This window comes from Camellia sinensis, chromosome 5, assembly GCF_055761805.1.
Source record: "Camellia sinensis isolate YWXY chromosome 5, ASM5576180v1, whole genome shotgun sequence".
NCBI classification, from domain to species: domain Eukaryota; kingdom Viridiplantae; phylum Streptophyta; class Magnoliopsida; order Ericales; family Theaceae; genus Camellia; species Camellia sinensis.
Genome location: NC_138965.1, coordinates 139953393 through 140014340, shown reverse-complemented (window position 1 = coordinate 140014340; position 60948 = coordinate 139953393). Strand labels below are relative to the sequence as shown.

The 60948-nt window shown below is 34.6% G+C and overlaps 5 protein-coding genes across 6 annotated transcripts in view; 2 read left to right on the top strand and 3 right to left on the bottom strand.

The window, feature by feature from the left end:
* The first annotated feature begins 8712 nt into the window (after nucleotides 1–8712).
* LOC114298974 (Transducin/WD40 repeat-like superfamily protein) lies at nucleotides 8713–15149 on the top strand. The gene is made up of 5 exons (XM_028243642.2): nucleotides 8713–8992; nucleotides 9182–9280; nucleotides 10354–11441; nucleotides 11520–11778; nucleotides 14853–15149. Exons 1-5 carry the CDS (start codon nucleotides 8974–8976, stop codon nucleotides 15050–15052), a joined length of 1665 nt encoding a protein of 554 aa, XP_028099443.2. The 5' UTR covers nucleotides 8713–8973; the 3' UTR covers nucleotides 15053–15149.
* Nucleotides 15150–15663: 514 nt separating this feature from the next.
* LOC114298975 (uncharacterized) lies at nucleotides 15664–17995 on the bottom strand. The gene is made up of 2 exons (XM_082869867.1): nucleotides 17681–17995; nucleotides 15664–16967 (listed from the first exon to the last, which is right to left on the bottom strand). Exons 1-2 carry the CDS (start codon nucleotides 17787–17789, stop codon nucleotides 15796–15798), a joined length of 1281 nt encoding a protein of 426 aa, XP_082725993.1. The 5' UTR covers nucleotides 17790–17995; the 3' UTR covers nucleotides 15664–15795.
* A 1816-nt stretch (nucleotides 17996–19811) lies between these two features.
* LOC114298973 (myosin-binding protein 1) lies at nucleotides 19812–29025 on the bottom strand. Its single transcript, XM_028243641.2, has 4 exons — nucleotides 28596–29025; nucleotides 24987–26300; nucleotides 23338–24864; nucleotides 19812–20292 (listed from the first exon to the last, which is right to left on the bottom strand). The coding sequence occupies exons 2-3, from the start codon at nucleotides 26236–26238 to the stop codon at nucleotides 23396–23398; spliced, it is 2721 nt and encodes a 906-aa protein (XP_028099442.2). The 5' UTR covers nucleotides 26239–26300; nucleotides 28596–29025; the 3' UTR covers nucleotides 19812–20292; nucleotides 23338–23395.
* A 20892-nt stretch (nucleotides 29026–49917) lies between these two features.
* LOC114298995 (uncharacterized) lies at nucleotides 49918–53735 on the top strand. 2 transcript variants are annotated; one of them, XM_028243670.2, is made up of 3 exons: nucleotides 49918–50358; nucleotides 50471–50585; nucleotides 50911–53735. In XM_028243670.2, the coding sequence occupies exon 3, from the start codon at nucleotides 51207–51209 to the stop codon at nucleotides 53445–53447; it is 2241 nt and encodes a 746-aa protein (XP_028099471.2). In that variant the 5' UTR covers nucleotides 49918–50358; nucleotides 50471–50585; nucleotides 50911–51206; the 3' UTR covers nucleotides 53448–53735. The 2 variants fall into 2 exon arrangements, with proteins under 2 accessions (XP_028099471.2, XP_028099470.2); XM_028243669.2 differs by having other exon boundaries at nucleotides 50907–53735.
* Nucleotides 53736–58674: 4939 nt separating this feature from the next.
* Nucleotides 58675–60948, bottom strand: part of FLK (RNA-binding KH domain-containing protein) — a 10194-nt gene continuing 7920 nt past the window's right edge. Inside the window, exons 6-7 of the mRNA XM_028243668.2 lie at nucleotides 59743–59937; nucleotides 58675–59061 (exon numbers count right to left, since the gene is read on the bottom strand). Of these exons, the coding sequence (XP_028099469.1) occupies nucleotides 58885–59061; nucleotides 59743–59937 (372 nt within the window). The 3' untranslated portion in view covers nucleotides 58675–58884. The remainder of the gene's footprint in view (nucleotides 59062–59742; nucleotides 59938–60948) is intronic.

Sequence of the window (60948 nt, the reverse complement as noted above, 5' to 3'; positions counted from 1 at the left end):
AATAACATGTAGAATGATCCCAAATCACCAAAACAATGCAAAGATGGCATGCTACACATGCACATGCTCAAGGCCAACAAGCCTAAATACAAAGGAGCTATATCAAGCATGCCAAAATCAACCCAAATACTTATGGACAGACCTAAAACATGGCAAAATATGCACATAATCTTTACAAGACTAAGCCTAAAACATGCTCCAACAAAGGCTAACAACCTAAAACATGTTAAGGCATAAACAAGGCATTACATGGCAACTATGCTAAGCATGCATGGAGTTCCAAAACCAACTTGAAATCATGTTATATTATGGATATATAAGCATGAAAAACAGCCTAAACATGCTCAACACACACTCAAGCATAGGCTTCCTTAAGAGGCCAAAACATGCCCTTTTCAAGGACAACAAGGAGAGGGGGTGGCCCTCTCCTTCTTGGGACTTCAAGGCATCATCTTCACCACTGAAATCCCTCAAGATTGAGGGATTTCAGTGGTGAAGAGACCCCAACACCAAAATCCCGGAGCTAGCACAAAATGGCTCAAAATGAGGCCTTTTAAGGCCTAAGGGTGGTCAACAACCCTCAAACAACAAAACACTCTTAATAGACAATAAAGAGGGCCTAAAAACAGAACTTTTTTATGTTATACAATAAGCACAAAAACAGCTCTAAGATAGGTATAAAATCAATGCAAAAATGGGGGAAAATAGGACTAGATTCTCACCCTTGATGACCCCTTTACAAATGGTGCTCCAATGGCCTCCTTGAGCTTGAATCCAACACCAAAACTTCAAAACAAACCCCTTAGAACCTCAGCTTCAAGAGGAAGGTGAAACACTAGGTGTTTGTGTGCAATAGTAAGACACAAAGCACCTAGTGAACAAAAGAGAGGGAAAGAGAGATAGAATGTGTATCTAACCTTAACCCTAGAAAAACCAGAGCTTGGTCTGTGTTTTCCTCTCCCTAAAATGTCTAAAATCTCTAACCCTTGCAACAAGAGAGAGACCTCCTCTATATAGAAGCTTCTTGTCTTGTAAAGCTTACAAGACAAGCTTCATAAGAGGGAGATCCCTCCATACACGTGTATGGAGGGGAGCAAAAGCAAGACAGCTGTCCTAAAATATCTGTAAAAGCAGATGAACAGCAATCGGCCGGCCAAACATACCATCTTGGCCAAAAGGAGTGCCGGCCGGTACTAAATAGTGCTGACCGGCAACAAAGAGTGCCGGCCGGCAAACTATATTGCCGGTGGATACAAAAACCAGCCGGTGGCCTCTAGCCACTGCCGGTGATGGGTGGGGATGGTCTACAAGCCCCACCCTGCCTCTCAAGGGCAAGATGTAAGTGTTTGGTGCAAAACCAGACACTAAACGGTCGAGTTCGGGGATCCTGAGGCAAGGCGCGCGAGCCGAGACCTCCGGGAACTCCAAACGAACACAAACATGGATAATCACCGAGTGTTCAAACGGTGACGTCCAAGTCTTGAGGACGGTCAAAAATGGGGTGTCTACACCCGGATGCATAGCAAATTTGGAATTGTGAGCTTCAGCTAGAAGGCGTTTTCTTAAGTCACAACAATCTGGTACGCAAAGGTGATCCTGGAATTTCAACACATTATTCTCCAGTACAAACCCGGGCCTTGGTTTGGAGTCAATTTCTTCCACGATCTTTTTCAAAAATTCATCTTGTAATTGAGTTTCTCTAATTTCTTCAATGATTGCAGGTTGAGCAGAAATGGGACCCCGCATTGTTCTCGTAATACCACCTCGACCTCACTCTGTTCCAAGTCACATAACAATTCTTTTTGACCTGTGAGTAAACATGACAAATTCTCGATAGATTTTCGACTCAATGCATCTGTAACTGTATTTGCCTTCCCTGGATGGTATAAAATTTGCAAGTCATAGTCTTTGATCAACTCTAGCCATTTTCTCTGTCTTATGTTCAGTTCTTTTTGGGTGAAGAAATATTTGAGGCTTTTGTGGTCTATATACACTTCACAAGTCACACCATACAAATAGTGTCGCCAAATTTTCAAAGCAAATACTATGGATGCCAATTCAAGATCATGAGTCAGATAGTTCTTTTCATGAGAACGGAGTTGCCGAGAGGTGTAAGCAATTATTTTCCCATTTTGCATTATTACACAACCCAAACCTTTGTAAGATACATCACTGTAAATCTGAAATTCATCAGTACCATTAGGCAGAGCCAAAATCGGTGCAGTTACTAATCTGGTTTTCAATTCTTGGAAGACAGATTTCCTTTGATCATTCCAATCAAATGACACATTTTTCTTGGTTAACTGAGTCAATGGCATAGCAAGTTTTGAAAAGTCTTTTACAAATCTTTTGTAGTAGCCTGCAAGTCCCAAAAAACTCTTAACTTTTGACACAGTTGTCGGTTTAGGCCAGTCCACTATAGCTTCAATTTTCTATGGGTCCACTGAAATACCATCCATGTTGATCACATGTCCTAAAAATGTCACATTATCAAGCCAGAATTCACATTTAGAAAATTTCGCATACAACTTCTTTTCTCTTAGGATCTGCAAAACGGTTTTCAAATGATTTCCATGTTCTTCCCTATTTTTGGAGTATATCAAAATATCATCTATAAACACAACAACAGATTCATCTAGATATGATTTAAACACCCTGTTCATAAGGTCCATAAAGGCTGCAGGTGCATTTGTTACCCCAAACGGCATGACCAGAAATTCATAGTGTCCGTATCTAGTTCTGAATGCAGTTTTCTCTATGTCTTCTACCTTAACCTTTAACTGGTGGTACCCGGATCTAAGGTCTATCTTAGAGAACACTTGTGCCCCTTGGAGTTGGTCAAATAGATCATCTATTCGGGATAATGGGTATTTATTCTTCATAGTCACTTTGTTCAATTCTCTGTAATCTATACACAACTGTAAGGACCCATCTTTCTTTTTAACAAATAAAACTGGAGCACCCCAGGGTGAAGTGCTCAGGCGGATAAATTTCTTGTTTAAGAGTTCTTAGAGCTGAGCTTTCAACTCTTTTAGTTCAGAAATTGACATTCTATATGGGGTTTTGGAAATAGGTTGTGTTCCAGGTACTACATCAATTGTAAACTTAATTTCCCTATCAATTTAAATCCCTGATAAATCATTAGGAAACACATCAGGAAAGTCACAAACTACAGGAATAGTTTCCATATTGGCACTATCTGGAGACTCAGTCAACATACTACACAAGTAACATCGACAACCTTTTCTCAACAATTTTCTAGCTTTCATGGATGAAATCAAGTATAGGGGAGGTATTACACCAATTCCGTTAAATATAAACTTGGGCAATCTAGTTGGATGAAACACAACTTGTTTTGTTACACAATCAATAGAGGCATGATATTTTGTTAACCAATCCATTTCCAAAATTACATCAAAATGATCAAGGTTTAGAGGCAATAAGTCAACATATAAAAGCACATCTCCAATAATAATCTCACATGCAGGATACATATAAGCACATGTCATGGACCCCCCAGCAAGTGAAAATGCAGCTAATAAATAATTCATGGGTTCCAGTGGTCTATCTAATTTTTGTGAAAAAGCATGCGAGACAAATGAATGTGTAGACCCCGAATCAATCAGAATATAAACATTTTGAGCACAAATTGAAAGTATACCTGGCACCACTATTTCGGTGTTCTGTATATCCCCTAGTACAAGTGCGAACACCTGGCCTTGCTTCAAAGGTTCTTTTTCCGTATTAGTTCTAACATTTGGTCTTGATCTAGAAGTAGATCCTGTTGTACTTGCTACAAGATGATTGGCATCTTTTGACCCAATTGGACAATCTCTTATCATATGGCCAGCTTTGCCGCACCGGAAACAGGCACTAGACACTCGATGGCAAACTCCTTTATGTCTCCTCCCACATTGAGTACAAACAGATGCAGACCCACTGCTTTGACTTGAGCTGCTAGAGGATCCCGTATTTTGTTTCTTATTTACAGTAAATGAACGACCCTTCTTGAAATTAAATCCAGATCTTTTCCCTTTCCACTCAGTGATTGGGGCTGGAGTTTGTTTCTTTGAATGGTTTCTGCCATCAATGCCATATCGAGCACATTCACATAAGTAGGTAGGTTGAGGACTCCTATCCGATCTAATATCTCCAAGTCCAATCCACCCTCAAATTGTCGAGCTTTCTTATACTCTGTGTCCACCATATGAGACGCAAACCGGGCTAGTTCAGTAAATTTTGCCTCATATTCGGCTATAAACATTTTGCCTTGCTTAAGCTCCTGAAACTCTAAAACCTTTCGATCCCGAAAATACTGAGGGAAGTACTTGTCATAGAAGATCGCATTAAATTGAGCCCATGTCAAGTTCTCATTACTCTTTCGGATCAATAACCACCATCTTCGGGCTTCGTCCTTCAAGGTGTAGGTGGACAAAAGAACTTTCTAGATCTCAGAATAGGGAAACACTTCGAATAATTTCTCCATCTCCAATAACCATGTTTCAGATTTTAGTGGTTCAATACCACCAAGAAAAGTCGGCAGCTTCATCTTCATGAATTTCTGTGTCAGGTTAATCATATCATTATTATTTGGCTCATGTCATGCTAGTGGAGGCGGAGGGGGCAAAGGTTGTTGCCTCTGTTGCTGTGTCAATGTTTCAGTCAAGGCTGCGAGCATCTGTTCCATCTGGCTCATGTGAGCCTCTGAGGATTCATTGGTATCATTTCCCTTTGCATTCTCCATGTTGCTATAGAGACACCAAGTAACAACAAACATAGGAATAATCTTGTTCATTTCTTTCATTTTATTTATCCTGATTCAAATTCAATTTTCACATTCATAAGATTACCACACACACACACATGTAGATGGAATGCCCCTACCTCTTACTTGGACATCCTAAGCTCATATGAACTCGTGTGTGTGGTAGAACATGTACTCTGATACCATTATGTCACGACCCGAACCTGCCCTTATGGGTTTAGCGTCATAACCGACCAGTAATCCTTGGATTACCACAGGCCTCTGAACAGAATAACATATAATAGGGGCTGCGGAAGCAAATATAAAAAATTTATATAGTTTATAGAGCTGTGCAGACATACATGGGACTGAAATTTTCAAAACAAACTTATATTTATATATACAGATGTGATGTCAAAAGTACATTAGTCTTACGTCACCAAATACAAAAATAGAGTCGAAGGGAACTTAGCCCAAGTACAGATATACAAAACCAACTCAACTAAAGCCTTGCCATGATCCTCCCAAAAGGAACCTCCTCGGAGGCATGGTAGTTGGCTAACAAAACAGAATCTTAGGCCATCAACTCTGGGCCTGGTCACATGCTTGCTCACTTGCATATATAATATAAATAGTGAGCTGGAGCCCAGTGAATAATAACAAAGTAAAGGGTTTTAATGAATGTTGTCTATGCAATTACAGAAAACGAAAATAGGTTCATAATCATGTTAAGAAATCGAAGTTCATAACAGAAACAGATTCAAGATCATATTCATAATCAGAATTTGCAGTTAACCATACGTGGTACATTCATTAGCACTAGCAGAAACAGTTGACCCATAAAGGGACAACCATAAAGGCATACAGTTGGCTCACGTGCGCGGAGACGGTACGGTTGACTCGTGAGACGTACAATTGGCCCATAAATGAGACGTATACATAAGGATCCATAACAGTTGGCTCATGAGACGTACATTTGACCCATAATTAGGACGTAACAGAACAGATAACAGATGTCATCTGAAGCTAATGATGTCACGGATACAGTTCAGAAACATAGGACAACCATTCATTCATGTAAAAAATAATATTCAGAAAACAGATCATTTTATATCATTCAAAAAATACTTATAATTGAACATAACTTTACAAAGTTATTACTCACAGATAACTAGTGGCTCCAAAAGACGAGTAGAGAGTAGGCAATTCACTTAACTTAAGGCGCACGACCTACATAACATGATAGACACATACATTGAAACATACGTTCGGATTGTGCATAACTTATTTCATTTGTTCTTAGTGTGTTTCTAGCCTTTATTCTCATCATGGTGTCTTAATCTTGGCCTAGGAATGCCTAGGATGGAATGAGGATGCAAAAATGTACTTGAAAACATTTTTCAAAACTTGCTGAAAACAGGGTTCATGCTCGAGCGTGCAAAATGTGAGGGTCCGCTCGAGTGTGAGACTCAGACCTTCGCTCAAGCATGACTTTTGTCGCTCGAGCGATCTGCAAAAACACATGAACTTCTGGAAGCATGCATTTTACGCTCGAGCAGAATTCTGGTCGCTCGAGCCAAAGTGCAAGATTAGAGGGTCACCGCTCGAGCGTAGAATCCGACGCTCGAGCGGAAGTGCAAGATCTGGAATTTCCAGATTGCACTGTCTAGCTCCAAGCTCGAATTCTACACCGCAAAACTCATCTTCTTAGGCCAAAATTCTGGAGAACATCTAGGAACTTGTAAAATATCATGGTTTGAACATCTTCAAACTTATTTTTGAGCTTGTTTTTCTCTATTTTTTAAATATTCTTTTTGGGTCATTTCCCCCAATTTTTTCAAATTTTATTTTGGGTCATAACTCACATGTTTCTAATCATGAAATCATTATTTTTCAAATGATTTATCCCAAATAAATTATAGCATATCTATCCAATTTACTTCTAGAAGAAAACAGACCATAAGCACAGGTTAAGATCAGTCAATTTACTTACATTCACTTTGCAGAAAAAAGTATAAGCTAAACAAAACTCATAGTTGTTTTAATAAAATGGAACAAACATCTCTTCTGAAAAATTGATTTTAGAGTTTGCTTAACTCACTAACTTGTGAAAAACAAGAAGCATAACCATAAATAAACCCTTTCACTCATTTTATTATAAGTTGCCAGCATTTGTTGGGTTTCTACACTTGCAATGCAAAACAAGTTGCAAAACATTTGTTTACTTGCAAGTGGGTGAGAGAAGAGAATACTAGGGTTACACATAGAGATGTAAGAAAAATTGAAAAATTTGACCAAACCGATTGAACTAAACCAAACAAGTTATATTTGGTCAGTTTTTTTAATATGAAACGGTCTATGCGATTTTTAAAACTAATTTTTTTGATTTTCGGGTTAAGCACTTAGTGCACTGAATTAAACCAAAACCAACCGAAAGTTTCGCATATGAAACATAATATATATTAAATATATAATGAAGTTGGTTGAGTACAAAATTCAATGATTCACTTAATTGTTTATTTTTTCTTAAATATCTAGATTTGACAATAGATATTAGCAATGTGATAAGTATTTAGTTTGCTAGTCATGTGTTTGAGTCAAGTTTTGCTACTACTATGCATATATAGCTATATTAGATGTTTATATCATTTTCAATTTTTTGTTTTAACTCTACTTGATAAATTTGTGATTTAGTCTTATAGGATGATGGTTATAAATTTTAGATTATATTTTGTTTTTAATTCTACTCTAGTAAAACTTAAACACTTAATATTAATTCTTTTGTTTATATTTTTGTGAATGGTTGGATTGGATATTGAAATAATGTACAAATGGTTAATTCAATATTTTTATTTAAATTATTTACTATGTGGGTGTTTGGGAAGTTGTTATTTTAGTAGGTTTTTTTAGTTTTTGATTATTTTTGGAGGAAATTTTTTTTGTGTTTAGGAAGATAGTTGAATTTTTTTGTAGTTGAATGTGATGTTTGTGAGAGAAAAAGTAAAATGATTATGAGTTTGATGTGATATTTTGTCTGAATTTATTTTTTATTTTTTTATTTTTTTAACCTATTTTGTCTTTTAGCAAAAAACTAACAAAAAAAACAAAAAAAAACTCTTTCCAAACACCGCTTATATTACAAATTTAAGAAGTAACTAAAATTTGAAAAGTTGTACGCACTAAGCTGAATTGTTTGAATTGGTGCGATTTGATACAATTTAGTAAAAAATTAGATTTGTATCAGTTCTCAATATAATAAAATTGACATTATCAGTTTGGTGTAAAATTTTACCTAAACACCGATCGTCCTAAATCGATTACATCCCTAATTACACACTTACAAAACTTATAAGAAAATCTGATGGTCCAGATTTAAAAAAAAATAAAATTTATATACAGATGCGGACGGATAAATACAGTTTTAAGAAAAATCACAACCTATCGTTCATGACCTGCAAAATAGAAAAATCTTTACCCGCATCTCACCCTAACAATTATGAAAATTTGTCCAAATAAATGCAGATGATTTGAGTTAGACAGTTTTCACAGGCCAAATAAGCCTATGCCCAACCTTAACAGTAGGCATACATATGACAGGAAAATGTGACAAGAGTATAACAATAATGGGGAAGGATGGCCAACGGTGAGGCAGGAAGAGATGAGCAAAAAAGGGTAGAGTCATTATAAATTGGGCAATGGTAGAGGGTCACAATTTTTGTGGTTCAAATGGCTCAAAGCTGTCAAAACGATGTCGTTTTGAGCACAAAACATGTCAAAACGACGTCATCTTAACAGTTTTGAGCCATTTGAGCTATAAAAATTGTGTCCCTCAAACATTATTCTTATAAATTATCCCCGATTTAAGACTCGCTAGTTATTATTAAAAAATTATTATAAAGTATCCTATCACCTTTTTAATTTTTTATGTTTTTTCTATAAAAATTAAAAAATTATTAAAATAATCAACCACTTAAACTGGTTCGGACTGGTGGCTCGGACCCGGTGGGGGTTCATAGGTGTCACGAAAGCCCTCTCTAGCTCTCTCTCTCTCTCTCTCACAAGGAGGAGGAAGAAGAAGAAGAAAGCCCTCCCTTCCCTGCTACTACCAATCTCTCTCCTATTCCCCGGCGAACTATCGAATCCACACCCTTCTCTTCTCTCTCTCTTGTCTGTGCTGCGAATGCGCTTCAAAGACCTCGAATTTTGATAAGCTTTCTTCCAACACCACCATGAACGCCCCAATCATCGGTACCTTTATCTATCTATCTATCTATCTATCTATCCCTGTGTGTGTGTGTGAGTATTTGTTGTAGAAAAGTAGGGGTTTTTTTTTTTTTTTTTTTTCTTGTGAATTTGTTGTTACTTGTTAAAATGGTGATGGTGGTGATTGTTGTTTTGTTTTGTTTTGTTTTGTATGGGTGTGTGGGGTTTGTGAAGACCCATTGCAGGGAGATTTTCCGGAAGTGATAGAGGAGTATTTGGAAAATGGGGTCACGAAATGCATCGCCTTTAATCGCAGAGGAACCCTTCTTGCCGGTAATTCCTTTCACTCCTCTTTTTTCAACTTCTCAATTTTTCTGCCCTTTTTTTGCTCTACTTCCATTCCTAATATATATATATATATATATATTAAAATTTTTGGTGTTTTCATGTGTATATATCATTCACACTTTTTATTTGATTATTTAATTTACCCAAAAAAAATATACTCACTTTTTTAACAGAACACACCTAAGAGTTAAGTTATCCTATAAAATCTACAGAAGATAATGAAGATTCACAAATCTTCCCTTGAACCCAAATATTGAAACTATGCAATAATGACATCTGCATTCTATGTATATCAGTCTCTATGTCTTCAAAACTTTGTCGATTCCTCAACCGCCAAATACACCGCATAAGCACATTGGGGCCACCTCCCATGCACTCTCTACCCTTTTCAATTGGCGGCCGCCTGCCGTACATTTATGGTTCTTGTCACCATCCACTGTATAAACCAAAAAATAGAAAAAAAAGAGCCAAAAATCCGTCTTTCCTGATTATCAATTATGAGAATAGAATCAGTTGTCATCCGTACAAAGAAAGACACCTTTTATAGGAACCCTAGTTAACAAATACTCTTTTATGAAAATGAAATTCCCCAAAGCAACCAAAAGGTAGGAGTAGAAGGACTTAACTAAGATACTCCCATTTCCATCCGTCCACACCATCAATTATTCTCCATCTTCTTGTATATCAGTCATATGTAATCATTAAACAACATTGTCAAGAAAGAATACCATGGTCTCACATCGATTCCAAGCCTCAATCTGGAAAATTTGAGTCTTGCTCCCTGCTATCTCTATTTCTGTTATCTTTTCATTTGGTAAAGGAGTTGTAGAATATAATTAAGTATTGGTAGGTGAGATGCTGCCATAGTCTTTTCCATTACATCGTGGCAACCAGATATATCTTGCTTCCCCCCTTCCTCCTTTTGCATTTCTTCAATAATTCTTGGATTATCAGCTTTTAGTTGTTTCGACTAAAGAAGTTTTGGTGTATATCAAACAATGTAAGGTATCTTTGAATCCCAGTTGCTCACTTTGGAAAATTCTTTTGCTCTCTTTCAGCTGGGTGCATGGATGGAAGCTGCGTTATTTGGGATTTTGAGACCAGGGGCATTGCTAAGGAACTCAAGGATAAGGATTGTGTTGCTGCCATAACAAGTGTCTGTTGGTCAAAGTATGGTCACCGCATACTTGTGTCCGCCATGGACAAATCAATAACACTTTGGGATGTTGTCAAAGGAGAGAAGATAACAAGAACAGTTCTGCCTCAAGCTCCCTTCCAAGCTTATCTACACCCTGGTTCCTCTACCCCATCTCTTTGCCTGGCATGCCCGTTCTCAACTGCTCCCATGATTGTTGACTTGAACACTGAAAGCACAACTGTCCTTCCAGTCTCATTACCTGAGACGGACACAGGATCTGCTCCTCCATCACGCAATAAATTCTCAGATGGATCAGCTGCTTTTACTCCAACTTCTGCGTGCTTTAACAAGTGCGGTGATCTGGTCTATGTGGGAAACTCTAAAGGAGAAATACTCATAATAGATCACAAAAATGTTCGAGTGCTTGGTGTTGTTCCCATTTCTGCTGGTTATGTGATAAAGGATATTGCATTTAGCAGGAATGGACAATATCTTCTTACAAACTCAAATGACCGGACAATCAGGATCTATGAGAACCTTCTGCCCCTGAAAGATGGACTTAAAGCCCTTGATGAATCAAGCAAAATCCCAGATGAGCTAGATGGGGTTGAGAATTTTAAAGCTGTTGGAGCAAAGTGCTTAGCATTATTCAGAGAGTTTCAAGATGCCATCACCAAAATACATTGGAATGCTCCATGTTTTAGTGGTGATGGTGAGTGGGTTGTTGGTGCTTCTGCTAACAGATATGAGCACAAGATCTACATATGGGATAGAGCTGGACATCTTGTAAAAATCCTTGAAGGTCCAAAGGATGGGTTGTTAGAATTAGCATGGCATCCTGTCCACCCTATTGTTGTCTCTGTTTCCCTAGGTGGCTTGGTGTATATTTGGGCTAAAGATTATACTGAGAACTGGAGTGCATTTGCTCCGGATTTCAAGGAACTTGAGGAAAATGAGGAGTATGTAGAACGAGAAGACGAATTTGATCTGATACCGGAAACTGGAAAGGTAAGAGAAGAAAGCCTACTTGGGTAGCTCTTCCTTTGTTTATTCTTTTGCTTCTATAATTTATATGCGTACTTGCAGGTGAAAGAATCAGATGTTAATGAAGATGATGAAGTTGATATTATGTCAGTGGAGAAGGATGATTTCAGTGATTCAGATATGTCACAGGGAGAAATATGTTTTTTGCCCGCCATTCCCTGCCCTGATGTTCCTGAACAGCTAGACAAGTGTGTAGAAAGTTCTTCAAAGCTGGTGGACAGCAACCATTCTGGTTCGCTTCTTTCAGAGGAGGCAGGGCAGAATGGACAGGCAATGAACCATGAAGCAAGTCCAATTGAAGGTAAGATTACGCCTTGCCTGTTTATATATATATATACTATTAAGTTATCCTAAAACTTATTTTCAAAGAGTAGGCTTCAGTGGTCATGTTTGTTTGTGATTTAAGACCGTGACTTGGCAACTTCTGTATTGGATTAATTCCTCCCCAACTAAAAGTGAGCTAAATGATAAAGACGTTTCTAAAACCTATATTGAGGATTTCATATGGATATAAACAAGCATGTAGGATTCATTGTCATAAGGGATCCAAATGACTTTTTTACGTGTTGGCTGTCGGCTACCTAACACACAACAATCCCGGCGGAGTTAAGAGCCAAATAGATTACTTTTTAGTGAGGAAAGTGAACCATCTAGAATGCAATGACTGTAAGGTGGTTCCTGGAGAGAGCCTAACGTCTCAACATAGGATTTTAGTACTAGATTTATGCTTCAAAGGGCAATACCAAGCTAGGAAGGATAGTGGGCGTCATAGGATGAGATGGTGGGAGTTAAAAAGGGATAAAATAAAAATATTTAAGAATAAAATGGATAAAGAAGGTACTTGAAACTTGGAAGATGATCCTAATACTATGTGGAACTCGATGGTCAATTGTATGAGGAGAATCTCAAGAAAAGTTCTTGTAGAGTCAAAAGGAAAGGGACCAAACTCTAGGGAAACTTGTGGGTGGAGGGAAGAGGTTCAATCGGTAGTTAAGGCGAAAAAATAGTGCTTTAAGAAGTGGCAGAAGGATAGAACTAAAAAAAATCTTAAGAGCTATAAATTGGCTAATAAGGAGGTCAAGAAAATAGTGAGAGGTTAAGTTGAAAGCTTATGATGACCTATATACTAGATTAGATAGTAAAGAGGGAGAGAACAGGGTATACAAACTTGTTAAGATAAGGAGAGCAAAATAAGAGATTTTAATCAAGTTAAATACATCAAGAGTGAGGATTCTAAGGTATTAGTGAAGGATGAAGAGATTAAGGAAAGGTGGAAGAACTGTTTTGAGAAACTGTTAAACAAGGAACATGCGCTAATAGGGGAGGAAATAGTCAGTAATAAGGAAAACCAAGACTATAGGTTATATTGCAAGATTATGAACTTTGAAGTGGAGATTGCATTTAAGAAGATGAAATCAAATAAGGTTTTAGGACCTGATGATATTCCTATTGAAACTTGGAAGTGTTTGGGTAAGAAGTGGGTGGCTTGGTTAACTATGTTGTTTAGTAAGATTTTGTTGATTAGTAACATGCCAGATGAGTGGAGAAAGAATATTTTAGTACCAATCTATAAGAATAAAGGAGATATCCAAAATTGCAATAATTATAAAGGAATCAAGCTAATGTATCATATAATAAAAGTGTGGGAGAGGGTGATGGAACGTCGATTGGGAGATATAATAGAGGTGTCAGAGAATTAATTTGGGTTTATGCCTGATAGGTCAACAATGGAAGTGATTTATCTTTTGAGGAGAGTAATATAAAAGTATTGAGAAAATAAAAGAGACATTCATATCGTGTTTATCGATCTTGAGAAAACATATGATAAAGTGTCTCGGGATATAATCCGGTGGGTGTTAAAGAAGAAAAGGGGTGACAAAAGGTTACATTGATGTGATTAGGGACATATATGAAGGGGTGGTGACCACTATTAGATCGCTTTTTGGAGTGACAAATAAATTTTCAATTACTGTAGGGTTACACCAAGGAATCTACCTTAAGTCCTTATTTTTTTTCTTTAGTTATGAATGAGTTAACGAGAAATATTCAGGATGATGTATCATGGTGTATGCATTTTGCAGATGGTATCGTGTTAGTGGATGAGACTAGAGAACAAGTTAACACTACGTTGAAGATTTGGATAGAAGCACTTGAATCTAAAAGAATTCAGATAAGCAGAACTAAGACAGAGTACATGGAGTGTAAATTTAGTAACAGTAACAATGAAAGCAAAGAAGAAGTGAAGATTGAGAACCAAGAACTACCTAAGAGTGAACATTTTCGTTATTTAGGATCGATTCTCACAACAGCGGGAGAGATTAATGCAGATGTGGTCCATAGAATTAAGGCGAGATGGCTTAAATGGAGAAGTGCGTCTGGAGTACTGTGTGATAAACAAGTACCCACTAGACTAAAAGAAAAGTTCTATAGAACGGCTATTAGACCAGCGATGTTGTATGGGACGGAGTGTTGGGCAACCAAGAAACAATATGTAAATAAGATGAGTGTTGCTGAGATGAGAATGTTAAGGTGGATGTGTGACAAGACTAGAAAAGACAGAATTATAAATGAGTATATTCGGAAATGGGTAGGAGTAGCACTGATAGATGATAAGTTTATAGATTGAGATGGTTTAGTCATATTCAATGGAGACCAACAGAGGCAGTAATGAAGAGATGCGATGCAGTGACGGTAAATGGAAGTACTAGGGGACGGAGTAGACCTAGATTGACGTTGACTAGGGTCGTAAATAGAGATATGAATATACTTAATTTGATTAACGAAATGGCCTTTGATAGAGCCGCGTCGAGAAAAAGGATTAATGTAGCCGATCCTATTTGATGGGACTTAAGGTTTGGTTTGATTATACACAAGCATGTATGTGTATTATATTAAGCTTTGTTATGGATGTGATGATTATATGTTTCCTATAGGTTGGGTTGATTTATTAGGTGATGTGTATTATTGGCAAAGAGGGTTAACTCCATTGGGTCTTTGTGCTTTGTTATCAGAAATCAAAATGCTAAAGAAGGAAATATTGTTTTCTTTTTCCATCAGTCAAGAAATCTGTTGAAATTCTTTTGCTTGACATGGTATTGGAAGATACAAATTTGTCCCCTCTTGCTTGACTGTTATACACTACATGATAGTAATGTATGTGATTCCTGCATCATGGATGGTAGGAAGAGGAAAATGACTTCACTCTCTCTATCTCTCTCTCTCCACAAGTAAAGTGCAAATGAACACATCTAATATGCTTATATAATCATACTAGAGTTCTGACTCTACTGCAAGTGGACATCTTATTTGGGATAAATAATATTCTAAATGTTTCTTTTTAGTTTCCATGTTTAATTTGACTTGACTTGTATGCAGTGATGGATAATTCTGCTGCTGAAGATACACGACCACACTTGAAAAGAAGACGGAAACCTTCAGAGAAGGTGTTGGAGTTGCAGGCTGAGAAGGTGCGAAAACCCTTAAAGAAGATAAATCCATCCGGTAAATCGTCAAAAATAAAAGACAAACCTGTCATTGAACAGGATACTGTATTTGCAGATGATGTTAGTGAATGAGTATCATTAGATAAAAAATGCTTCCCTCATTGAGTTTGTACTTTGAAAAATTTCTTCGTCCCAGCTGGATTATTAAGTATAATTTATTGTTTTTAAAGATAGTGGTTATGGCATATTTATCTTAATCTTTTTAAATATATATATATATATATATTTACTTGTCCTATAAAAAATGTGTCTATTTTTCAACTACTTCTTCAATCAATGTCATGATTTACGGAATTCTTGAACCTAAGGGGATTGACACTCATTCAGCCATTCTTCCTGTAGCATAACACATGGGGAAAAACTACTCCCCCTCTCCCTCTCCCTCTCTATATATACGTCATCCTGTAGGTCAAAGCTCATTCATACGCCATAGTCAAGGTGTTGAGTTTGTTTGGTGTTAAGTTTCGGTTTCTAATACCTTTAATGGTTTGTGAAAGGAATTGATGTACCTTTTTGGTGTTGAATTTCTGTGAATTAGATTGGATGTCGATGTTGCAAGGATTCTTGTGCTCTTGTACAATCTGAACTGCATTTTGATGAGGAATTAATAGCAGATTCACACTGAAATATTTGTAGTCAATGTGAAAAGTATTTGCATGTCTTGACGTAAAGGCATCGAGTGATGATATAAATTTTACTTGTTATATATATATATATTCATGGTAGGACCTTAGGAGTAGAATGCCCCTTATTTACTTTACACACATGGATGTAAATGTACAAAGAGAATTAATTTTTAGCATCCTAGTGGAACCCTAAGTGTAGTAGATGTAAACCCCAAGAGCCACAATGACCAGAAGAGCTGCTCCCACATTCACCACTAATTGTCTCTGTTCTTCGGTCAGGGATAGGCCTCCCTTGCCAACAACTCTCTGCACTGCCTGCTTATATTTCTCTAATTCAAAACCATCACCACCACCACCACCACTGCCGCCACTGGAACTTGCATCTGTGATTTGCTTCACTTTTGCAAAATATGAGTAGTCCTTTGCTTTTTCTTCTTTCTGTGCACCAACAGTTCCTTCAATAGTACTGTCTTTCTCTTTCTTGCCAGCCTTCTTCATAACAACATCTTCAGGCTTATTTTTGAGACTGCTACTGTCTTTTTCCTTTGTTTGCATAATAATAGGCTTTTCCATAACAATCTCCGTCATTTTCGGCCTCCCTTTCGGTTCACTCTCTTTTCTGGCATTAATGCCCTCCTCTTGAACAATACGTTTTGGAGCACTAGTTTTTGACCCAATTGCCCGCTCCTTCTTGTCCTGTTGTTTCTCAACCCCCTCTGCCGTCCCACTTGTACTTGAAGTCGCTTTGGGATCAGGAGTTGCAGCAGCAGCAGCAGCAGCAGCAACACCACCTTTCTGAGGGGTCGGTTCTTTTGATCCCTTCTTCCCATTTTCATATTCTGACTCTGAGTGGGCAATCATCTTGGGACGAGGGGTGTCAATGTAATCCTTTTGAGCTTGACCTGGTAGTGGTACTCTTGCAGAAGTTTCCTGAGGTCTTGGAGATTGAACAGTAGTAGTGGTGGTGGTGGTGATCTTGTCATCTACTTCTGATCTTCTCTTGGGATCACTCGTGAAACGATCTGTCGTATCCTCCTGAATCTTTCCATACCTTGGCTGCTTGTCCATGGTGTCACGTTGAGGGCGCAAAGGCGCTTCCAGGGTGGTGGTTTTGGCGGCTTCTTCGGATTTGGATATGGGTTTGGCTTTGGGATCGACTTGAGATTTCTTGGGCATTGTAATGGTGAGAGTTCCGATTGCAGACTCGAATTTGGCACGAATAGCCCTCATGTTACAATCTTCTGGGATATTGAAGTCCTCCTTGAACCGGCTCCATTTGTTGTGCTCTACGAACCGCTCTCCGGTAACCCTGAGGGTGTTTATACCTTCTGTTGAAATCTTGATTTGGTCCTTCATGAAATCTGCAAATAATTATATTAATCGAGACCATGAAACCTTAAAAGTAGTTATTTAATTATAGTTAATGTAAGAAATGCTAGCTAGGTATTACAAACGGGTGGGTTTTCGTTGTTCCTGCCACGCCTCCCATTTGCATCCCGGGTTTATTTCGTCTTTTTATTTTTTAAAAATAAATTAAAATTAATGTCAATAAAATAAAACAAACCTACAAAAATCCAAAGACTTAAAAGATAAAAATAAATAATAATAATAAAAAAGTGTGGCTTATAGAATATATAGTGGGTGTTTAGTTTTTAAATTAAATAATTTTTTTTTTTGCTAAAAGGTTTGTTTGGCAGAGAAGGTATTGTTTGTGAGAATCTATTACCCTCTGTAGTTATTGTTTTGCACGTAGCCTTTTAAGCCCAAAGGCCTCGTTTGGAAATAGGTTTTTTTAGTAATTTTTTGACTTTTTAACTAAAATGTGATGTAAAAAAAATTAGTATGTTTGTGATGAATTTTTGACTTTTTATAAAAAGAAGTGCAAAAAAATAAAAAAATCTATGACTTTTTGGTATGAGTTGTTAGCTTTTTGATTTTTTTAAGTAACTTTTTAACTTTTTGACTAAAAATGACAGTTGACAAACGAGGTATCAACTTAACTTCTAAAAAAGCCAAAAAAATAAATAAAAAATAAATAATGTCTAAATGGGTAAAGAATGGAAGGGATACGCACCGAGAGGAAGATAAACAAATAAAATGTGAGATTGCTCATATTCTTTCCATTCGAATCTTGGGCTGAAATCTTCATATACGGGTCGGACTCCTCTTCCACCCGATCCCATTCTCTTTCAAATCTATAATAGTTTGTCTAATTCTCTCTCTCTCTCTCTCTCTTAGACCACACTCTGATGATTGAATTCAATCTTTTGACGTGAACTGTATGTTGTGTTGTTGGTCTCCTTTCTCTGTCTGGTTTGGTTTGGTTTGGTTTATATAAATAGTACACATTCATAGTGTTTTCTTTTTAACCACCATTGTTGAAGATTACAAGTTTAGCTTATTCCTGTTTTGTTTCTTTTAACTTAAGCTATTCCAATTTGGTTGCCTTGGGTTTTTTATGTTTATTTGTTTGGGTTTGATTTTGGCCTTTCCTCTCTTCTTTGCGTGGTTGGTTCTTTGTTTGCCCTCTACTCTTTGCCAAATCTATCTAATAGCAATCCCATGATGTTAGACTTGGCATACCCACCACGCCTATTTCCCCACCAAGTTTTCTTTTTTAGAATAGAAAGTCTACGGTAAAAGAATTGTACCCAAAAAAATGTCATGAATTTTATTTATCAAAAAAAAAAAACGTCTTGAATTTCAAATTCATGGTGCATAAATTAAGTTGATGTTGTGGAGCCGCACTTTAAGTGAATCTTTACCATCCATGATAAATTTTAAATTTTTTTTTAGGTCTTTTTTTTTTTTTTTTTGGGAGGGGAGAGGGGATGGTGGTATTGTTATTTTTGGAACTCAGTTGTGTTACATAAATAAAATAATGTTACATTAAAAAAAAAAAATTTTGACATGACTGCATTACAAGTATATCACTTTAAGTCCAAACTAAAGAACCCTCTAAGGTGACTGTTAACTACAAAAATGTCACTGTCATATCATTCTAATGACAAATTCAACATAAATTTTTCATAAGAACAACTTTTTTTACACAGAGAACGTCATTCAGTTTTATATAGAATTTTGCAAAAAAACTATAGGACAATGTCATTTGTATATTAAAATTTAAAGACATCTTAATGAACTCTTTATTTTAAAGTGATAAGCTCAAAATTCAACCAAGTCATTATATATAAATTTTTTGTATAGATTTATATTTGTATATCATCACTCTTGCTTCTCTTTATTTTATTTTTTTGTGCCCCACAGCTATTAGAGTTAGATTACTATATCATATAGAGATGCCACCCCCATTAATTTGAATTTCAGACCTTAGGCATTTAAATGCCCTTTCATAATCACTTGAGCTACAGCTTGAGCCACCACTCATGCTACATATCTAAAAAAATTATTCAAATATATCCATTTATTTTAAACCAAAAACTCATTAAAAATTACTTATTATTTGAAAAATATCACTGTGACATCATGTTAGAAAAATTTCTTGTATAAAATTTCTATTTATAAAGGATAGGGGAGGAGGGGAGTGGCTATTGTAGATGGTGCAAGGGAGGCAGAGTCATGATCTGAGTTTAAGGGAGGCAAAGGAGAGTGTCGATGGTTGTTGGGCGGGGACTAGCAATGCTTTTTGTACTTTGAGTATAAAGGTGGAGAGCAGTTTTCACTGGGAAAAAAAGAAAAAAAAATGCTTTTGGTACTTTGAGTATAAAGAAAAAAAGAAAGAGTTAGCGTAAAAAAAGTAACTTTGGGAGTATTTGGGAAGAAGTTTTTTTGACTTTTTGGGTTAAAATAATACTAAAAGATAAAATAGACTGAAATAATCAAAAAAAAAAAACAAAACAAAATGGGCGAAAATAATCAATCAGACAAAATGTCATATTAAACACAAAAACATTGTATTTTTTCTCTCACAAATATTACATTCAACTACAAAAAAAATCCAACTCTTTTCTAAACACAACTATTTTAGCCTATTAAAATAGCCCAAAACTAAAATAATCTACTGAAATAACCAACTTGTCCAAAGGGGCCTTTATCACTTTTGCTACCTTCATTTATGCCACCGTTAATGGACGGAGGTCATGTAATTTTATTTTATTTTTCAAACTAGCAGAGCTTATTGATTCTAATTGACGGAGGGAGTCATTCTAATTTACTCAAACTAAAACATAAAAAAGCAACAGAGATGAAATCAAATCATAATAATCTGTTTGAATTTACAAATTGGCATCAACACCCAACTGATTGAAATGAACTTTGTTCACAAATACCTGATTTTTCACTTCACACACAAGAAACCACTCTCATGCAATACAATCACTCATCTAGTCCCCCTTGCTCTAAAAACAAAAACCGCATAGAAAGGAGAAGAGACAACAAATGGAAAATTCCCCATTCTTAGAGGATGAAAAAAAGCCTCACCAACTTTACAAGCAATCTGAGTAAAATCAAGGTCAAATAAATATGACAAGAAGAAAAACAAATACCCAAAAAAACACAAAAAAAGAAAAGAGGAGGAAAGAGGAGAGAAAATGTCAACTACTATGCAACCTATGTCATCGGAGAAAACAAGCTGATGATACAGTACATTTGCTTCACTGGGTACCAACTAGTAATGATTACCTTCCCACTGTCCATAGCATCGAAAGCATCATTTACCCTAGGCACCTGAAACATTAAAGACACAATTTAACAAACTTTGATTTGTTTTGTGTTTTTTTTTGGTAAATAAAAGAACATCATTAGATCATAAATAGAGCTAGTACATCAGGGACTAGACCAGACACATACAGACACTTATGAAAGTACAGTCCAACATCAAATAAGCACCGCAATAGAAAATGAAAATTATACAAGTATCTTATGTAGGATTAGAATTCGAAGTCATAGTTGAGTAGGATTAGACACAAACCTCTATAAATACCTACAAAATTCTTCTATTCAATGAAGTTGAGCCTTAGAAATTTTGGAATTGTGCTTTGGAAAATTTCTTCACCAGCCCAATATATCCTAACCTCAAGACTTAAACCCTAACAACCAAAACTCACACCATACAGTAAAAGTACTATTCTTGAGTACCGTTCATGGCCCCGAAACAGCCTCAAAACTCTTCCATAATAAACCCTAAACTCTTCCCTTCTCCTTGGCCTTATATGTAACCCCAAAATTCAGAGTTCGGTTAGTGTCCAAATCCTCAAAATCTCCAATCAAAACTCTTCAGTGTTAAGATCTAATAAACCCTAAACTCTTCCCTTCTCTTTGACCTTATATTTAACCCCAAAATTCAGAGTTCGGTTGGTGTCCAAATCCTCAACATCTCCAAGTTCTCATAAAATCTTGCAAACTTTAAGTTTGAAAAAACTTGCACCGAGATCCCCATTTACCTGGAGGGACTAAACAGAGTGTACTTTTGTTCTACAAAACTTGCACCCTTTCTTGTACCACTTAAACCAATTCATAAGCATGCCAGCATTCCCAAACATAAAATCCACAGAAAGTTGCAGTCCAGACCCTTAAAACCCCAAGTTTTCAGACAATCATTCAAACTACAATTTTGAAAATGAAGCCCGTTCTTCCTTTTCTTTATCTACAAACACTGCACCTTTTCATGTATCACTTAAACCTATTCACAAGCCTGCCATGTTTGAGATACTCAAAGTTGTCCTAGATCAGTTGGCAATTCCAAACCATAATTGACCTAGAGTATAGGAGATTTAAGTAAACAAGAAGTTCAATTTTTGCAACAATTGAGAGTCCAACATTAGGCAGAACCCATGGCAAACCAATAGACATCAAAACAAAGAAACATAAGAGTCAGTATTTAAGTTCTTTATCAAATATCAATCAAAGAACGTCATTCTGCCATAAACTGGTTGAGCAATCAGTTTTATCATTTCAGGTAAAATTAATAAATCAATAATAATGAGGGACTCACATATCAACCTCCTTGCCTCCAGCAAAGAAAACGATGTGTAACAGTAGCAAATATACGTCCAGTTATAAGTTATAGATGTTCAAGTAACTGTAGTATTACATCAACATTTCAAAACACGAGGACAAGTTCGTTTTATCAAAAGAAAAACTATGCAGAGAGTAGGAGGCCTACAGAAAGGAAGTTCAGATAATATAGAACTCACAGACTAGTTTAGTTTCAAAGGCCAGAGATGGATCAACTGTGAAGCTCAATCAACAAGTTCAGACCAACACCCAAGGTCCATGATATAGCCCCAAGAATCACAGCACAGTCTAGCACCAAGGCCCATGGCCCACATATAAATTTGCCTAGAAGGAAAAGGTGCTCCTTTACCACTAAGCAAGGTAGTTAATTACCCTAGTTGCTAACTATTTTCTTAAATAATTTATTCGTTCAAGTAGTTTACTAATCTAATGTTCTCCATAGTAAAAGGTGATTGGTCAATTCCTAGTAAGATGATACTGAATGAAATATTTGTGTTTGGGCGAGAGACCTAATCCCTACACACTAATTCCTAGGTTTCCCCATTCAAGATCAAAGAGTGCAACCCCTCTTGATTCCAGTGAGATTCAAAAGTTTATCTTTAGAGTTTTGTATGGTGATATGTCATTCGCTCCCTCGTGATGTAATTTAAAATCAAAATTTGTTAAAAATGATTTTTCATAACCATTGATAATGGAATGGAGATCTCTATTTCATCCATGAAATGGAGAGGATATGAATCCTGTTGACACCCGACACTTTGGTAATGGTAGTGGACATGCTCTTGACATATTTATTTTGGACAAGCAGATGCAAGCATGTTTGGTAATTTAATTCCTTAAAATAAGTTACTTTAATGACATGGTTGGTTTCAAAATGACCATCTGCTCAGGTTTAACACACTATTTTACATTAAAACACCATTTACCTAAGAAATAAAACTAGACTACCAAAAAATACAAACACTTGGACATGTCACAGTGTCTTTGGACTAGGGAATTAGATGATCCTAAGCCTAGAGACATATGTGCATCCAACATGCATACATGAATCCATGTAACATAGGGTGCACCTATGGGCTATTTCATAGCACTATTAAGTGTTGAAAACTGAAAATTGATTGTTTCGCTTGCAAAGGATCCTGGGTGTACCTAGACTTCCACTTATAAGTTATAGGACATGCAAAGTATTAGTTAATAGTAAAATTCAGATGTACCAAGTTTACCCTGAAATACTATTTTAGCACCTTGAAGTCTTCAGCATTACAAAATCAGCAGGAAAACTTTTGGCGCTAAATTTTATCATAGCATAGGAAAAGTATAAAAAATATGCTATGTGCAGTAAAAAATCCTTTAATTCATACAGTGGGATGTTAAGTATTACAAATTTCATATCTAGTAAAAATCTACCTAAAGCTACATTTAGGTTGGAGAACTATACTAGTCCACATGACATCTTCCTTTCTCGTACTTGATGAAGAATCTTAGAGTTGCAATCACATACTTAAAATAAAGAAAATATATACAAAAAAGAGCTACAGTCAAAATTCTGGCCCACAGCAAGGATATGAATTTTGAAGTAGCAAGCATCACTACTATGTACATGTATCTATTACCTCATTGTTTAATTAACCTCATTACTTTTGACAAGCTATTTACACGAGAGCCTAACTGTTGATCGTTTCTGAAGAATTCAGTTCAGATATATAGACATGAAAAATAATTAGTATGAGAAGGAAACTGGTGAAAAATGGTTACCTTGAGATGATAAGATGTAAAGTTCCAAGCAAAATGTTTCTCTTCCAATCACAATCCTTCATAGTTCTCTCACATGAGACAAAATATCCCCTGAATGAATTTTAATTTCGTCATCTCCCATTCTAAGTGACTTGGAAAAATGAACAAAAGAATTATGGTCTGCCTCAAGTGCTTCCAACCTGCTGATCAGGTTGGAAACTGCATCTCCGAGAGAAACTACATCAGTCAGTCTACAACCCCCTGAGTAACATTGAACACCAGAATCAAATTCACTACTCACTTTGCTAGCAAATTCAGGGTTTTCAAATGAAGGAACAGAAACAGAGACGTGCTTTTGCATTGATAAATCATTCTCTTGTTTTTCACTGTTTTCTTGTGTACACCCTTTACAGTTAAGCTCTTTCAAGTCACTTACCCTATCCCCTTTTGTTCCTGAATATTCACCATTAGCCTTGTCCAAATAAATCCCATCATTTGAAAACAAATGAAGCTTTTTCTCCAATTTTTTCAAACAATGTAAAATGTACAGCCTTTCATCATCAAACTCTAACAATGAATTGCATGCATTATTTGTATGCTTTTCCCCAAAAAGCACACCTGTTCCGTCAACTTTGTTGCAGACAAGAGGTTTATTATTGGTCTGCTCATTGGCACTATTTTTAAAGTAACTTGTATCTGAATGCTCTGCTCTCACTTCTCCTGGCTTCAAATCACAAGTTGAATCCAGTTCATTCTCCAAGATTGATGTATTCCCAACTTTATTCCTATACAATTCAAGCTCAGCTTCTAGATCTTGAATCTCTTTCTCCCTCTCAGCAAGAAAATCATTTGCTTTTTGCAGTGCTTCCTCATCATATTCAGCTTGCTCTTCCATCATTCTAACGCATTGCAAGGCTTCCATATTGAGTGCTGCCTTCTCCTCCTGTAATCTTGTGATCATGGCCATTGCTTGATTTGCAGAAATTGCAGAAGCATTTCTTTCTTCCTCCAACTCCTTATACAAAGCACTCAATAATTTCTTGTCATGCTCAACCTGTCGTTTTAACCTATCAATCTCACTTTCACCTTCTATTTCACTGATAACGCTTCCATCTAAAGACAAACCAGATTCATTTCTCTCAAGTGAGATCCTTCTTTGAAGCATCTGTATTCCAATAGAGCTGGAAGAATCAGTTTTCGGTTCATTACGATTTCCAGACACTCGAGGACTCATATCATTCAGTGGTAACTCAATTCCTCTGGTAACAGATATTTGTGACAGCAAGAGCTTCAAATCTTCACTAAGTCTTCCATCCTTCAGAGACATTTGCTCTGACAGCTTTCCAGACAACTGTCTTCCCTTAACAGCAAACTTATAAGCATCGCAAAGATCCAAATTATTAGGCATCAGTGAATTAGTACCATTTATAACAGGGTTTATTTCTGAAGTTGTCTCACTTTTTGTAACAGGACTACTTTCTGCCTCAATGACCTCTCCACTCTCAGTGACACTTTTTGGCTCCACTTCACGTGTTCCCAAGGTATCTGCTGCAAGAAACCAATAAATACAAAAGAACAGATACAGAGTCAAATACAACTGCCTAAACAATGATGCCAAGTGAAAGGAAAGAAGTGGAGTAAAAGCAATATTCCAAAAACTTCAAACTTACGGCACACTGTTGATTCTTCAACAAGGGTATCTGCGACATTGGAGGATTGAGGGACCTCATCAACAGATGCAAATGCATCAACCTTATGTTCAACTTGCGACCAGTTAAGTTCCTCTAACCCGTGCCCAGTTGCTGCAGTAGATGCTACAGATGCGTTACATTGGGAATCAATAACATTAAGCTGCACCTGTGAGTCTACAGTTGAAAGCTCAGGTGCAGAATCTGGATGTATCAATTTCTCTGAGGTCAAATTATCCTCTAGAGAAATAATCTGAGGCTCAATCTGCACAGGTTGAACAGAAGATTGTTCCTTGAGATCAGAAGCTTCGTGAATTAGAGCAACACCGTCATCATCATCAGAAAATGGGACTTCTGATTCAGTATCAGAAGTAATCTTGACTTTCGTGTATTCTATATGTGACAAAGGATCAAAATCATTTTTCCGAGGCTGCATCTCCACATGTTGAACAGCAGATTCTTCCTTGAGATCAGCAGTTTCCCGAATTAGAGCGCTACTGTCATCATCATCGGAAAATGGGACTTCTGATTCAGTATCAGAGGTAATCTTGACTTTCGTGTATTCTATATTAGACAAAGGATCAAAACCATTTTTTCCCATATGGTACGCTCTAAGTGACCCAGATGGTTCCTCTCTGATCTTTTTAAGGTCATCCCAAAGTTCGGTAGCAACCGATAAAGGCACTTCAAGTTCAGCAACCTCTGACCCAATTGACACAGTCTGAAGCAAGTTTTGGGCATTACTTCTCAAAATCCATGGCTCATTGCAACAAGAACAATTTCTTGTTCTCGGGGAACCAAGCTTGTGATCCTCAAGCCCAAGGTGAGAGTCTGCCCCAAGTTTACCAACCAATAATCTGTATGTTTCAGAGTTGGATTTATTTATTGTGGCAAATGAAAAGAGGCAACTTTCACACATTCTATGAACATCTGCAAGTTTGTTGTGCACACGACAGAGAACAAAAGATGAAATCTCAAATTTATGATCTCCACAGATCAAATCCCAATAAAATCCAAGTTTTTCATTGCCCAAAACATGATCAAGTCTCGAGCATAGCAAGCATGGAACTTGCAATTTGCAATAACGAGCAAATTTTGTGACCAAGTACGAGAAAATTGCATCAATAAACAACATAGAGATCAGTAACCACTCAAGGACAGCAGATGCCAAAGCCATGGTAAATCTGAGAAAAAAATTGTGTGATTTAACAGATGAAATCCCTCTGGCAGCCATTCCCAAGCAGAACTAAATAAACACCAATGCGGTCATCCAACACAAAGTCAACTCCAATCTTCCTACAATGAAATCAATAATTCAGCACTGTCAGCATCAATAGACAGGCAAATAAGTTACTAAAATAAAGACTGAACAAAAAATGAAAGAAACCATAACAATACATTGAAAATAAAAGCCAACTGGGGAAAACCTCAATTCAGAATTTTGATCAAAATATTTTAGCAACTAAAGGATCCCCACATTAGATGCTACTGTAGTAAGATTTGATGCAGACCAAGGTTGTTAAAATCGGGATCCTACGTTGGATCGTTGGAGGTGTTTATAGGATCGGATCGTAGAATCGGATCGAGGATCGTAAGATCCTACCGAAAAAGACAAATTACATAATAATTTAATTTAAATAAATATTTCTTATAAAGTATACACAAAATGAACTTATATTCTATTAAAAAGAAGTGAAGATATTGTGAAAAATATAATACTCCATGTAAAATGTACATATAATATTACGCAATAGAAAAACCGACGGTAAAAGTTCTGTATTTTATCAAAAAAGAAGGTGAAAAAGAAGAAGAATTCTATAACAAAATACTTTACAATGTACAATAATGCATAAAAAGTGGAGAAAAAATATTTAACAATATTGGAAATGAAAATAGATTAAGAACTCAAAAGAGTAGCTTAGTCGAAAGATAAGATTTGTCGTTAGCATCCCTAGTGGAGCGGATTCGAGTCACAAAAATAATTTTTCCAGAAATTGGGATAAAGTTGCAATCATCTTACCCTTGTTAGACTCCGCTAAAGCTAAATTTGTTTTTCCGATTATTTAATTTTCTTAAATTACCGCAATATTTGAATGTTTGTTTCCTAGTTTGTTTTTCTTAGTCTATTTGATTCAATACTACTTAATTTTTAATATTTATTTTGACGACATAAATTGGTATTTAGACAGCAAACATAAAATTTATAACAAAATATGTCATACAATACAAAACAAGGCTTATAAATTGGATCGGATTCAGATCGGGATTCCACGATCTTATAAGATCTCACTACTAGGATCAAAAGATCCTACCTACAAAGAGTTTTTTACATGATCCGGATCGATTGTACTAAAATGGATCGTAAGATCGTAGGATCGTAAGATCCAGATCGGGATTCTGATAACCATGATGCAGACATTAGATTGATTAGCTAAGAACACAAATTACACTGCACACACGTGCATCCAATTTTGAGCTGAAGATGATAAACAACGTTCGTAAGGCAAAAGCAATTGGAACTAGGGGTGTGTGCAGTGCAGTTCGGACGGTTTGAGAGTAAAATTATAAACCAAATGGCGGATTAGCAAATAACCAAATCACGGATTGGGCAGTTTGGGGGCGGTTTGGCAGACTGAAAAATATTCTTAACCAATTATCAAGTATTTGCATAATATAAAACACTAATTTGCATAATATTTTTCATATATAAAACACAAATTAATTTTATATATTATTTTTCATATATATAACTACTAATTTGTAACAAATTCCGCATCTTAAATCCCTCTCACACTCATTTTTACTTTGATATTTCATTAGAGGTTAAAATACATATATTTATTAACTATAGCGGAGCGGAGCGATTTCAAAGACAGATTATAAATTTTAAAGTTTAATTCGCAATTAGCAGATAGAACGGTGCGGATTGGGCTATATTTTGAACAACCTTAATTGGAACTCATGCACAAAGTCAACTCACTTGTCCTACAGGATTATTACTGCATACACTTGCATATACCCTGCATCAGAAGCAAATAGAACCTTACAATTTAAAACACAAACCCATTTCCCATATTTTGATCAAGTCAAATGCTAACAAGTGCCCCATCGCATTGAAAATAGGTAAAAAAAGCTAAAAAAGTACTTTGAAAATAGGTGAAAAGGTGTATTGAATTCAATGAAATGTGTCTCACCTTTTAATCAATGTCCAGAAAAAAACTGTAGTAATTTTTTTGTTGAATAGAAAACATGATAATTAAACCAAATAAAAACAATTTCTCATTTAGAATGAATGTCCAACAAACCTAGCATCAACCTTCCAAAAAACAGATCACACAACAAAATTACAAACAAAGAATCATTTTTTTCCCGTCAGATCAATACCCATAACCCTTAACATAAATAAACAATCCAAGCATAGATTCAATACCTATGAAACCCCTCATACGCCCTTAATCAGAAGTTAAAAACACATCATGTATATCGTATATATGCATGTAGGCGTTTGTATATATCAAAGAAAATCACCACCAATAAAAACCCGACATAATTCTCAATGATAAAAAAATGAAAAATGAAATATTAATCAACCTGATCAGTCGATGAACCCAACAAAACAGTGAAGTTTTGAGAAAATCCAGATCGTCAAATGAAAGAAGTGACTGTTGGATCTTCGAAATTCAGAACAAATAATATTGGGTATTGGGATACAAGAACAAATTCATGTAAGAGGTCACCGAGATTCAGACAAAAATAAAAACAAGAGAGAGACAAAGAAAGTGTTGTTGAATGAATTATAACCGAAACTGGAGTTAAATGTGTGGGGAATTGGAACGCAGAGTATTATGTCAACATCGCTGCAAATAAAAGTTGAATTACACGCCGACAAATCAAATAGTCGGCTGCAGCCATAGGAAAACGACGACTACCGAAAGGCCATCACCCCCAAACCCACCTCACCCCACTTCAAAAGTAAAGGATTTGGTGAGAAAATTCTTCCTCATTCTTTGTTTTGTAAAACAGAAAATAGTTTTATTTTACATTATTTTTGTTGAGAAATTTGGGAATTTTATTTTATTTTATTTTTTTTAAAAAAAGTGTAAAATTATATAAAATATAAATATATTAGCGTATGTCCACACTTGAAGGTACGGCGTAAGTAATATTATGATTAGAATATAATTGTAATCCTAACAGTATTTAAATTTATTTTTTAATTTGATAAAATTACAAATTTATTATAAAATTTTGAAATTCTCACAAAACACCTCATGAAAACTCGCTTTTGCTTATATAATATATAGCTGGATAGATAGATGTGCCTGATATACCTATAATTTCTATGGGCATACATGCAATATTGCTTTTGCTTATATAATTACATGGAAATTATATATATGTCCATAATGTCCTAGTATATTATGAGCATACATACATTGTATGGAAATATGTGTAAAATATATTAAACAAAAATGAGAAAATAAAAAAATAAACAAATAGAGAGAAAAATAAAAAAGGGAGAAAACAAAAAAAAAAGAAAAAAAAAGAAAAGAAAGGAAGGTGAGATCATGGGATCATGGAATGATGGGTGAGAAAAGGAAAAAGTAAGAGGGAGAGAGAGAGAAATGAGAAAGCAGAAAATGTATATGTAGGATATTTTTTAAAAAAATATATCTCAGCTATTGTTTTATAATTTGAACAGATCTGAGCCATCCAAATATATTAATAGGACAAAAAATATGTTGAAAATTCAAAAACCATCATGTTTTATTAAAATATGTTGAAAATTCATATAAGGTCTAAATTTATGAAGTCTATCAAGTATTCAATATATTTAAAAATAATAATTAATTGTTCAAATTCATTTAATTTGTACACTATAAAATTCATTAATTTAATCTCCACTACACACAGTAAAATCTGGCTCATAATTCTAGGATCCAAGACTTTTCCATATAATATGAATAAAAATAAGTGAACAAAAAGGAGAAAGTAAAAAAAAATAAACAAATAGAGAGAAAAATAAAAATGGGAGAAAATAAAAAAATAAAAAGAAAAGAGAGAGAAAGATGGGATCATGGGATCATGAAAAGATGGGTGAGAAAAGGAAAAAGTAAAAGAGAGAAGCGAGAAAATAGAAAATGTACATATAGGTATATCTCAGCCATTGTTTTATAATTTAAATAAATTTAAGCCATCTAAATGTCCTAGTAAGACAAATGTGTGTAGGACAAATTCAAAAACCATCTTGTTTTATTATATAGATGTTGAAGATTCATATAAGTCTAAATTTATGAAGTCTATCAGGTATTCAACATATTTAAAATAATAATTAATTGTTCAAATTCATTTAATTTGTGAACTATAATATTCATTAATTTAATTTCCACTACACAGTAAAATTTGGCTCCTAATTTTGGGATCCAAGACTTTTCCATATAATATGAATAAAACTAAGTGATCAAAAAAGAGAAAATAAAAAAATAAACAAATAGAGACAAAAATAAAAATGAGAGAAAATAAAAATAATAAAATGAAAAGAGAGAGGAAGGTGAGATCATAGAAGAGTGGGTGAAAAAAGAAAAAAGTAAGAGAGAGAAGCGGAAAAATAAAAAATGTACATGTAGGATATTTTTTGAAAAATATATCTCAACCGTTGTTTTATAATTTGAATAAATCTAAGTTCTCCAAATGTTCTAGTAGAACAAATGTGTGTAAGACAAATTCAAAAACCATCCTGCTTTATTATATAGATTTTTTTCATATTTTATTTACTTTTTCATTTTCTCTTTCAAAATTACTTTCTAAATCTCTCAACCAAATACGGCATTAAGGACTCTCTGATCCAAATAGGGGAGGTGTTGTTTGGTCCATTGAATTTACTGCTTTGTTTTGATAATTTATATTGTTTATTTTTGTTCTGTTTTAATGATTTAAATTATTTATATTTTAAAATTCATTGAGCATATTATTTTTTAAAAAAAATCAAGTCAATCAAATAACAACAAATATGTGTTCAGATCAATTTTGTATGAAAAAAAATGAACGGTGAGAAAATAAATGGTTCATACAAAATTAATCCGAACACACAGTGATTATTATTTGATTGACTTGATTTTTTTACAGAGATAACATACTCGACGAATTTTAAAATGTGAACGGTTCCAATTATCGAAACAAGACTCAGAAGTGAGCCCAATGGATTGGATTGGATTGTCCAGTCTGATTTGGGACTGGAGACCGCCCAGGCTTTTTATTTTATGGGTCTTATTCATGGCCGTGATAATTTAAATAATTTATTTTGTAAATTTCATAATGAAATTCATTTGTAAAAAAAATCAGCTTCATTAGATATTATTAGACATATAAATAAATTATAATTTATTTTTTAGAATAGGCAGTAGTTATGAATTTAAACTTAAACCTTCATTTTATAAAATAAAATACTATAATTTTTCATTTATTTATTGATATTCGATGAAATTGATTTTTTGTACAAATAATTTTTACTATGAGAATTACAAGATAAACATTTTGGATTATAGTTGTGAGTTCAGAATGAGGCCATAAAATATAGTATGATAAAGTATATAGCATAGTAGCATAGAGAGGAGCCATTCCCTTCATTTTGTGAGTGTCATCTTAGTCAATAATATGATTCAAACCATTCATCTCATAAATTAAACTGTAAAAATGAATTGGGCAAATAATCAATTTTGTCAGACATAATTTGTAGACAAATTACATTAATGGATAATGATGTGGTACCCTGTAACAACCTAGACTTTTAATTATTCTGTAGAATTTATACTAATATTATTTAATCACAGCTAGGAAAATATATAATTTATTATATATTATTATGTGTAATTTTGTAAAACAATATAATTATTAAAAGTTTAGGGGTCAAAATATAAATAAATAATTAATTTACTGTTAGTATATAATAAAGTGTAATTTAATTAGGAATTAAATTATTTATATAATTATATTAAAAACTTGGGTCAAAATGTAATTATCTTAAATATTTATTAAAGATAAGAACGAATCTATATAATTTATTATTGAATCTATAGGAAAGATACACATAGCCACGTGTTGGGCTTTGGATGCAAATAGGGAGGAGACGTTCACCTGGAAAGAAAATGGGAAAAGGGGAAAAGAAAGAAGGAAAGAAAGAAAGAAATGAAGGAAAAATAATGGAAGCTGAGAAGGTCTTTGATGGTGGAAAGAAAGAGTAAGATATTAAAGTTAAGGTGAGTTATACAATATCTTGAGTCACCATAATGTATTTACGTATGTTTTAACTTACCATATTTATTTTATACAAGTTATGTTTTATAAATTATTATAAACTATATTATTATTTCAGCTACGTGGATTATTTTTTGAACCCTATTTGTTAAAAGGAAACCCATAGATATGTTTGTTTTATATTTTAAGAATATTTGACTATAACCTTATAAATAATTATGTTTTGTAAGTACCACCACGGGAGTCTCATGTCTTGGGGGACTAAATAACCATTGGCTTCTGTTTGACCACTTTGTGGTCCTCTGTTTGTCATGGATTCATTGGCCTTTGTTCTGTGCGGAGCAAAGTGCTGTGTGGAGATAAGTGCTACACTATTATGGGAGCCACCTCTATAGTCCGTAGGAGCCATCTTTTGAGTTCGTACCTCTGTTCTAACTGTTACTCGTGTGACATCTATTCTGTTCTGTTCTGTATCGTGGTCATGGTTATTTATTTATATAATTTATGTATTTCAGTTTCTTTTCAGTTTCTGCCACCAATGATTTATTTACCAAACTGAGTTATGTAAATGTTTTGGCCTAATTAACTATCCATGCTTATTTTGTGTCTCTTATACTCTTGGTATAATATTTTTCACTCTGCCATGTGCTTATAGCTGTTTATCAATTTTCAGGAAACAATGCAATTCAGAAATAGCTTTTGGAAAGTCTTAGACGCGGGGTTGCGGAATAGACACCCACAACACTTTTATGATATTTTTTTCTATGTAAATATCAGCTTTTTTGGTCAATAAATTTTGTAATAAAAATAGAAGTTCCGATGATTATTTTGGTACGCTCACTTAAATATTATTTCCGCTCGCATTTATTTATTTGTTTATGAATTGGCCGGAGGTAACTTCAATTACTGGCCATTACGATGCTTAACCCTTGGGTACAGGGAGCAGGTCATGACAAATGGCATCAGAGCAGCGGTTTATAAAAAATAAAAAATACAAAGTCATCATTGGAGCATAGGACACACACACATTTAGGAAGTAGGATAGCAGGTAATTAGTACCTAAATATTATATTTTGTTAAGTCGATTTAATTATATTATAATTTTATATTATTTTTTATATATATATTAATTTTTTTTGTGTGTGCATAATTTGTAAAGGATATTAGATATCATTTTTATTTGTTATAGCAAAAGAAAGAAAATATATAGAGGGTGTCGGGCTCAAGCACCTACCAAAATTATAATATAATTAAATACATATAATTTTCCGTTCAGTATTAAAAAAAAAAAAAAAATCGTTTCGACATTTTGCAAGTAGGTTCAAATTTTAAAGATACTAATTTTGAAACAATTTCCTATCAATGGAAGATTCAGAGATAAAAAGAATGGAAGTTCATCTCAAATTCTTTTAAATCTTGCATATGATTCGGTCATTTCATTTTTAGTCACTTGTTTAATTGTGATCTTATTTTATTTTATTTTATCATAAAACTAATGAAAAGTTTTTAAAATCACCGATTGTTTCTCATTTTGGCCCAAAGTAATTTTTGACAACTAGGCAGTGAGTTGTCTTTGGTAAAAGTTTTTTTTTTAGGTAATATTTTCTATCAGATTAATCATCTAATATATATTTATCAGAGTGCGCATCGGATAGCTTACACATATGACAAATTTCGAGGACGAAATTTTAAAAGGAGTGAAGATTGTAACAACCCAGATTTTTAATTATTCTGTAGAATTTATACTAATATTATTTAATCACAGTTAAAAAAATATATAATTTATTATATATTATTATGTATAATTTTATAAAACAAAATAATTATTAAAAGTTTAGGGGTCAAAATATAAATAAATAATTAATTTACTGTTGGTATATAATAAAGTGTAATTTAATTAGGAATTAAATTATTTATATAATTATATTAAAAATTTGAGTCAAAATGTAATTATCTTAAATATTTATTAAAGATAAGAACGAATCTATATAATTTATTATCGAATCTGTAGGAAAGATATGCGCAGCTACGTGTTGGGCCGCGGACGTGCTCACCTCCCTATAAATAGGAGGAGGCGTTTACCTGGAAAGAAAAGGGGAAAAGAAAGAAGGAAAGAAAGAAGAAAGAAATGAAGGAAAAATAATGGAAGTTGAGAAGGTTTTTGATGGTGGAAAGAAAGAGTAAGATATTAAAGTTAAGGTGAGTTATATTATACCTTTGAGTCACCATAATGTATTTTACATATGTTTTGACTTACCATATTTATTTTATATAAGTTATGTTTTATAAATTATTATAAACTATATTATTATTTCTGTTACGTGGATTATTTTGAACTCTATTTGTTAAAAGGAAACCTATGAATATATTTGTTTTATATTTTAAGAATATTTGACTATAACCTTATAAACAATTATATTTTGTAAGTACCGCCACGGGAGTCCCATGCCTTGGAGAACTTAAATAACCATTGGCCTCTGTTTGACCACTTTGTGGTCCTCTGTTTGTCATGGATTCATTGACCTTTGTTCTGTGCGGAACAAAGTGTTGTGCAAAGATAAGTGCTACACTATTATGGGAGCCACCTCTATAGTTCGTACGAGCCACCTCTTGAGTTCGTACCTCTGTTCTGTTCTGTTCTGTACCGTTGTTATGGTTATTTATTTACATAATTTATGTATTTCAGTTTTTACCACCAATGATTTATTTTTAAATTGAGTTATGTAAATGTTTTGGCCTAATTAACTATCCATGGTTATTTCGTGTCTCTTATACTCTTGGTATAATATTTCTCACTCTGCCATGTGCTTATAGCTGTTTACCAATTTTTAGGAAACAATACCATTCAGAAATAGCTTTTGGAAAGTCTTAGACGTGGGGTTGCGGAATAGACACACACAGCACTTTTATGATATTTTTTTCTATATAAACATCGGCCTTTTTGGTCAATAATTTTTGTAATAAAAATAGAAATTCCGATGATTATTTTGGTACCCTCACTTAAATATTATTTTCGCTCGCGTTTATTAATTTGTTTATGAATTGGTCGGAGGTAACTTCAATTACTGGCTATCACGATACTTAACCCTTGGGTACGGGGAGCAGGTCCTGACAAATGGTATCAGAGAAGCGGTTTATAAAAAATAAAAAATAAAAAGTCATCATTGGAGCATAGGACACAGGCACATTTAGGAAGTAGGATAGCGGGTAATTAGTACCTAAATATTATATTTTGTTAAGTCGATTTAATTATATTATAATTTTATATGATTTTATATACATTACTAAAAAAAATATTTTTTGCGACCGCTATAAACCGTCGCAAATAATAAAAAAGAGTCGTAAAAGACTTTTTGCGATGGCCCATGCGACGGCAAATGAAGGTCGCAAATGTGGGGGTGGCAAATACTTTTTGCGACGGTAAAGCAACTGTTGCAAATTATTTGCGACCGTCTAAACTACTTATGGCGACTGTTATTTTGTCGTTGCAAAAAACAAAGAAAAACACTAACATGATTTTTGGCGACCATCTTGTTACCATCGCAAAAAAAAAAGAAAAAAAAGAAAAAGAAAAAAGAAGAGCATAAAAGTGTAGCATTAAGCATTCTAGGAATAGCAATGACAAGAATTCAAACAGTATAGCATTGTAGTTTAATTGAACATTCCATTTGAGTCTCAAAATTGGAGCCATACGTGAAAGTTATTACAACTAAAAACTTGGGAAAAGTTCTTTTATGAAAAAAATACAAATCACTCCTATGGGTATAGTGCAATTAGATTGAAAAAAGGTAACATGTCACAATCCAGATTTCAAACAGCAGGAGGCTATATATTTCTTATTGCAAATTTAACAACGAGATATGCAGTGCAAAACCTACCTCAGTTTTAATATAATTCTACAAGCACATGGCACTATCCCTACAAGATTAAAACTAAGTCAATACCAAATCAAGTACAAGACAAACCACACTTAGTCATGTTTGAGAATGTGAAAGCAGTGGTGTTATTTTCTTTAATCTCTAAATGTTAGATCCAGACAAACCACACTTTGTCCCTAAATTTTAGTCTCTAAAACCTTAATTTTTTGTAGTGTCATAAGCATGAAACTAGGAAGCATCAACACTAGAGCTCTCCAGCTGTTATTACATAGTGTCATACTATAACCATTATTCATATATAGCCATTGCATTAAGCTTGGACAGGCTTAGAATCAACATCTTTAAAGAGATTAATCAAGTAGTTCAGATATTTCTGTGGATCAGGGACATCCTTATTTCATTTCTCATACTCTATTGTAATTTTCACCACTTTGGTCTCTCTTTTGGGAATGATTTGAAAGATGAAGTTATAGCTCTTATAGAACTCCAAGCAATCTGTTCCCTCCAATGCTGTCAAATGGACTGTTTTGTTCTCTTCATCTATGGAACAATGTAGTTGGTTTTCAGCTTTATTATCCCATAATCCCCTTTTCTAAGAACAATGTAGTTGCTGCTTCATAGATGTTTTCTTTTAAAGCAACATGCCTCAATTAAGCACTCCGTTGAGGAAGTCTAACTTGAACTAAGCATAGATGCTACTCCATGTCTCCATCAGCATTGACTCATGACTAATTGAATGATTATAAGGATGTCTAAAAATAATTGTCTTACTTCCTAAAAGTCATTTTCTGGTGCCATCAACATCTAATCTGGGACATGATTTAGAAACAGTTCATTGCTATCATAATAAACAATTTTCTCAAAGTTGAACTAACTATAGATGCTACTACATGTCTCCATCAGCAGCAACAAAATCATCATTTAATCACACAAGCTACCCCTTAATTAAAGAGAATTAAAAAGATTCCTCTTCTTTCCTTTGCTGTTGGAAACATGTGTTCGCAGCTTTTTTTAAACAAAAGAATAACACCCCATGATCCTTATGCCCCCATGTTTATAATCCAAATTATCTATAATTGCAAGCTTTCCAACCAATTCCTTATCCTTATGCCCCATTGACCAGTCATGCCACAGTTTCTTATTAAATAGACAGTGTAATAATAGCTGTTCTAACCTGGATGGCATTTGCTGTCCTTAATCAGAAAAGTGGTGACGAGTACCTAATTTGTAACACATTTAAAAAATTCTCTATAGCAACAAGAATGTGACTACTCTCAGGCTTGAATGATGGATCTGCTAATCTTGGTTTAATTCTGAAGAAGAAAACAACACCTTCAAGCTTATTATAGCTATTATATATAAAGCTGGATGCTTATAAAGCAAGGGGTAAACCACGAAAAAGAATTGTATGCATAGAAAAATTAAACTCCAAAAGAAGTTTGGGTGTAACCTATATAAATCCATAGTTAAAAAGGAAATAACTGAATGCTTACAGGGACTAGTTCTTTTCATTTTTTTTCTTTTGGTAGAAGGCCGACGCCCCAATTGTTAGATTTGTAGCTGAAGTCTAACCTGAAAACAAATTCACTAAACAATAAGTTGAGGTGATGGAAACATGCTATAACTTGGACTAAATTCATCTGCATTATGAGACCATAAATCGAAAGTAACCATTTATGAGCATAAATTTAACCAAAATATGATTCGGTTGTACCATCATCAGGGAGTTGGAAAAATGTTTCAAGCAGAGCAGATAACAATTCTAGAAAAATAAGAATTGTAAGTAACTAGAATTCACTTATAATTGCAGACTTGTTAAACCAATCACCAGAATTAACCACAACATACAACAATGATGAACTAAAAAAAGTTTTAAGCTAACCTACAAGTCAATGTTTGATTAGCAAGAAAGAAAATGAGAGATATATGGATAATGGAGGAAGAAGTCATTCTTAATCAGAATATAATTATTCCACTAAGCCATAAAAATGATAAAAAAAAATAAGAAAGTAAAAATCTCCACTCACCAAAGACTGCTTTTGCGACCCAAATAGTTGCACCATTTTTTGTAGTTTTTGAAAAGTTTCTTAATAACTTCTGTAAGTGCGGTGTCATCCAATTGAACATGAATGAGGTATATGTTATGAATAACTAAGTGTTTTTTTACAAAATAAAATATTATGAGCCAATGTTATTTGTGAGTAGAATACACTGGGCTGCTGATCAGGCTGAAATCGCTGAATATGCACATTTGCCAGCAACAATATTAAGTGCTCCCTCTGATTTGCCACATTATCCTTCTGCAGATCAATAGTTAGAGAAACAGATCCCCATTAAGATTCAAATGAAAAGAAGTGATCGAAAGCAACAAGAAAGTCACCTGAAATCCAAACATAGCCTGAAGCCAGTCTAGAATGTCTTCATCTACTTTCTTCTTGTGGCCCTCGGGCCATGGCAGCCCTCTGGTGTTTTGAAGTGCAGAAACAGAAGCTTGAATTTGTAAATTAAACAACCAAGGTATAAAAAAGGTACTTTAAAGATATAATTCAAAAAGGTCAAGAACATTAATATAGATATTCAAAAACTAACCTCGGGATATTTCATGATTGCTTGATTTGAGCTGTCAGGATCAAGAGGAAGCATGTTATAAGGTACATATATCGCAGTCTTTTCCTCAACCTTACTGTGAGCTTCCAAAATCTACATGCATATGTATGTTCAATTATTATTATTATTTTTAAAAAAAACTTATATATATATATATATATGCAAAACAAACAAACAAACTAGATACATCAACACTCAATATGAAAGAAGACTACCAGAAGCACAACAAAGTTCTAAATAAAAGTGGGTTAGTCTTAGCCTAGACAAAACTTATACAAGAAGTTCCCTCGAGGGACTGATATTATTCAAATATCACCAATCAACAAACTGTCAGTTTCACCTTATTTGCCACTTCAAGAGATTCTGTCAGATTAACAGCCTTTAAAACCTCAAATAGAACAAATAGAACAGCAACAGTTTGATATGCTTTTGTAAGCCGAGCGCTGCATTAGAAAAAAAAAAAAAACCAACAACAACAACAACAACAACAACAACAACAACAACAATTTCCTATCAAAATCAGGTGATAAATATTAATAGATTGAAAAGCCAAAAAACAAAACAAGTAAAAACAATGGTGTAAGAACATAGAGATTCAAGGAAATAGAGAGAATTTGATTATACTGTAAAAAATCGAACAGCAAAACATTGGAATTGAATAAACAAAAGTGTATGATTATGCTATAAAAAAATAAAAAATAAAAAAACAACAATGAATTCTGAGCTATAGATCACGTACAGATAAGAACTCAATATAGAACAAGAACAAATGAAAACAAACCGAATAGAAAAACAAAGGAACTTTTAACAGAGTTGGAATCTGAATGTGAAGAAAACAAGTAGCATAACGAGAGAGACATTTAATAATAAGCTGTCATTGTAATTTGATCAATCCAAGTAGTTCAAAGAGTACCTATCATTCAAACTTCATTTGACTAACGCTATATAAAATTACAAAGAACTACAATCATGAGATTGTGATGCATATCAATTTGACGGGCAAATACTGAATCTAAAGATAACTAAATTAATCACAATAAACCAAAGAACTCTAATCTACAAAACCAGATCAAACGCAGTTTCAAACTCAAATGAGAACAAACAAATCAATAAAAAAATGTATTATTACAGTGCAAAAAATAAAAACACAGGAATTCTCAGATACAAAACCAGATCAAGTACAGATATGAAACGAATCGAAACAAACTAAATAGAAAAAACAGAGGAAATTTGAAAAGAGTAGGTACTTGATTTGTACACAATGAAGCTCAAAGATAGTCTAAGTGTGTGTGTGTAATGTAGGTGAATTTTGAGATAGATGAAATGCATGATAGGTGAGCTTATTCTGCTGTATTTGAGAACTCCAAGAGACCTTTTCAATGCAGTCTACTAGCAGGGTTAGGGTTTCTCTGCGATGAATCGAGCAAATTGCAACAAGAGATGTACAGAGACACAGAGAGAGAGAGAGCGAGATTGTGCGAAAGAGAGATTGAGAGATCAAGAGAGGAAGAGAGATCAAGACAGAAACAGAGAGATTGAGGGATTGAGGAAGAGATTCATATCGGTGGAGTTCTTCAGACAACGATGGGCAGGTGAGCGAGAGCAAGAGCGAGACAGAAAGCAAGAATGAGAGAGAGAGAGAGTTGAGTGAGTCTGCTAGGGCAAAACTAAGAAAAGTGCGCAAATAAATGAAAGAAAATAAGAACCTTTTACTACTGCTTGCGTTTCATTTTACCGTCGCGTTTTTTTTTTTTTTTTTTGCCACGGCTCATCAGACAGTCACAAAAAAATAGACGCAAAAAATCAATTTTCTAGTAGTGATATATGTTTTTTTTTTTTTTGTGCATAATTTGTAAAGGATATTAGATATCATTTTTATTTGTTATAGCAAAAGAAAGAAAATATATAGAGGGTGTGGGGCTCAAGCACCTACCAAAATTATAATATAATTAAATACATATAATTTTCCGTTCAGTATTCAAAAAAAAAAAAAAATCGTTTCGACATTTTACAAGTAGGTTCAAATTTTAAAGACACTAATTTTGAAACAATTTCCTTTCAATGGAAGATTCAGGGATAAAAAGAATGGAAGTTCATCTCAAATTCTTTCAAATCTTGCATATGATTCTGTCATTTCATTTTCAGTCACTTGTTTAATTGTGATCTTATTTTATTTTATTTTATCATAAAACTAATGAAAAGTTTTTAAAATCACCGATTGTTTCTCATTTTGGCCCAAAATAATTTTTGACAACTAGGCAGTGAGTTCCTTTTGATAAAAGTTTTTTTTTTTTGAGATAATATTTTTTATCAGGTTAATCATCTAATATATATTTATCAGAGTGCGCAGCGGATAGCTTACACATAAGACAAATTTTGAGGACGAAATTTTAAAAGAAGAGAAGATTGTAACAACCTAGGTTTTTAATTATTCTGTAGAATTTATATTAATATTATTTAACCACAGTTAGGAAAATATATAATTTATTATATATTATTATGTGTAATTTTGTAAAACAATATAATTATTAAAAGTTTAGGGGTCAAAATATAAATAAATAATTAATTTACTGTTGGTATATAATAAAGTGTAATTTAATTAGGAATTAAATTATTTATATAATTATATTAAAAACTTGGGTCAAAATGTAATTATCTTAAATATTTATTAAAGATAAGAATGAATCTATATAATTTATTATCGAATCTGTAGGAAAGATACGCGTAGCCACGTGTTGGGCCGCAGACGTGCTCACCTCCTTATATTAGGAGAAGGCGTTCAACTGGAAAAAAAAGGGGAAAAGAAATAAGGAAAGAAATAAAGAAATAAAGGAAGAAACTGAAGGAAAAATAATGGAAGTTGAGAAGGTCTTTGATGGTGGAAAGAAAGAATAAGGTATTAAAGTTAAGGTGAGTTATATTATACCTTGAGTCACCATAATGTATTTTACGTATATTTTGACTTACCATATTTATTTTATATAAGTTATGTTTTATAAATTATTATAAAGTATATTATTATTTCAGTTACGTGAATTATTTTCTGAACCCTATTTGTTAAAAGGAAACCCATGGATATGTTTGTTTTATATTTTAAGAATATTTGATTATAACCTTATAAATAATTATATTTTGTAAGTACTACTACGAGAGTCCCATGCCTTGGAAGACTTAAATAACCATTGGCCTCTGTTTGACCACTTTGTGGTTCTCTGTTTGTCATGGATCCATTGACTTCTGTTCTGTGCGGAGCAAAGTGTTGTGCGGAGATAAGTGCTACACTATTGTGGGAGCCACCTTTATAGTCCGTACGAGCCACATCCTGAGTCCGTACCTCTGTTTTGACTATCACTCGTGTGACCTCTGTTCTGTTCTGTTTTGTACCGTGGTTATGGTTATTTATTTACATAATTTATGTATTTCAGTTTCTGCCACCAATGATTTATTTACCAAACTGAGTTATGTAAATATTTTGGCCTAATTAACTATCCATGGTTATTTCGTGTCTCTTATACTTTTGGTATAATATTTCTCTCTATCATGTGGTTATAGCTGTTTACCAATTTTCAGGAAACAATGCAATTCAGAAGTAGCTTTTGGAAAGTCTTAGACGTGGGGTTGCGGAATAGACACACATAACACTTTTATGATATTTTTTTCTATATAAATATCGACCTTTTTGGTCAATAAATTTTGTAATAAAAATAGAAGTTTCGATAATTATTTTGGTACCCTCACTTAAATATTACTTCCGCTCGCGTTTATTAATTTGTTTATGAATTGGCGGAGGTAACTTCAGTAACTGGCCATCACGATGCTTAACTATTGGATACGGGGAGTGGGTCGTGACATACACACCTTTAAAAGAATGTGGGGTGATTTGGAAAATTGGTTAAAAGTTGGCTTTTTAACTCATTTTTGGTTTTTTTGTAAGTAAAAAATGTGAGAGGTCATGTGACCTAAATGGATTAAAAACTAAAAATTTGCTTTTAATTGGCTTGTCAAAAGACCCCTATATATCATATTCAAATTATAATATTTGTGGGTTTAATTCGCACAAATATCATAATTCAATCCTATATATTATGAAGTAATTTATGCATTAAATAAGAAAAATGCTACAGACATATAATTTATTTATTTTTTTAATTTTATTAAACTATACTTTTCCTCATATGAAGAGAGTGATCAACATGAATTGGCAATGGCATGAGGCCTCTTTATTATGTGAATAACAGATTGGTTTAATAACGTATAAATTAAAAGGCGTACTCATAAATGTTGAAATTAATATAGATAATTTGTTTTGTATAAAATGTTTTTAAAATATGTTTTAATAAATATTTTTATATTTACTTATTTTTAGGAAATATTTTTAAATTGTTTCAAATAATTTATGAACAAAAATAAACATGATATTGGTGTTTTTTAACTTTTTTTTTAAATATAAAAAAATGATAATTTCAAATGAAAATGATATCAAAATGAGTAAATTTTTGTTTTCTTATTTGTTATTTTATAAGGAAGGTGATAGAAGTGAAAAAAAAAAAAATGGAGGAAAAAAAAAATGGAATTGGTATTCACCAACTTAATGATATTTTTTTATTTTTATTTTGTTTTTTTTATTATTTTATTTTACAACTTTGTCAAACATATGCTAAATCACTTAAATTCTATTAAGTACTTGCATGGTGGTAATTCTTATACAAATCTGATTTCTCTCGAATTCACGTTATGACTAGAGAGTGTTGTCGGTTGTGGTGCGCCTAATTTAGGTCTATATCGATAATTCAAATTGTTTAATGTGTAAAACCCGTCGAGCACATCATTTCTGCAAAAAATCACGTAAATCTGATATAAAAAATTACATTCATGTCACAATTTTAAAGATCATACTTGCTATTGATAGAAATATGATTTGCTAAGTGATATATTTAATATCCGATCAATGTATTTTTTTTTACAAGAATGATATATTTAATGAGTTCTATACATTGAACGGTTTAAATCATTGAGATGGCCCCGATCAAGGCCGCCATAGCTCAACAACATCCTCCAGTAAAATGGCAAATTATAGAGAAGTCACACTCTTCCTATACATGGTAGGGTCCACTACAATGTAAGTAAAAAGTTGTATTCCTTTTTGGAGCAAAAGTGAAAATTGATGGTAATAGTGTCTATAAATAAATGTGTAAATACAAGGATGAAAAAATACACCTTCCAAGACTTTTAGTAAAAGCTCTTTCCATCGAGAAGGTGTAATAAAGGGTTATCAAATTCACATGTGAGTGCACAGCTTCTTCTAACCGACAAAGTCACAAAGGTGAGTTGGTCATGTAAAGAAAGCCACCGAAAGGAGAAGAAGTGGGCTGGCAGCCAGCGCACTTGAAAGACTCTCTCTCCTACCATTATGTGTATAAATGGAGAGGATGGGAGAGAGTTGAGAGTGAGAAAGAGCAAACCAAAGAGAGTGAGAGATGTGAGACGGAGAGACCGTCTCTCTCGGTGTGAGCGAGGGAGACGGATGAGTAGGTGAGTGAGGAGAGTGTGAGCTCCTCCTCTATTGTAATCTTTCTGTAATATCTTCATTGTTATAGTGATAACCTGCTACTCCCCCGTGGACGTAGGCCTTGAGGCCGAACCACGTTAAATATGGTGTCTCCTTCAGTGTGGGTGTGTTTTTCTGCTTGGTATAATTTCTACAAGGTCTTGGGCGGGATCCCCGATCCCAACAAGTGGTATCAGAGCCTCGTGGTGGCGTTTCGGAACAAAAACAGTGTGATTTTGGAAACTGTCCAGAAATCAAATTGCTCAAAATAAGGTTTTGAGCATAACAGGAGCAAGGGCTCGACGAGAGAAGTCCAGAAATGCAAAGAAGACCACCACAGAAGGAAGGACGCCCCTCACGCGCCCCCTGAATATGGCGCGTGAGGCCCAGTCTCAGAACGCACCTTCACACGCCGTGAAGTGAGCCGGCGCGTCGGCCGAGTCGCGTACACGTGTCCCACGCGCGACGGAAGGAAGAAGGTGAATGAAAGGAGCGCGTGTTTTCACGCGCATGCCATGGGGGCGCCACGTCAGTAGCAGCATGGCAGCACCACTGCCACGTGTCACCCACGTCATCGACACGTGGCCGTCGAGTCAGCGATATGTGGTGTCCCACGTCAACAACACATGGCAGTCCAGTCATTGCCACGTCAGCACAATTGTGCCAAGTCATATGCCACGTCATCACTCTGAGGAGGAATCCAGTGCTTCGCGGCTAAGGTGTAGCCACAGATCTGAGGCGTACAAAATGTTTTAGCTTGATTTAAGCTATTCGGAGTCCGTTTCTGGCGATCCAATAGTGCTTTCAAACTATTTGGAGTATTCCTGACACATCCGTACGGTCAGATTTTGGAATCGGAGTTTCAGTAAAAAGAAGGCAGATTAAAGTGGTAGACAGCGTCAGGTGCAATGGATAGAATATTTCGTTAGAACACAGAGTATTTCCTGAACTTTTGAAAATTGTAATTTGGCCCAGAATTTTCAGAAAATTGTATTGTGGCCCAACTTTCAAGGATTATTTTTTAGTGAGGTCTCTGGAAGTGCAACGAAGGTTGGTCCTAGCTAAATGGACCGCTCCGGACGCAACTGCGAGGTCAGAATAGTGAAATTCTGAACGATTTTTAAAGATTGTCAAAACATGGGAGTTTGTCATCTTCAATAGTCAAAGGAAGGTTGCCGGATATTGTGGAACGCTGCGAATTCACTGAAGAGGTTAGAATGGGCAGATTCTGACCAGATTGGACAACCAGATATAGATCAAGATATATCATTGGAGACCAGAGGAGATCAGGTTTGATCAAATGGCAAATCGAAGGAGATCAAGATTTGTCAGGGCCGATCAGAGAATTGCAGAGATGATTATCTCCGAAGTTCATCGGAAAATCTGGTTCAATCAAAAAGTCCATTCATCGACAGACAGATGATTTGGAAACAAGTATATGCTCAAGGAAATGCTGTGGCTGTTGGAGCTACTGTATACGAGTAAGTACTGGTGGTATGTGGACGTGTAGAACAATAGTTGCAGAGGAGCATACTAAGCGCAGAAGCACAAATGAAGACGTGCAACAGTGCAAGGGTACAGTGTCGTACAGAGGCGCAAGAGGAGTGTGCAGCAGCGGGTTATTGAAAGTTCACAGGAATTGCTAGATAGAGAAATTAAGACGGATAAAACACAAGAGTGCGTGCCAAGGAGTGGCAAGTCTTTTTCCTCTATGGTGGTTTCTTTAGTTCCATGGCAGCGGAGGATAGAGTTGATACGGATCTCTCAAGCGAGCTCGACGCAGAGAGACCAGAAACCATGGGTGCGAGCACTATGCAAGGAATTGCATAGCTGACGATGCTTTGACAGATTGAGCTACTGTCAACCATCAATCTACTGGACAACATATCAGGGATTGTAAAAAGCACAGACAATGAGCGTATATGGAAACGCTAGGAAGTTGTTCAGAAGTGCATAGGGCAAAGGCTGATAGTTCAAAGAAAGAGCTTCGAGCAAAGAAAACTGAGGACGTTGATGGGATAAACGACGAGTTTTCTATTGCTCCAATGACTGGTCCTGCAAGGTAATGCATGGCAGTCAAGGGTATCCCAGCAGGGGGTGCAGGACATCCAATCAGGGGGTGTCGGATATATGGGTTACGCAAGTTCAAGCATAGCAAGTGAAGGCATCCGAGACAGAAAGCGTGGAAGAGATCTGTGGGATATAGGAGCAGAGGCTCTCTTCAAATCAGAGAGTGGTGTGAGTTGAGTTGAGGATGTAGGATTCCCTCCTTCTCTTGTATCTCTGGTGTATTATCTCTAGCTTCATGGGGTGCAAACGTCTCAGTGAGGAGAAGAAGACTATGTTGAAATTTGGGCGTGACAAGATTAACAGCAGTGTATGCAGTGGATCACCTCACATGGGTTGAGGGGGTGATTTGTTAGATATCACCCCATGTGAGGGGTGATTCCCTTCACATGTGAGTGCATAGCTTCTTCCAACCTACAAAGTCATAAAGGTGAGTTGGCTATGTGAAGAAAGCCACCGAAAGGAGAAGAAGTGGGCTGGCAGCCAGCTCACTTGAAAGACTCTCTCTCCTACCATTATGTGTATAAATGGAGAGGATGGGATAGAGTTGAGAGTGAGAAAGAGCAAGCCAAAGAGACTGAGAGATGTGAGGCGGAGACACCGTCTCTCTCGGTGTGAGCGAGGGAGACGGATGAGTGGGTGAGTAAGGAGAGTGTGAGCTCCTCCTCTATTATAATTTTTCTGTAATATCTCAATTGTTATAGTGATAACCGGCTATTTTTCCGTGGACGTAGGCATTGAGGCCGAACCACGTTAAATATGGTGTCTCCTTTAGTGTGGGTGTGTTTTTCTGTTTGGTATAATTTCTACAAGGTCTTGGGTGGGATCCCCGATCCCAACAATACTCACGTAATGTATGAATCTTGAAGAGATTTGATTAACATGTATAAGTGTGTAGGCACTTCACAAACTATTTCCTATCAACAAATGCCAAGCGTGGAAGACAAAATTTAAACTGTTTATTTACCACATCAGCATGCAGCTGAACACACCGCTTGGTCGTGGTGTGGATCAATTAGCATAAGCTAGTGTCCAAGCTCAATTTTAGGTATGGTGGCAAAGCCTAAGCAAAGGGTGGACCAAGTTAATGGACAATCCACCCTATGTGGAAATAGTCATATCTAGTCATGTTATATCGCAAATGAGGGACATGATCCCACTTTCAACATAACAATATGGGAAAGTGGCACAAATCTCTCAACAATGTCTAGTAAAGCTCACTAATAAATTATATACAAACATCACAACAGTAAAACACAATAGCACAGTCAATACTACATTACTCAATTTTTTTTGCTATTCATTTTTGATCCCCTACTGACTTAAGTATTGAAAAGTCCTCTCGACTAACCACACTAGCTGGAGAAACTGATTTCTAAGTTCTTTGCGTATAAGTTTAAAGAATATTTGTATAATTCAAATTCGGTGTCGATGTCATTCTTCTAGGATTGTAAGTTTTTTCCCACACACTAAGTACAAAAGTTTTGGAACTTACAAATCCCCAACCAACAACAATGTTAGAAAAATAATAATAAATAACAAGTAAAAATGAAACTCAATTCAAAAAATTGAAAATTTTCTAGGCCAAGTTTGGGAAGACTAAATAAGTGCACTTTTTGACTTTTTATGAAATATGGGTTGGATTTTGGTTGGGTTTGAAGTGATGTGTTAGAGAGGTGATGTGACTTAAATAGGATGATATGACTTAAATAGGATAGTGACTTTTTGACTTTTTGAATTTTTTGAAAGATGCCAAACTTGGCCTAGTTTATGGCCTATTTTAGGAATTGATTCTTTTAGTGGCTTTTTTGACTTTTTCCAACAACAAAAAAAAAATAGAGAAAAGAATAGACTTTTTGTAGTGATATTTTTGACTAAAATGAGCACTTCCAAAAATAGGCCTTGTTTAAAAAGTGAGAATTTTCTTAGTTTGTGTTTAAAAAAAACTGTGAAATTTCTCATTGTTTTACAATTCTCAATTATTGAGATTTTTTATGAAAATTATGAAATTTCTTGATTTTTTAAAAACTTAGAAATTTATCATTTCTTAAACAATTTTAATATTGAATATATATCTTATTTGATAGATCACCTCAAATAAATTTTAAAAATATAATTTTTCTAAAAAAACAAATGTATGGATTAAAAAAATCGATCCACATTCGTCCACCGTTTTGACAGATGCAGATTGAGCAGGTCATGTGGGTTGACGGATGAATGTGATCGATTTTGCAGTTGGACTTTACAAAGTTTGAACATTTTTTTGAATAATAATTCATAATTTTTACAATCTCCAATAACTAGTATTCTAAAAAAATATGTATTATTTGCTTATAATAGACCATGGCACCGCACATATATATTTTTAAGATATTATTTTCTACTTTCACAAAATATATATTTTATTATTTCTACTCTATGTTGTTATTTGTTAGCAGTTTTTTTTTTCTTTTCTTTTTTTAACTTTATCTACCGGCAGATCGGGTTTATGTGGGTGTGAGATGATTGATCCGCCATCCAAATTGTATCTGTAAATTTTGAAATATTTTATTCGCATCCGTCCATCAAAAAATATGCATCCACCTAAAATCAATTAGATTGAGTCGATACAATCGTATTAGACAAATTAAATAGATCTGTTATCATCCCTAGTTATTACAGTAATTGAATGGTGCATGAAACTTATTGAGATGAAAAATACTTTGTATTTACCGGTTCTCTCACCAAATTCCTCCTTCCTCCCTTTAAAAAATAAAATAAAATAAATTATCACGTTCATGGACTTCATAATTAGACCTCCTTTCCCAGATAAATTTGCTCCATTATCTAATTATATTTTCTTCTCTCATTTTTTTTTTTTTTTTTTTTTGGCAAATTTCATTTTACTCCTTCTAGTTTGAACCATGTGTTATTTACTCCTCTAATACTTAAAAATAACCACATAATTCCCTTATGCTTTGTGAACTGAAGTGCATTGTTAAACTCGTTAATGATTTAATAAAAAAAGACTAAAATACTTCTATATTTTCATCATTTATTTGAAAGACAAAGTGTATTTTAATTCCTGTACTTTATTTCATGTGCAATTTACCCCCTTGAATTTTGAAAATAAGCGAATAAGCCTCTTATGTCTGTCACATATTTCACACTTGCTATTAAATTGCACAGAATATCTAACGGTACATTTTAATCTACAAAATACTTTGGTTTCATGTAATTATTTCTAAATGTTAGAGGATAAACCACACATGGTCCAAACTTAAAGTAAAGTATGCCTTTTTTTTTTAATCACCTCTATTTTTTTTTCTCTTTTTTGTAACATTTTGGGTGAATTTTGACAAATGCCAAATCATTTTCTTACTTGCCATTAAATGAAAACCAAGCCCACATATTATAGAACCAAAATAACAAAATAATAAAATAAATAGATAAATAAAAGGGACTTGGGGTTAGAAAAAATAAAAATAAAAATCACCACTTTTACTCCCAAAAAATTTAAATAAAATAAAATAAATTCAATAAGGTTAATATAGTACAATCAAGGACAAAGGAAGGAGTTGTACAATGATTTTGACCTAAATACCCATCTCTCTCTTCATACTCTGCCTGTTTTCCCATCTCAACCCACCCAACACCCTCTTCTGCCCCTCTCTATTTCTCTTTCCTCCCCTTTCTTGCCCTTCCCTCTTTCCGATTTTCCCACAAAACAAGCACTCTCTGTCTCTCTCCAACCAACTTACCCGCCAGTTCTCACTCTCTTCTTTTCTTTTTTTCTTTTTTTTCTTCTTTTCTGTTTCAAATTGTCGGTTTGCTCCCATTGAATCACCCTCCGACAACGCACACACACCAGTACGAGCCCCAATCCTTGTCCTTGGTTCATATCTGCACCTGATCGTCCTTTGTTTTCCCACTTTCTTCACCTTTTGCTCCAAAACCCAACTCTTAATCATCATCCTAGGGTTTTGAAGAACTCTCCTTTTTTTGGGTTTCTCGATTTCAGGTAACCTTTTGATCTGTTGCGATTGATTCTGCGTTTTTTCTGATGGGTTTTGTGTGAATGTTAATGGGTTTGTTTTTTCTTGCATTTTGCTGCTTCACATCTGATGGTGCAGTTCAGAAGAATCCATGTATGGATGGCACATTTGGTGGGGCTTTGGTTTCGATTCTTTGCGGATTTGAGAAGCCGAAAAGTAATCAGAGCAGCTGAAGCTGGTTTTGTTTGGTTTGGTATGGTCTTCTTGATCTTCATTTTGTGTTCAGTGATACTTCTCTGTTTGGTTTCATTTTCAGAATCTATATAGAGTTTGGTGAAAATAAACACTTAAAAAGATTTTTTGAATTTTCAAGAACTGTTTTTGCATAAAAAGAAGAAAACAATATGAAAATGGTAAGTGTTTTTGAATTTTTCATTTTTTTTCTCCAAATTAGTACTTGGTTCTGAAACAAACCAAACAGAGTTTTATGTTTTGTATTTTTTTTTTTTTTTTTTGTGGCATGAAACAAAATAGAATTTTTTTTTCTTTTCTTTTTTTGCTTGTGGTATTGAAGGCAGGCCTGATTGGGAAGAGGCAGTGTTTCTTGCCAACCATTGATTGATTGTTTATTCGTGGAATTTGATAATTCAAGAAACCAAATAATTGGATTGTCCAATTTGGTACATTTTGACTTCGATTGCTATTACAGTTTTTGCTTCTTATGTCAATGAAGGGTAGTTGTAAGTTTTCAATTAAAGGTACCTGTTATTCGAGAAAGGTGTGTTCGGGTATAGTTAGAAAGGTGGGATTTTTGAACTGTCAACTGTTGGGGGCTGAGGAGTAATTATTGTTGATTATTGTTTCTGCTTCTTCAATGGCTAACCATGACTTGATACTCGGGAAAAATCACAATTTAGCTCTTGGGCAGAACCAGCAATTAGTGATAGGCCATAACCGCAACCTAGTTCTTGGTGAGAACCATGACTTGGAATTGGGACAGACCCACCAGCATGATGTGACTCTGGGACAGACCCATGACCATGAATTGGGTTTGGGACATGCTCATGAACATGAGATGGGTTTAGGAAAGACTGATGACCACGGAGGGGATGATGATCATGGTTATGAACATGAGAATGGATTAGCTATGGACCAGAAGCCCAAAAATGACCGCCATGAATTGGCTCTTTCTGAACAGAACCAAGAGTTAGCTATAGCTGAGGCTGTTACTGAGAACCAAGAACTTGATGACAATTTGGAATTAGCTGTAGACAAGAACCACGAAATGGGGATTGAACCTGCCGAGGAGATGAATGTTCAGGAAACCGAGCTTGTAGTCACTCCTGTTATTCAGCAACGTACGCTTGCTGTAGCGGCTAATTATGAGCTCCATGTTGGACAAGAATTCCCAGATGTCAAGAGCTGTCGAAGAGGTTTGAGGGACACAGCTATTGCCCTTCACTTCGAAATGCAGACCATAAAATCCGATAAGACTCGTTTTACTGCAAGATGTGCCACTGAGGGATGCCCATGGCGCATACATGCAGCAAAACTTCCTGGTGTACCGACTTTTACGATCAGAACCATCCACGAGGCTCATACATGTGGAGGTATTGCTCATCTTGGCCATCAACAAGCCTCAGTTCAGTGGGTTGCAAACTCTGTGGAGCAACGCCTCAAGGAAAACCCTAATTGCAAGCCAAAGGAGATACTGGAAGAGATTCACCGTGTTCATGGTATCACTTTGTCTTACAAGCAAGCGTGGCGGGGCAAGGAGCGGATTATGGCTGCCATGCGTGGATCCTTTGAAGAAGGGTATCGCCTCCTGCCACAGTACTGTGAACAAGTCAAAAAGACAAATCTGGGAAGCATTGCATCTGTTTATGGGAATCCAACAGATAATTGCTTTCAGCGTCTCTTTATTTCATTTCAAGCTTCGATTTATGGGTTTTTGAATGGTTGTAGGCCCCTCCTCGGGCTTGATAGGACATTCTTGAAAAGCAAGTACCTTGGTACTTTACTTTTAGCTACTGGATTTGATGGGGATGGTTCTCTGTTTCCTTTGGCATTTGGTGTTGTTGATGAGGAAAATAATGATAACTGGATGTGGTTTCTCTCTGAACTTCATAACCTGCTTGAGGTCAATACGGAGAACATGCCAAGGCTTACGATTTTGTCAGATAGGCAAAAGGGCATTGTAGATGGAGTGGAAGCGAATTTCCCAACCGCATTTCATGGATTTTGCATGTGTCATTTGAGTGATAGCTTTCGCAAAGAGTTTAATAATACAATGCTTGTTAACCTTTTCTGGGAAGCTGCTCATTCTCTCACAGTAATTGAATTTGAAGCTAAAGTTCTTGAGATTGAGGAGATGTCACCAGATGCTGCATATTGGATTAGGCGAGTTCCGCCCCGCTTGTGGGCAACAGCTTATTTTGAGGGAACACGATTCGGGCATCTGACAGCTAACATAGTTGAATCATTAAATTCTTGGCTTCCAGAAGCCTCTGGGCTACCGATCATTCAGATGATGGAATGTATTAGAAGGCAGCTTATGACTTGGTTCAATGAACGCAGAGAAATGAGTATGCAATGGACATCCATTCTTGTGCCTGCTGCTGAGAGGTGTGTTGCAGAGGCCGTCGAGCGTGCACGCACATACCAAGTTCTTCGCGCAAATGAAGCTGAATTCGAAGTTATATCTCATGAAGGAACAAATATTGTTGATATTCGAAATCGTTGCTGTCTCTGTCGGGGTTGGCAGCTGTACGGTTTGCCCTGTGCACATGCTGTAGCGGCACTGATTTCTTGCAGACAGAATGTACATAGATTTACTGAGATCTGTTTCACTATTGCGACGTATCGCAAGACATATTCCCAAACAATACATCCAATTCCCGATAAAACTTTGTGGAATGAGTTATCGGAGGGAGATCCAAATGCAAGCAAAGCCGATGAGGTTGTTATTAATCCACCTAAATCGCTCAGACCACCTGGACGGCTAAGGAAGAAGCGAGTGCGGGCGGAGGATCGTGGCCGCGTGAAGCGAGTCGTGCATTGTAGCCGTTGCAACCAGACGGGCCATTTTAGAACCACTTGTGCTGCACCCATTTAATGTTATGGGCCGTGCGGATAATTTTTTCTCAGCTATAGTAATTCAGGTAAAACCCTTATCCTGTGCAAAGAATTTTCTTAGTTGTGTTGATTATTTATGGAGTTCCATTAATTAGATTTTCAACTTTTAGTGCTCTAGGTCAATTGGCATTAGGTTAGTTAAGTTAGTTCACTATCAGCTATCCTATGTGTGGCTCACTTCAATAATACATTGTTGTGTAGGTTTGAACTCATTGTTTATCTTGCAGATTCTATATAGTGATTTGTCGGAGTTGTAGACATTTTTGAATCTTTGCTTTTCCTTTATAACGGCTCTTCTGCTGCTGCTTCTTCTTCTTCTTCTTATTTTATTTTATTTTATTTTTTAAATTCAACTTATTTTGGCTTTTCTAAGGCTTGGCTCAAAATTATTAAAGTATTTTGGGGTTGTAAGAAAAAAAACGGTAGAACCGAACCGATCATCCGAGACGAATTTTGGTTTTCGGTCACTTCAGAAGCCCCGTTTGTTTTGGGATGTAATGGATGGGAGGGGATTAAGATGGAAGTGGAGTTTTTTAGTGTTGTGTTTGTTTGTAGAGTTGGGAAAGCGATTAGGATGGAGGAAGGGATATAGATGGAGGTTGGAAGGGGGATTGAGATAGAGGAGGTGGAAGTGGTATTAGAAAAATAGTGAGGGGATTAGAAATTTTTTTATTTTTTTATGTTTTATATATTGGGAACTTTTAAAAAAAATATTAATGTTTAATTTTTTATATTTTTTTATTTGTTTTATTATTTTATATAAAAATAATTTAACAATTACTACACTAATAACTATCATTAAAATAAATACAATTTTACTTAATCTCCTCATTATCAATTCAAAAATGCTAAAGACCCCAAAAATTCTACCAAAAGTTTTACCAAATGTCTCACATGGATGTGGGATCCACATGGGACCCACATTGTGTGGGTCTCACACCCATGTTGTGTGGGTCCCATACCCATGTGAGACATTTGGTAAAATTTTTAGTAGAATATTTAGGATCTCTAGCATTACTCTTATCAATTTTCTCATTAACAATTTTCTCATTATGAATCTCTTTTATTCCATCTCTCAAAACCAACGTATAGTCTATTTTGGTATTGAAAATATCTACAGAGATAAACGACTGAATGGACTAAATTATTATATTTAAATATTTTTAATATTTTGATTCTTTTATTAGAAGATGAGTGTGCAATAAAAGTTAGGGAGAGAGAGACACATTTATGGAGCAACTTTTGTCTTTATCTCTTCATTTATATTCGATGTGAACTGTACGCGTTTTTATAAAGCGTTTTAAAACCTCCCGGAAATGCTTCGTTGACATTAAATTTAAGGGTAAATTACAAACACACCCGATGAGATTTATTTAAATTATAGATTATTTTTTATAATTTTAAAAATTATATTATGTCTCTTAAATTTTTTAATTTCATAATAAATAGGTCTTTTTATTAATAAATCATCAGTTTAATTAACAGTTTTTAATAATGTTAAAATTTTATTTCAATTAATAATTCAGATAATTTTGTTTTTGTATATGTGAACAGTTAGAAATTTTATTTTTTCAATTCATTCTGTTAAATAAAAAATTCTGAAAAAGACGTATTTATAATTTTCTAAATTACAGTGGGCAATTCGTATTTTAAACAAATTTCAGGAGGTGTATTTGTAATTTATTCTAAATTTAAAAATAATAAAATCAAACCTCAATATTGTGGGTTTTGGTTCCTTAAATTTTCTCTAAAGCTCAACCAAATCGAACCAATTAATACCCCTACTTAAATTGAAAAGAATATAATATTTCCTTAGGATGGCTACTTTGTGCTTCGAAATTGCATGAGCAACATGGTTTAGGTCTTGCTCTCTCGATAAATATCTCAAGAAATGGAACGTACTTCCTGTATTACCATTGTTAGGATAGTTTTGAAGGAACATTATTAGGATAGTTTCCGGGGCTTTTCTCAAACTAAGCCTCTTTTATATTCTATTTTTCAAATTAAGTTTAGTTTGGACGGATTTTTCAAACTAGGCTAAAGCGTTATTACAAATCGCGCTTTCACTGTTTGGAGTCCAAAATTTGATGAATAGTGAAAGTGCTATTTGAAATCGTGATTTTAATTAAGAAAACGCTATTTGATATCGCGCTTTTAACATAAATTTTTTTTCTAAAAAAAACGTGGTTACAAATTTTTTTTTTTCCAAAAAATGCGATTACAAATTGTGCTTCTACTATTCAAATGCAAAATCGTGTTTCCAAATGGCGTTTTCAAATCACACCAAACCAACGAACACACTCTGACACACCCTTCCCCCCCCCCCCCACCCCATAGCACTCACGCACACTCTAACACACACATCCCATCACACAATATAATTGAAAAATATAATTTTTATATATAATAATAATTAAATATATATAATAATTTATAATAGTAAATAATAATCAACTATATAATTTTTGTAAATATAAATTATTTTTATATAATTTTTATCTTTTGAGTGGTTAGAAATAATTTTTTGCAAATTAAATTGAAATAACCCTACGTATGTATATAACTTGCCCAAAAATTAAAATGATAATTATTTTTTACCCTTAAATGATAATTATTTTTTATTTTTTATTTCTTAACCAAATTAATTTTTAATTTTTTTTAAAAAATTCTAAAAATCAAACCATACATAACCTAAAAATCTTTTGATAAATGACTTACATACGTATGATTTAAGGGTAAAAAATTTGATAAATGACTTAAATGATAAATCAAATCATCCATAACCTAAAAAATTTTACCCTTAAACCATACATATGTAAAGGTAAAAATTTGCTATTATAAATTACAAATTATTTTTTATTATAAAAATTACATATGTATGGTTCATATGACTTGATTATAAAAATTATTTATCAAAATATTTTTATAAATTATTTAAATCTTTATAAATTATTTATAAAGATTATAATCAATTTTTATAAATTATTTATAAATAATTTTTGCAATTTTTATAATCAATTTTTACATACGTATGGTAATAATTTTTATAAATTATTTAACCATATGTGTGTAATGGTAAAAAATTTTAGGGTAAAGATTTTGATAAATGACTTAAATGATAAATCAAATCATCTATAATCAAGTCATATGAACCATACGTATGTAATTTTTATAATAAAAAATAATTTGTAATTTATAATAGCAAATTTTTACCTTTACATACGTATGGTTTAAGGGTAAAAATTTTTAGGTTATGGATAGTTTGATTTATCATTTAAGTCATTTATCAAAATTTTTACCCTTAAATCATATGTATGTAAGTCATTTATCAAAAGATTTTTAGGTTATGTATGGTTTGATTTTTAGAATTTTTTTTAAAAAATTAAAAATTAATTTGGTTAAGAAATAAAAAATAAAAAATAATTATCATTTAAGGGTAAAAAATAATTATCATTTTAATTTTTGGGCAGGTTATATACATACGAAGGGTTATTTCAATTTAATTTGTAAAAAACTATTTCTAACCACTCTAAAGATAAAAATTATATAAAAATAATTTATATTTACAAAAATTATATAGTTGATTATTATTTACTATTGTAAATTATTATTATATATAAAAATTATATTTTTCAATTATATTGTGTGATTGGGGGTGTGTGTGTCAGAGTGTGCGTGAGTGCTGTGGGGGGGTGTGTGTGTGTCAGAGCGTGTGGGTTGGTTTGGTGTGATTTGAAAACGCCATTTGGAAACGCGATTTTGCATTTGAATAGTAGAAGCACGATTTGTAATCGCGTTTTTTGGAAAAAAAAAATTTATGTTAAAAGCACGATTTCAAATACCGTTTTCTTAATTAAAATCGCGATTTCGAATAACGCTTTCACTATTCATCAAATTTTAGGCTCTAAACAGTGAAAAGTGCGATTTGTAATAACGCTTTAGCCTAATTTGGAAAATCCGTCCAAACTAGGCCTAGTTTGGAAAATAGGATGCAAAAGAGGCTTAGTTTGGGAAAAGCCCCTAGTTTCCGAGCCTTCCACTGTTTGTTTGTTTGTTTGTTTGTTTTTTTTAAGATGTCTATCAATGTGTGTTCTTCGGCAGGCTGAAGTTATGATGCACTAATATAAAATGCTCCGATTAAATTTATTTTGAATATGATTCACACCAATGTTTTGAAAATCAGACGGGACCGACTGGTTCTACCAGTTAAACCATTGACCGGTCCATGGTCTGGTCTAGATATATCCTCTAACCCGGTCCCTCTTGAAAATCGGTGGGAACCGTGATTAAACCGCTAAACCGGTCAACCCGATTCGGGTTGAAGTGAGCCGGACCAATTTGTTATATTTGGTCCAATATTTAAAAAGTTGATGCTAAAAGGATTTGAACCCAACACCTTAAGCTCCAAAACATGAATTTTCACTCTGTCACTATAATTCCTTGTGAATATATAGAAAATATATAATATTAATTGTATTCAAACTAATTTTCCTCAAACACATGTATAATTAATATTTTTACAAGTAATATTAATATAAAAACATATATAAACATATATGTTTGATGAATATATATATTAAATTATAAAAATATCTTTAATGAATGCATTTTTTTTATTTTTAAATCATAAAAATATTTATAAAATAATTATGACATCACGGTTCGATTCCGATTTAACCAGACAGTTAAATTAGTGACCTGTTCATCCAATCTCTTTTTCGATTCACTCACCTGTTGGATTTTTAAAAACATTGACTCACTATACAAATTTGAATCTCTATCATACACTTCATTATGGAAATGCTTTTTCAGAATACATTGGTTTTTTTTTTTTTTTTTTTTTTTTTTTTTGGGCACAAAACAAAATTAATCATCAAGGCTTTGAATAATTTACAAATCATGGGCATATGAATTCCCCATAGTTCAAATGTGATCTGTAAATTTCCATGACATTACATGACCTAAATGAATGAGGATGTCTGTCCATCAGCTTTGATCTGTAAATTTCCATGACACGTACATAATCAGAGGGAAGAGAGTAAAAGGAGAAGGTAAATTCATAACATGTTTGTACTTTTTTGTTTGTTTGTTTGTTTGTTTTTTTTTATAAATAATCACACACACATGAAGAAGAAGAAGAAGAAGAGGAGGAGGAGGTAAACAGGCATAAGCCCCACAAAACAGGAAAAAACTACCTCAGAAACTGATTGTCAATGAAAAATCTAAAATATTAAATTGCTTGATCTTATGGTTAACCCTAATACATGCAATTAGCCTTAATATCGGTCTGAATGAATCTGATACGCTTAGTACAATGTTACAAAAAGTGCTAAATCTTTTTTCATCAAACCAAATTGGAAATTAATGACACATTATAGGGTGGTCTTAATAACTCTGAGATGGAATAGAACTACCCCTTAATAACCATAGTTGGCACCATAGACCGAGCCATACCCTCCAGCTTGCCCTGCATGACCAGCATTGGAAGGTGGAGATGCATACACAGAACCATGAGCGGCATAAGAGTTATAGCCTTGGTCAGTGGGCCCACCCGTCTGGCTCTGCATTGGGGCTGCAGCTTCGGCCATGAAATTCTGCAACACAAAAATGTAATCTCAACAGATGATCCATTAAAAATAAGCAAAGAAAAGAAAAATGAGGATAGTTTAATTTTGCAGCAGCATGTGTGGTCACTTTCCAAGCTCAATCCCACCAAGGGCAGTTTCTTACATAATCATATTTATAAATATATCTTGTACATATATATATATATATATATATGACCTCAAGGCATTCAAAATGCAGGGAAGGCTACTTAACCTTCATGGGGAAAATTGCTCTCTTCCTGTATAAACTAAAAAAAATGATCTTAACCAGTCACTTGTAAGGATAATTAGGTACTTTAGACTAAAAAGAAAAATCCCTCCCCAATCTCACTGATATCTTCACCTCCTGCCCCCGAGTAAAATAATTGAATTTCATTCAACAAGTCATCAATTCCATGCATTTCGGGTTCTTGTACCTTCAAAGATGCCATCTATTTACACGGGTGAATGGAACAAGCAAATAAAAATAAGAGAAACTAAAAAGAAATAATGAAATGCCAAATCTTGAAGTTTAAGATAAATGATAATACTTTGCTACACCAACTTCATCCTGACTCCAATGATAATAAGCAATGAAATTAAGCAACAAAACTGCAACTATAATATATAGCCAAGAGAAATGCAAATATGGATAAATTCATTCACAAGACATGGGTAAGAAAGATTTGCCTGAATCAACTGCTGAGCCGTTTGAACTTGGGAAGCAGTTCCATTAATTTCGACTGTCATTTCGCCAGGAACACCCCTTGTCTCCTGTATGGTCACAGTTGCCCCACTAACACGTCTAATGTAGCTTATACTTGCACCAGCTGTACCAATCACAGCATCAGCATAAGCTAGTGGAATTTGCATTTGCTGAGTGACCTGCGAATTTCACGAAACTCCATAGTCTCAGAAATTAAAATTTTTACCCCCACTCTAATTCTTAGGCTTTTTTTTTTTTATAATAAAAAAATATTAGTGAGAGCACATCATGAGACAGGTATGCCAGCCCAACTGTCCATAAATAAAGCAATAAAATAAAATGAGGTTTGTGTTACTGAAAATTGAGAAAGAACGTGAACGTCAAACAAAATATGTGACGCGTATTTGCAAAGAATAATTACTTGACAGCTACGCATCAAGACCTGTCAAGTTTTATCAAATTCCAGAGACAAGCAGGGCAATGCCATTTGTCAGTTTGATGACTTTCAGAAAACCAGCCTTCCACGTTTTCAACCCAACTAGTTACACAATTTCAGACACGCATTCACCAGTGCTACAACTTTGTTGACTATAGCATATTTGATGTGGCCGCGTGCCAAAACTTTGCTTCATTTCTGATATGTAGCTCAGAATGCTATATCAATGGTGGAGTGGCGCAGTGCGGCCATCTACCAGCCTCCATGGGTCTGCACTAGGTTGAAGTGGGCAACTCCAAGGGGCATTCTAGGCACCTTCAAGGGGTGTTTAGAGATTCCATGGGGATTGGTAGCTCCATGGATGGTGCTGAGATGGTGAATGCCTGTGTTGCAGCTTTCCTTGGACAACACGCACCCGCTATGCCCCACCACATCCTACCATTTCGAGGTGTGTTCCTAGGTTGATTGGGCTATTGAGGCACCACTGTTTAGCCTTGTGTGCCTACTCATGGGCATTGGTTTGGGCTTGACCATGCTTGTGGGGTCCCATGGCTTGAGGCATGCAGCATGGAAGCAATGTCGTGCTTCTGGGCTATAAGTTGATGCATTAAGCCTTGCTATGTGTTGGGCCCCTTGTGCTTCACACGTGGGATGGCACAGTGCACTTGTAGGATATGGCCTATGACATTGCCTTGCTCAAGCTACACGTCGGTGCAACACTATGGACACACAATAGCCTATGTTGGATGATGGC

What these genes read in the sequence shown, in the direction of transcription:
- LOC114298974 (XM_028243642.2), top strand. An exon ending in TGATACCGGAAACTGGAAAG is followed by an intron (nt 11,442 to 11,519) that starts GTAAGAGAAGAA and finishes GCGTACTTGCAG; the next exon opens with GTGAAAGAATCAGATGTTAA. An exon ending in TGAAGCAAGTCCAATTGAAG is followed by an intron (nt 11,779 to 14,852) that starts GTAAGATTACGC and finishes ACTTGTATGCAG; the next exon opens with TGATGGATAATTCTGCTGCT.
- LOC114298975 (XM_082869867.1), bottom strand. Translation starts at nt 17,789, where the DNA reads ATGGGATCGGGTGGAAGAGGAGTCCGACCCGTATATGAAGATTTCAGC. An exon ending in ATTTGTTTATCTTCCTCTCG is followed by an intron (nt 16,968 to 17,680) that starts GTGCGTATCCCT and finishes AATTATTTGCAG; the next exon opens with ATTTCATGAAGGACCAAATC.
- LOC114298973 (XM_028243641.2), bottom strand. Translation starts at nt 26,238, where the DNA reads ATGGCTGCCAGAGGGATTTCATCTGTTAAATCACACAATTTTTTTCTC. An exon ending in TGAAGAATCAACAGTGTGCC is followed by an intron (nt 24,865 to 24,986) that starts GTAAGTTTGAAG and finishes GGTTTCTTGCAG; the next exon opens with CAGATACCTTGGGAACACGT.
- LOC114298995 (XM_028243670.2), top strand. Translation starts at nt 51,207, where the DNA reads ATGGCTAACCATGACTTGATACTCGGGAAAAATCACAATTTAGCTCTT.